Source organism: Salvelinus namaycush, chromosome 3, assembly GCF_016432855.1.
Source record: "Salvelinus namaycush isolate Seneca chromosome 3, SaNama_1.0, whole genome shotgun sequence".
In the NCBI taxonomy this organism is placed as follows: Eukaryota; Metazoa; Chordata; class Actinopteri; order Salmoniformes; family Salmonidae; genus Salvelinus; species Salvelinus namaycush.
In genome coordinates this window covers 92,930,186-92,989,359 of record NC_052309.1, presented here as the reverse complement: position 1 = coordinate 92,989,359, position 59,174 = coordinate 92,930,186, and the positions used below count along the sequence as shown (strand labels likewise).

General features: G+C 44.8%; 2 protein-coding genes across 3 annotated transcripts; both read left to right on the top strand.

Annotated features, from left to right (window-relative positions):
• Nucleotides 1–15,707: 15,707 nt before the first annotated feature.
• On the top strand, nt 15,708–20,019 carry aimp2 (aminoacyl tRNA synthetase complex interacting multifunctional protein 2). 2 transcript variants are annotated; one of them, XM_038987748.1, is made up of 4 exons: nt 15,708–15,849; nt 17,290–17,508; nt 18,164–18,398; nt 18,941–20,019. In XM_038987748.1, exons 1-4 carry the CDS (start codon nt 15,835–15,837, stop codon nt 19,327–19,329), a joined length of 858 nt encoding a protein of 285 aa, XP_038843676.1. In that variant the 5' UTR covers nt 15,708–15,834; the 3' UTR covers nt 19,330–20,019. The 2 variants fall into 2 exon arrangements, with proteins under 2 accessions (XP_038843676.1, XP_038843668.1); XM_038987740.1 differs by having other exon boundaries at nt 15,708–15,963.
• An 8,987-nt stretch (nt 20,020–29,006) lies between these two features.
• Nucleotides 29,007–56,782, top strand: cacng4b (calcium channel, voltage-dependent, gamma subunit 4b). Its single transcript, XM_038989395.1, has 4 exons — nt 29,007–29,229; nt 54,997–55,080; nt 55,540–55,680; nt 56,247–56,782. The coding sequence occupies exons 1-4, from the start codon at nt 29,007–29,009 to the stop codon at nt 56,780–56,782; spliced, it is 984 nt and encodes a 327-aa protein (XP_038845323.1).
• Nucleotides 56,783–59,174: the final 2,392 nt, after the last annotated feature.

Below are 59,174 nucleotides of genomic sequence, written 5' to 3'. Positions count from 1 at the left end.
AACTAGCTCTAGCCTAGCCGAGAAAATCTCAAGCAAAGATGTATCCGTTGTCCACTCTATTTGGTCTAGTTTTTTCTCTAGTTTTTCAAGTAATTTCTTCAAGTCTGTGTGACCCAGTAAGAGAATGATACAGTAGTGTTAGTACCTGCTGTGCTGGCTAGGCAGCGAGGAGCCAGTGCCGGTAAGTGTGGGTAGCAGATAGCTAACTGACACATTAGCCTCTAGTTCTACTGGCCTTCTAGCAGATAGCTAACTGACACATTAGCCTCTAGTTCTAATGGTCTTCAAGCAGATAGCTAACTGACACATTAGCCTCTAGTTCTACTGGCCTTCTAGCAGACAGCTAACTGACACATTAGCCTCTAGTTCTACTGGCCTTCTAGCAGATAGCTAACTGACACATTAGCCTCTAGTTCTACTGGCCTTCTAGCAGATAGCTAACTGACACATTAGCCTCTAGTTCTACTGGCCTTCTAGCAGATAGCTAACTGACACATTAGCCTATAGTTCTACTGGCCTTCTAGTAGATAGCTAACTGACACATTAGCCTCCAGTTCTACTGGCCTTCTAGCAGATAGCTAACTGACACATTAGCTTCTAGTTCTACTGGCCTTCTAGCAGATAGCTAACTGACACATTAGCCTCTAGTTCTACTGGCCTTCAAGCAGATAGCTAACTGACACATTAGCCTCTAGTTCTACTGGCCTTCTAGCAGATAGCTAACTGACACATTAGCCTCTAGTTCTACTGGCCTTCAAGCAGATAGCTAACTGGCACATTAGCCTCTAGTTCTACTGGCCTTCTAGCAGATAGCTAACTGACACATTAGCCTCTAGTTCTACTGGCCTTCAAGCAGATAGCTAACTGACACATTAGCCTCTAGTTCTACTGGCCTTCAAGCAGATAGCTAACTGGCACATTAGCCTCTAGTTCTACTGGCCTTCTAGCAGATAGCTAACTGACACATTAGCCTCTAGTTCTAATGGTCTTCAAGCAGATAGCTAACTGACACATTAGCCTCTAGTTCTACTGGCCTTCTAGCAGACAGCTAACTGACACATTAGCCTCTAGTTCTACTGGCCTTCTAGCAGATAGCTAACTGACACATTAGCCTCCAGTTCTACTGGCCTTCTAGCAGATAGCTACCTGACACATTAGCCTCTAGTTCTACTGGCCTTCTAGCAGATAGCTAACTGACACATTAGCCTCTAGTTCTACTGGCCTTCAAGCAGATAGCTAACTGACACATTAGCCTCTAGTTCTACTGGCCTTCTAGCAGATAGCTAACTGACACATTAGCCTCTAGTTCTACTGGCCTTCAAGCAGATAGCTAACTGGCACATTAGCCTCTAGTTCTACTGGCCTTCTAGCAGATAGCTAACTGACACATTAGCCTCTAGTTCTACTGGCCTTCTAGCAGATAGCTAACTGACACATTAGCCTCTAGTTCTACTGGCCTTCTAGCAGATAGCTAACTGACACATTAGCCTCTAGTTCTACTGGCCTTCAAGCAGATAGCTAACTGGCACATTAGCCTCTAGTTCTACTGGCCTTCTAGCAGATAGCTAACTGACACATTAGCCTCTAGTTCTACTGGCCTTCTAGCAGATAGCTAACTGACACATTAAAATCAAATCAAATCAAATCAAATTTTATTTGTCACATACACATGGTTAGCAGATGTTAATGCGAGTGTAGCGAAATGCTTGTGCTTCTAGTTCCGACAATGCAGTAATAACCAACAAGTAATCTAACCTAACAATTCCACAACTACTACCTTATACACACAAGTGTAAAGGGATAAAGAATATGTACATAAAGATATATGAATGAGTGATGGTACAGAACGGCATAGGCAAGATGCAGTAGATGGTATAGAGTACAGTATATACATATGAGATGAGTAATGTAGGGTATGTAAACATAAAGTGGCATAGTTTAAAGTGGCTAGTGATACATGTATTACATAAAGATGGCAAGATGCAGTAGATGATATAGAGTACAGTATATACATATACATATGAGATGAGTAATGTAGGGTATGTAAACATTATATTAAGTGGCATTGTTTAAAGTGGCTAGTGGTACATTTTTACATAATTTCCATCAATTCCCATTATTAAAGTGGCTGGAGTTGAGTCAGTATGTTGGCAGCGGCCACTAAATGTTAGTGGTGGCTGTTTAACAGTCTGATGGCCTTGAGATAGAAGCTGTTTTTCAGTCTCTCGGTCCCTGCTTTGATGCCCCTGTACTGACCTCGCCTTCTGGATGATAGCGGGGTGAACAGGCAGTGGCTTGGGTGGTTGTTGTCCTTGATGATCTTTATGGCCTTCCTGTGACATCGGGTGGTGTAGGTGTCCTGGAGGGCAGGTAGTTTGCCCCCGGTGATGCGTTGTGCAGACCTCACTACCCTCTGGAGAGCCTTACGGTTGTGGGCGGAGCAGTTGCCGTACCAGGCGGTGATACATCCCGACAGGATGCTCTCGATTGTGCATCTGTAGAAGTTTGTGAGTGCTTTTGGTGACAAGCCGAATTTCTTCAGCCTCCTGAGGTTGAAGAGGCGCTGCTGCGCCTTCTTCACAACGCTGTCTGTGTGGGTGGACCAATTCAGTTTGTCCGTGATGTGTACACCGAGGAACTTAAAACTTTCCACCTTCTCCACTACTGTCCCGTCGATGTGGATAGGGGGGTGCTCCCTCTGCTGTTTCCTGAAGTCCACAATCATCTCCTTTGTTTTGTTGACGTTGAGTGTGAGGTTATTTTCCTGACACCACACTCCGAGGGCCCTCACCTCCTCCCTGTAGGCCGTCTCGTCGTTGTTGGTAATCAAGCCTACCACTGTAGTGTCATCCGCAAACTTGATGATTGAGTTGGAGGTGTGCATGGCCACGCAGTCGTGGGTGAACAGGGAGTACAGGAGAGGGCTCAGAACGCACCCTTGTGGGGCCCCAGTGTTGAGGATCAGCGGGGTGGAGATGTTGTTACCTACCCTCACCACCTGGGGGCGGCCCGTCAGGAAGTCCAGGACCCAGTTGCACAGGGCGGGGTCGAGACCCAGGGTCTCGAGCTTGATGACGAGTTTGGAGGGTACTATGGTGTTAAATGCTGAGCTGTAGTCGATGAACAGCATTCTCACATAGGTATTCCTCTTTTCCAGATGGGTTAGGGCAGTATGCAGTGTGGTTGCGATTGCGTCGTCTGTGGACCTATTGGGTCGGTAAGCAAATTGGAGTGGGTCTAGGGTGTACGGTAGGGTGGAGGTGATATGGTCCTTGACTAGTCTCTCAAAGCACTTCATGATGATGGAAGTGAGTGCTACGGGGCGGTAGTCGTTTAGCTCAGGGACACATTAGCCTCTAGTTCTACTGGCCTTCTAGCAGATAGCTAACTGACACATTAGCCTCTAGTTCTACTGGGCTTCTAGCAGATAGCTAACTGACACATTAGCCTCTAGTTCTACTGGCCTTCTAGCAGATAGCTAACTGACACATTAGCCTCTAGTTCTACTGGCCTTCTAGTAGATAGCTAACTGACACATTAGCCTCTAGTTCTACTGGCCTTCTAGCAGATAGCTAATTGACACATTAAAATCTAGTTCCACTGGGCTTCTAGCAGATAGCTAACTGACACATTATTCTCTAGTTCTACTGGCCTTCTAGCAGATAGCTAACTGACACATTAGCCTCTAGTTCTACTGGCCTTCTAGCAGATAGCTAACTGACACATTAGCCTATAGTTCTACTGGCCTTCTAGTAGATAGCTAACTGACACATTAGCCTCTAGTTCTACTGGCCTTCTAGTAGATAGCTAACTGACACATTAGCCTCTAGTTCTACTGGCCTTCTAGCAGATAGCTAACTGACACATTAGCCTCTAGTTCTACTGGCCTTCTAGCAGATAGCTAACTGACACATTAGCCTCTAGTTCTACTGGCCTTCTAGCAGATAGCTAATTGACACATTACAATCTAGTTCTACTGGGCTTCTAGCAGATAGCTAACTGACACATTATTCTCTAGTTCTACTGGCCTTCTAGCAGATAGCTAACTGACACATTAGCCTCTAGTTCTACTGGCCTTCTAGCAGATAGCTAACTGACACATTAGCCTCTAGTTCTACTGGCCTTCTAGTAGATAGCTAACTGACACATTAGCCTCTAGTTCTACTGGCCTTCTAGCAGATAGCTAACTGACACATTAGCCTCTAGGTCTACTGGCCTTCTAGCAGATAGCTAACTGACACATTAGCCTCCAGTTCTACTGGCCGACTCCTGGGCTCTGTTTCCCTCTCCGCCCTTGTTCCTACATGATTTACAGCGCCCTGTCAGGTTTCACGCTGCTAGTTTCAGGTTCTCGCCCCAGTATAACTAGATCCCACCATTACCTAAGCACATGGGCTCCCTGGTCTCAGTCTCTCTCTCTCCATTTCTCTCTCTCTCTCCTCCAGGAACTCAGCAGCCACGTCAATTATTCAAGCCTAACAAGCTATGGGAACACTAAACTCAATTGTTCATTTTAATTAAATCTCTCTCTTGTTCTTTGCTTTGAGGAAGAAGTGTTAATGCCAACACTCAATAAAAATCTATGAAAATGTTAAACAATGGCTGCACCTCCTGCACAGACTGAGACAACTGAATGTCAACACCCAGATACTCTCCAACTACCACAGATGCCATATAGAGAGTGTGCTGACTGTCTGTTTCCTGGGCTGGTACACTGGGCTGTCAGCAGCCAACAAGGGCATCCTCAGGACTGCAAACCTGGGGTCCAAGCTCTGTGGGCTGCAGTGCAGGGGGCTTCAGGGCCTCTATAATAGACGGGTAAGGTATTTTTGGGGGGTATTTTATTAGGATCCCCATTAGCTGTTGAAAAAGTAGCAGCTACTCTTCCTGGGGTCCACAAGGGACAAGGCCAAACACATCATAGAGGAACCTACACCCAATGTTTTGAGATTTTGCCCTGTCACTGTTCAGCAAGAATAGGAGCAAGGCAAGTTTCATTCCGATGGCCATCAGGTTGCTGAACAGTGGGACATAGGACAGATGTAGGATGCTGAACAGTGGGACATAGGACAGATGTAGAATGCTGAACAGTGGGACATAGGACAGATGTAGAATGCTGAACAGTGGGACGTAGGAAAGATGTAGGATGCTGAACAGTGGGACATAGGACAGATGTAGAATGCTGAACAGTGGGACATAGGACAGATGTAGAATGCTGAACAGTGGGACGTAGGAAAGATGTAGGATGCTGAACAGTGGGACATAGGACAGATGTAGAATGCTGAACAGTGGGACATAGGACAGATGTAGGATGCTGAACAGTGGGACGTAGGAAAGATGTAGGATGCTGAACAGTGGGACATGGGACAGATGTAGAATGCTGAACAGTGGGACATAGGACAGATGTAGAATGCTGAACAGTGGGACATAGGACAGATGTAGGATGCTGAACAGTGGGACATAGGACAGATGTAGGATGCTTAACAGTGGGACATAGGACAGATGTAGGATGCTGAACAGTGGGACATGGGACAGATGTAGAATGCTGAACAGTGGGACATAGGACAGATGTAGGATGCTGAACAGTGAGACATAGGACAGATGTAGAATGCTGAACAGTGGGACATAGGACAGATGTAGGATGCTTAACAGTGGGACATAGGACAGATGTAGGATGCTGAACAGTGGGACATAGGACAGATGTAGAATGCTGAACAGTGGGACATAGGACAGATGTAGGATGCTGAACAGTGGGACATAGGAAAGATGTAGGATGCTGAACAGTGGGACATAGGACAGATGTAGGATGCTGAACGGTGGGACATGGGACAGATGTAGGATGCTGAACAGTGGGACATAGGACAGATGTAGGATGCTGAACAGTGGGACATAGGACAGATGTAGGATGCTGAACAGTGGGACGTAGGAAAGATGTAGGATGCTGAACAGTGGGACATAGGACAGATGTAGGATGCTTAACAGTGGGACATAGGACAGATGTAGGATGCTGAACAGTGGGACATAGGATAGATGTAGAATGCTGAACAGTGGGACATAGGACAGATGTAGGATGCTGAACAGTGGGACATAGGAAAGATGTAGGATGCTGAACAGTGGGACATAGGACAGATGTAGGATGCTGAACAGTGGGACATGGGACAGATGTAGGATGCTGAACAGTGGGACATAGGACAGATGTAGGATGCTGAACAGTGGGACATAGGACAGATGTAGGATGCTTAACAGTGGGACATAGGACAGATGTAGGATGCTGAACAGTGGGACATAGGACAGATGTAGAATGCTGAACAGTGGGACATAGGACAGATGTAGGATGCTGAACAGTGGGACTTAGGAAAGATGTAGGATGCTGAACAGTGGGACATAGGACAGATGTAGGATGCTGAACAGTGGGACATGGGACAGATGTAGGATGCTGAACAGTGGGACATAGGACAGATGTAGGATGCTGAACAGTGGGACATAGGACAGATGTAGGATGCTGAACAGTGGGACGTAGGAAAGATGTAGGATGCTGAACAGTGGGACATAGGACAGATGTAGGATGCTTAACAGTGGGACATAGGACAGATGTAGGATGCTGAACAGTGGGACATAGGATAGATGTAGAATGCTGAACAGTGGGACATAGGACAGATGTAGGATGCTGAACAGTGGGACATAGGAAAGATGTAGGATGCTGAACAGTGGGACATAGGACAGATGTAGGATGCTGAACAGTGGGACATGGGACAGATGTAGGATGCTGAACAGTGGGACATAGGACAGATGTAGGATGCTGAACAGTGGGACATGGGACAGATGTAGGATGCTGAACAGTGGGACATAGGACAGATGTAGGCACAATACATGGTCGGACAGTAGACTGCAGAGATAGAATAATTATGTTGTACATTAATTATTATCTTTCCAGTATTTCCAGTTTGAATGTATTATAGTGTATTGTGTATTGTATTGTTTTGTGTATTTGTATGCTGGCTTCACAAAATGAATTTCCATGCATATCGTATGGTATGGTATGTGGGTTGATGATGTCATGATGTACGGTGTAACAGGACTCAGTCCACTAAGACAGAGAGGTCCCTTGACAGGGGAGTGAGGGGAGGAAGGTGGAAGGTGAACCAAACAGGTGTAACATGTTAGAGGAGATGCTGTTGGGTCTAATGCTGTGCCAGCTCTCTCGTCTCTGCTGCTTGCTTTCAGGTCATTCCTGGAGTGGGGGAACGATCGGGTTTCCAAATCTCCTGTTATTGAAATATTTTATTTACGCAACTTACAGTACATACAGTTAATTCATTAAATAATCGGGACAGTACCTTGTTTTTTTGTTAATATCTTTTTAAGTATTTTATTTGTTCAAAGGACAGAGACAGTAGAAAGGGAGACAGATTTTTATTTAACCTTTATTTATCCAGGTTATTCTCATTGAGATAAAAATCTATTTTTCAAGAGAGACCTGGTCCAACCAAGACAGCAGCAGGGGAACAATGTTTTAGACAAATATGTAACAACTGACAGACACACCATATTCATTTTTTTCAATTACAGAATCAATCAATTACAGAAAAAAAACTATCATATGTTTCCCCACGTCAAGTCCGAATGACAATCACAATCCTCAGTAACTTGAGTCAAACAAACTTTTAAACTCCTCCAAGGAAACAAGCTCCTGGGGTTTCAAAACCACGGAGCTGAGTAGCTAAAACACTTTTTGCCATGAGCCATTCTGGTTTTAGAAGCTGTTAAAAGTAACTAGAGTGAGACCATAATTGGTATTTAATTTCTGACCTTATCGAAGAAGAGCAGAGAGAAAGAGGCAGTTTTCCCAAAAGGGCCTTATAGATCATAGTATACCAATGTCTGAGCCTACATAGAGTCAACGAAGACCAGCCAACAGCACTATGGAGATCACAGTGGCGTGTCAGATGCTTTTGGTTGGTAATTAACCTAAGAGCTGCATGATACACGGAATCAAGTGCCTTCAGGGTAGTGTTTGAGGTCTGCATATAAATGACATCACTGTAGTCCAAGACAGACAGGAATGTACACCGTACCAGCTCTTTTCTGGCCTCCAAAGAAAAACAAGCCTAATGCCGGTAATAAAAACCTATTCTCAACATGATTAATGAAGCTCAGCTTCTCACCCACTCAAACTCCCAGATATTTGTACGTCTTGACTTGCTCTATTGCATTTCCTTCCAAGGTAGTAATGGCATGGTTTAGTGTTTAGTATTGGAAAATACCATTATATTTTGTTTTAGAGGAATTCAGAACAAGTTTCAAATCCTACAGATTCTGTTGAATGATGTTAAAAGCTGTTTGAGCTTTTTCAAAAGCCAAAGTCAAACTGCTGCCACTTGAAAAGAGAACAGTTTGTTCCGCACCACAATTTTACATCAACTGTCTCAATATGTCTCCCAATGTTGTTGATCTAGATAATGAACAACAGGGGACTTACAATTGATCCTTGAGGAACACCTGAGTGCAGCTTTATGATGTCAGACTTACAACCATCTGCCTTATTAAACTGGGTTCTATTTGACATGTAGTTCACAAACCACTGTAGAGCATGACCGGTAATCCCAATACACTTCAGTCTCTGCACCAATACAGTATGGTCCACAGTGTCAAATGCCTTTGACAAATCTATTAACATGGCATAATGCAACTTCTTATTCAGAGCACAGTGAATATCATCCAAAACCATACATGTTGTTGTAACAGTGATGTGGCTTGCCCTGAAACCTGATTGCAAACCACTCAAAATATTGTTTTCCTTGAGGTAGTCTTTAAGCTGCTTATTGACTAGGAACTCTGTTACTTTGCCATAACAGACAATTTAGATATGGGCCAATTGTTATTCTATAGAATGGGATCACCTCCTTTCAAAACAGGTAGGACAAAAGCCATCCAATCATCAGCCGAATCAGACCTTCTTGCTTTAGCCCACACAGTATTCCGTTTCCTTATGATTTCAGCTAGTTCACCTGAGAACCAAGGGTTGTCTCTGCCCTTAACTATGTATTGTTTGAAAGGGGCATGCTTGTTGCATACATCCTGGAATGCTTTGTGGAAGTAAGAGAAAGCTAATTCAATGGAGGGAGACAGAGGTAGGAGTCGTAACCCCGTTGCCAGCGGGTATGTGTGGTCCGGCAGCAGCACTACCACAAGACCAGACTCTGGCACGTTGACATTTGCATAGCTACTCAAATATAACCACTCTGTTTTTTTCTATTGGGTTCTGCCACTAGAAACCATCCCATAGCCCTAAACATGTAGTTCCAATGGCTCAGTGGGTAGAGCATGGTGCTGGCAAAACCAGGGTTTGAGTCCCGCATGGGCCACATATACTGAATAAATGTGACATACTGTATACGCACACACACAGACTAGAAACAGTGAAAAAGACAGTCACACATTCAACCTTTACTGTGAACGTGCACATACACAAAAAGTCCCCGTGTGTGTGTGTGTGTGTGTGTGTGTGTGTGTGTGTGTGTGTGTGCGTGCGTGCATCGTATATGTGTCTGTGTGAATGCTGTATGACTGTCAATGTCAACAGTTCTGCAAGTCACATTGGATAAAACAACTGCTAAATGCCTATCGTATTATTACTATGGTAGACAGCTGGACTGAGCAAATACAGTATACAGGAAGACTAACTGGAAAAAGGAAGACAGACAGACACACATTCATCCTTTTGTGTGTACACACCACATACACATGCTTAGAAACTCACACTGTACATCTGTCCTGTCTGCACCTATAAGGTTAACGTTACTGCAACATAGGATTTGGCCCTGTGGTCTCAAGAATAATAAACGCAGACTACCTTGTCATTGAAGACAGGTGATACTGTCCTTTGGTCTCAAATACACACACCTACACACACACACCTCTTATTTTTCTACCTCTATGTTTAGCCTACTGCGAGATACAAATGATACCAAATGAAATAACCAATGGGATGGATGATTCCAGGCTCTGCTGAATTCCACATGTCCAGAAATATATATTCAGCTAGGGCCTAGAGTGTTTCCTGGTCCGGTCACATAGTCAGGGGGACTGGGCTAGTGGGCTCTAATGATGAGAGGTCTAGGAGTCTATCAGAGATGTGCTGCTGTGTCATAGAGATTGAGGACTCATCATGGATTTAAACCGTTTTAGCATGGACATTGCTATTGAGTGCTTCTACCATATTTCCACCATTTTAAAGAAGTCAAAATAGTTAACTGGGTGGGGCTTCCTATGGGTTGTAGCCTCAATCGAACTGCCCATGCTGTCACAGACATTATAATAGCACAGATATAAAGATGAGTCCTCTATCTATCTCTGTGGTTTGCTGACGCCTTTCCCTTTCCCTGCTTCTCCAGATGTCTCCCTGGTGGTAGGAGGCCCTCTAGTGGAGGCATGATGGAGTGCAGTAGAACAGTATTTCAGGATTCCTCCTGCGGATCAGTGGTGATTTTAGCATGTAAATCTTGGTGGGGCAAACTAAACATTTTTTTATGCATGCCAGCAAAGACACAACACAACACTAAACAATACATTCATTGCACTATAACGGTGACAAACGGTGCCCACAAACTGTTAGGGCCTACATAAAGCTGTCCCAACAGCAGAGCTTTCTTTTCAGCACCATGGAGTGAATCCTTACCACTACAACATCAGCAGAGCCTTGTCTGGCAGCGAAACGGTTCATTCAGCCTCATTTACTGCCTTTTTAAAAAACATAGCTGATATGGCTGACATGCTGAAACAAATGTGGTTTCTACTGACAATTGAGATGTACAAACTATGGCAAAAGGGAGCGACGAGAGGATAAGAGGCATTCCGTAATTTCGATTAAGACATTAATGAGTGAACTAGGATGGACGTAGTCAATATAACTATATGTTCAGCACTTTTGAAATGTACAGCGACAGAATTCAGAACATGGGCCGTTCTTACAGTATGATCCCTGTACACCAAATCAGAACCGTAGGATAAATAAAGGGGTCAAATAAGCAGACAATGACAGCTCTTACAATATTCGATGATGACATTTCTCTAAAACAGGCTATAGGCTACATATGCACCATCAAGTCAGAACAGTAGGCTACGTTATGAGGGAGGAAAGAGATCAAATTATTAGGGTGAGGAACATTGTGTACTAACAGCTTACTACACAACATACACTTAGCATTACTTTCTTGGCTACAGTATACATATCTCCCTGGCACATTACATAATTTATGCAGCAGCATACAATACATTGTTGGACCTTGATGTGCTGTGCTCACTTGAACAGGAAGGTGGCGCGGCGGTCCTTCTTGTGGGCTCTAGAAAGAAGCCCGAAATCCTGATTTTACGAGTTCCCAGTTGTCTTGAACTCACAAAGGTCTGAGATTTCCCAGTTCCGAGTTTCCAGTAGTTTTGAACGCAGCAGAAGTCATGCTGGTCAATGTATTCAAACTTTTCTGGCCCATGGCGTTACCCCCTTTTTCGTGATATCCAATTGGCAGTTATAGTCTTGTCTCATCGCTGCAACTCCCCTACGGACTCGGCGAAGGTCGAGGGCCAAGCCGCACTGCTTCTCGACACACTGCTTGCTTAACCCTGAAGCCAGCCGCACCAATGTGTCGGAGGAAACACTGTCGAACTGACGATCGAGGTCAGCTTGCAGGAGCCCGGCCCGCCACAAGGAGTCGCTACAGCATGATGAGACAGGGACATCCCGGCCGGCCAAACCCTCCCCTAACCCGGAAGATGCTGGGCCAATTGTGCACCATCCCATGGGTCTCCCAGTTATAGCCGGCTGTAACACAGCCTGGGATCAAATCAAATGAAATCAAATTGTATTTGTCACATGCGCCGAATACAAACGGTGTAGACCTTACAGTGAAATGCTTACTTATATGCCCTTTACCAAAAATGCAGTTTTAAGAAAATAAACTGAAGTAAAAAAGAAAATAGAAAAATAACAAATAATTAAAGAGCAACAATAAAATAACAGTACTCTATATACAGGGCGTACCGGTACAGAGTCAATGTGTGGGGGCACAGGTTAGTCGAGGTAATTGAGGTAATATGTACATGGAGGTAGAGGTAAAATGACTATGCATAGATAATAAACAGAGAGAAGCAGCAGCGTAAAAATAATGGTGGTGGGGGGGGACAATGCAAATAGTCCGGGTAGCCATTTCATTAGCTGTTCCAGAGTCTTATTATGGCTTGGGGGTAGAAGCTGCTAAGAAGCCTTTTGGACCTAGACTTGACGCTCCTGGAACAGCTTGCCGTGCGGTAGCAGAAAAAACATTCTATGACTGGGTGGCTGGAGTTAGGGCCTTCCTCTGACACCGCCTGGTATAGAGGTCCTGGATGTCAGGAAGCTTGGCCCCAGTGATGTACTGGGCCGTACGCACTACCCTCTGTAGTGCCTTGCGGTCGGAGGCCGAGCAGTTGCCATACCAGGCGGTGATGCAACCAGTCAGGATGCTCTCGATGGTGCAGCTGTAGAACTTTTTGAGGATCTGAGGACCACATTTTTCCAGTCTCTTGAGGGGGAATAGGCATTGTCGTGCCCTCTTCACGACTGTCTTGGTGTGTTTGGTCCATGATAGTTTGTTGGTGATGTGGACACCAAAGAACTTGAAGCTCTCAAGCTGCTCCACTACAGCCCCGTCGATGAGAATGGGGGCGTGCTCGGTCCTCCTTTTCCTGTAGTCCACAATCATCTCCTTTGTCTTGACCACGTTGAGTGAGAGGTTGTTTACCTGGCATCACACTGCCAGGTCTCTGACCTCCTCTCTATTGGCTGTCTCATCATTGTTGGTGTTGTGTTGTCGGCAAAATTAATGATGGTGTTGGAGTCATGCTTTATCATGCAGTCATGGGTGAACAGGGAGTACAGGAGGGGACAGAGCACGCACCCCTGAGGGATCCCCGTGTTGAGGATCAGTATCGCAGATATGTTGTTACGTACCCTTATCACCTGGGGGCGGCCCGTCTGGAAGTCCAGGATCCAGTTGCAGAGGGAGGTGTTTAGTCCCAGGGTCCTTAGCTTAGTGATGAGCTTTGAGGGCACTATGGTGTTGAACGCTGAGCTGTAGTCAATGCATAAAATTCTTACTTAGGTGTTCCTTTTGTCCAGGTGGGAAAATGGCAGTGTGGAGTGTAATAGAGATTGCATCATCTGTGGATCTGTTGGGGCGGCATGAAAATATGAGTGGGTTTCTGGGATAATGGTGTTGATGTGAGCCGTGACCAGCCTTTCAAAGCACTTCATGGCTAAAGCACTTCATGACTATGGGTCGGTAGTCATTTAGGCAGATTACCCTGGTGTTCTTGGGCACAGGGTGGTTTGCTTGAAACATGTTGGTATTACAGACTCGTTCAGGGACAGGTTTAAAATGTCAGTGAAGACAACTGCCAGTTGGTCAGCGCATGCTCGGACTACACATCCTGGTAATCCATCTGGCCCTGCGGCCTTGTGAATGTTGACCTGTTCAAAGGTCTTACTCACATCGGGAACGGAGAGCGTGATCACACAGTTGTCCGGAACAGATGATGCTCTCATGCATGCTTCAGTGTTGCTTGCCTCGAAGCGAGCATAGAAGTAATTTAGCTTGTCTGGTAGGCTCGTGTCACTGGGCAGCTCGCGGCTGTGCTTCCCTTTGTAGTCTGTAATAGTTTGCAAGCCCTGCCACATCCGACGAGCATCGGATCCAGTGTAGTACGATCCAATCTTAATCCTGTATTGACGCTTGCCTGTTTGATGGTTCATCTGATGTCATAGTGGGATTTCTTATAAGCGTCCGGGGTAGAGTCCTGCTCATTGAAAGCGGCAGTTCTACCCTTTAGCTCAGTGCAGATGTTGCTTGTAATCCATGGCTTCTGTTTGGGGTATGTACGTGTACGTGTTTGGGGTATGTACGCGTAAAGGTGGTCTATAGTTTTTTTCCTCTGGTTGCACATGTAACATGCTGGTAGAAATGAGGTAAAACGGATTTAAGTTTCCCTGCATTAAAGTCCACGGGCCACTAGGAGCGCCGCCTCTGGATGAGCTTTTTCTTATTTGCTTATGGCCTTATACAGCTCGTTGAGTGCGATCTTAACGCCAGCATCAGTTTGTGCTGGTAAATAGACAGCTACGAAAAATAGAGATGAAAACTCTTGGTAAATTGTGTGGTCTACTGCTTATTATGAGATACTCTACCTCAGGCGAGCAAAACTTTGAGACTTCCTTAATATTAGATTTCGTACACTAGCTGTTATTTACAAATAGACACAGACCTCCACCCCTTGTCTTACCGGAGGCACCTGTTCTATCTTGTCGATGGACCAAAATAAGATATTACAGTTTTTAATGTCCCGGAGGTAAGATAGTCTTGATCGGATATCATCCATTTTATTATGAAATGACTGCACGTTGGCTAAAAGGACTGATGGTAGAGGCGGATTACCCACTCGCCGTCGGATCCTTACAAGGCAACCCGACCTACGTCCCTGATATCTCTGTCTCTTCTTCATGAGAATGATGGGGATTTGGGCCTTGTCGGGAGTCTGAAGTAAATCCTTCGCGTCCGACTCGTTAAAGAAAAAATCTTTGTACAGTACGAGGTGAGTAATCGCTGTCCTGATATCCAGAATCTCTTTTCGGTCATAATAGACGGTGGCAGAAACATTATGTACAAAATAAGTTACAAATAACGTGAAAAAACACACACAATAGCACAAAAGCCATCTCCTCTGACGCCACTGATCCGGGGCTGCAGTGGCTCCTTAGCACTCATTGTTGAATTTGCGATTTCCAACTTGTTGTGTAATGTTTATGTCGAATGGCCGATGAGCACCGATACGTTTTATGTATAATTTCTCTTCATATGACAAGGACTGAAAAGGATTTGCCAGTAGATTGCCGACTTGATGCATGATGATGACTGCTTGTCTGGCTTGCTAGCTAAGATTTTGAAAGTATGGATGTTGACATGATCAGTCCAATCAAAGCTACTGTACATATAACGTGATTTGACGTAATTATATCTGTGGCCAATGACCTTGAGGCTTCTTGGATGGGCACTTCTAATGTAAGTCTATGGCAGCACCCAAGGTACTTGAATTTTCAAGCTCTACCCGTAGACTTTGCAGTGACGTAGTGTCCCCATGAGTGACAGAACACTGAGCCAATTACGGCGCAACTAGAGAACATTACCAACCCCTACGCTCAGTATTTTCTGCTGGCTGCCCCACCAACACAGAAAGCACTGAGCTAGGCTGAAACACCAGCATTTTGGAGCTGCTTTACACAAGATAACAAAAAAGAGACCATGTTTGTATGCGGATTTATTAACTCAATTATATATATATATTTTTACTGATATGTGACACACGTATTGATGCCAAAATAACATGCAAAACAGGAAGAATATATATATATATAATATATATATATATATTATTTTTTTAGCTAAACTGGTTGTCTTCCCACCTGCTCTGAATGACGCGTCGCCACTGCTGCTGATATTAAGCAATAACTGCAGTAGCTACAGTATATTAGACCAGGACTAGTCATTAGCTGCATAGGGAGAAATATTCCTTATACACACAAAATCGTACCTGGTCCGGACGGACCTGATCAAATCAAAGATGTCGGTAGCAGCTAACGTAACTCGAATCACTTTCACCGGATGTGACGTAAGACACCGAGTCGGGCATCCTTCCTTTCGGTCGCAGGCTGCTGCAGCCGTCTGACAAGTAACGTCCCCAGTAGTCAGCTGTTGCTGGAAAATTGGTTGTAATTTTTATTTTGGAGGGCATTAACCACCCAACAATATGCCCATGTACCAGGTAAAGCCCGTCTTTGGGGATGACGTAAAGATTGATTTGCCAACCTGCATGTACAAATTGCCGAATATCCACGCGCAGAGAAGTGCAAGTAGCTGCTCCGAACATGCGCTTCAGGTAACTAATTGAATTCCGACCATAAATGACTAGCTAATTTCACTAATGTCATGAATTAACTAGCCAGCTAATAAATATGACATTTTGTCGTCAAAAATGAGCTAACGTTACATAGCCCCACAACAACAACAACAGCTAGATAATTTGCCAGATAATTAACGTTAGCTAACGTTAGCCTAGCTTCAACCCTACCAATCTCCTATTCGGCTGACGCAATGATGTGTGGCTGACTAGTTGAGTAAACTACTGTAGTTAGATGTTTTGGTTGTCCCCACTAGAATTTGTGACAGGACGTTACCAGTACACTACTCAGAACTTATATTTTTATTTTAGCAGCAAGCATATGATTGGCCCAGGTCAGACATTTTGTGTCCTAGACTGAGTGGATGATATGGGTGGGTGTAACTGACTGCCAGTAACTTACTACTGTAGCTAGCTAACGTTAGCGAGACAGCTGCAAAACAACATGTCATTATACAGTATGATGAACAACTAGGTTTTATAGCCGAGTAGTCATTTCTAGTAGCCTTTTTCTATATGAAGGTATGCCATGTAGGCTAATGGATTCAGCCATAACCGAGCATTCTATTATAATGTTGCTAGCTGGCTATAGGAATGGCTCTGAATTCAGCCTTATCAACAATGACAACATTTCATCAGACCAAATTATCTAACTAGTTTATAAGAATGCCTCAATGACACATTTCTGTTTTCACATTTGGTGTTTTGTTGACAGCTCAGCTAAAGATTTCCTCAGGAAACGCAGCTTTCTTTGCAATCAATCCCTTCACCTCCCTCAGTATTCATTCCCCCTCAAACAATTATCTGCCTGACTACGTAGTCCCTCAGTGTGACAAAGGCCTAACCAATGTTGCACTGAAAGTTGCTAATATTGCGTTGATTTGATCACAATTGCCACAGTAAAGGGAAGCGTTGATAGTGTTAACTAACAGAGAAAACTCTAGAAAGTTGAGAAGGTCAATCTAGCGGCAGTCCCGGGTGAGCTTGCGTGCAGCTTGGAGGGAACATTGGACCTAACAGGTTTAGAGAAGGTTCATGTAATGTGTGTGTATTGTGTTAACACATTTCTTTCACAGGGCCCTGAGGGCAGCATGGGTGTGTGGTTGTTTGTGGCAGGGTGTGTTTACTTTCTCTTTTTGTCTTGAATAACAGACAGGTGGACCCTGCAGTACAGGCTTTGGAGCTGCGTCAGCATAAAATCAAGTGTGACGGCTGATGTGTGTGTTTGTCTTAATGTGCTATATATGTGTTAACCATAGCTCTCCACCCCCCCCCCCCCCCCCCCACCCCCCCCCCTCCCCGTAGAATGGAGGGACAGAGGTGGACCCTGCGTTCAGAGACCTGGAGGTACGTCAGGATGAGATCATGCGCAGGCTCTATGAACTGAAGGCAGCTGTGGATGGCCTGGCCAAGACCGTGACCACACCCGACGCTGACCTGGACCAGACTGTGACTTCTCTCTCCCAGAGCCCCACAGCCACAGCCTTTAGAGGCACTGCAGACCTGGACTCCCTACTGGGCAAGGTGAGGAATAGAGCTCTTGTCAGTTAGAGCTCTGATAGGAATAGAGCTCTTGTCAATTAGAGCTCTGATAGGAATAGAGCTATTGTCTGTTAGAGATCTTATAGGAGTAGAGCTCTTGTCTGTTAGAGATCTTATAGGAATAGAGCTCGTGTCTGTTAGGGATCTTATAGGAATAGAGCTCGTGTCTGTTAGAGATCTTATAGGAATAGAGCTCTTGTCTGTTAGCGATCTTATAGGAATAGAGCTCGTGTCTGTTAGGGATCTTATAGGAAAAGAGCTCGTGTCTGTTAGAGATCTTATAGGAATAGAGCTCGTGTCTGTTAGAGATCTTATAGGAATAGAGCTCTTGTCTGTTAGCAATCTTATAGGAATAGAGCTCGTGTCTGTTAGAGATCTTATAGGAATAGAGCTCGTGTCTGTTAGCGATCTTATAGGAATAGAGCTCTTGTCTGTTAGCGATCTTATAGGAGTAGAGCTCGTGTCTGTTAGAGATCTTATAGGAATAGAGCTCGTGTCTGTTAGAGATCTTATAGGAATAGCAATTCATTAAGTTGAGTTTCGTCAATACTCCGCTTAATTTGTCTATTTCGGCTGTGCCAAGTTTGGTGGAAACGCTTTATGAGGGTATCATCATAATTTGTCCTGTACCCGTTAGGACTTGGGTGCCCTCCGGGACATTGTGATCAACGCCAATCCGGCACGACCGCCCCTCACCCTGCTGGTGCTCCACGCAATGCTGTGCCAGCGCTACCGGGTGCTCTCCAGTGTGCATGTCCACTCGTCAGTGTCCGGTGTGCCCGCGCAGCTCCTCTCCTGCCTGGGGCCGCGCCACGCAGACAGCTACGTTCGCCAGCGTTTCCAGCTGGGCTTCACCCTTATATGGAAAGATGGTGAGGATGGGGGTAGTCAGAGACAGCGTAGTAAAAGAGTAGAAGGTTTAGAGTGGGGACTGTAGGTGGAGAAATATGGGGTGGGCAGATTGGGTTAAGTGAAGGGGGTGGAGAGACTGGGTAGAAAAAGAGGGGAATGTTGGGAGGTGGGGGTAGAAAGAGTAGTGGAGTAAGAGACAGGGTATGGCTGGAAATGTCACCTAGCTTTGAACTGATGTGACTGGGCTAGGTTAGGGAGATGTGATGTCAGACGTACAAGTATCGCTCACCATTTACTATTCATATGTATGGTCAATGTGTCCTTTCATTGTTAGCTGCTTTGAACATTTTTTACACCTATTTAGATTATCTCTGGAGTAAATGTACCCTCTCTCTTCCGTCTCCCCTCTCTCTTCCGTCTCCCCTCTCTCTTCCGTCTCCCCCCTCTCGCTCTCGGTCTCCCCCCTCTCGCTCTCGGTCTCCCCCCTCTCGCTCTCGGTCTCCCCTCTCGCTCTGTCTCCCCTCTCTCTCTGTCTCCCCTCTCTGTATCTCTGTATCTCTAGTCTCAAAGCTGCAGATGAAGTTCAGTATTCAGAACATGTGCCCCATCGAGGGCGAGGCCAACGTGGCGCGCTTCTTGTTCCGCCTCGTTGCCCCTTACCCCAGCGACCCCGCCCTGGCTACACTGGTGGACAGTTGGGTGGACACAGCCTTCTTCCAGCTGGCTGAGGGAAGCGCTAAGGAGCGGTCGGCAGTCCTCCGCGCCCTCAACGGCGCTTTGGGTCGCGACTCCTGGCTGGCCGGTCCCGAGCTCTCGCTGGCTGACATCGCCTGTTATTGCTGCGTCCTCCAGACAGGCCCCGCCGCCTCCTCTCCGGCCAACGTCCAGCGCTGGCTTAAGGCGTGTGAGAACCTGGGCCACTTTGGCCCCGCCCACCCTCTACTGCAGTGACCACAGCTGCCTAGCAGATCTCAGGGTACTTCCATGGAGTAGGTAGAAGACACCCACTAGCCATTGATCCAGAGTCAGATATTGCCTCAGTCCCCTTGTTGGGAATAGAGGTTTGGGGGTGAAGTAATAGTCTGACCCTAGATCTGTGTAAGGGTGACTTCTTCCTGGAGCGCCACCAGGGCCCAGCCTATGGGGTTTAACTGTATCTCTGCACTGTGCTCAGAACAAAAAGGGAATCATTGAATGTCACATCCCAATACTCTAGAAATGCTCCCTTACTCACTTGTGTATCTAAGCTTTGCAATGACTGAACAGATATAGATAGTGAAGGCGGTATGGTGGAGCCAGAAATAACGTTGTTTCTGACACATTACTTTCACCTGTTTTTAGTCATTGTGGATTGTTGATTTCTTGAAGGGAGCATTTTAAGAGGATTTGGACGCTGCAATGGGCATGAATTGAATTATAAAAGGGCTGTAAACGCAGTACTCCCTCCCTCGTGCCTAACAAGATGATCTAAACAGATGGGGGGGGGGTAATGGGGTGTGACTTGCTGTTTAACTAAAGAGGCGGTTGAAATATGTGACGCAACAGGACCTACTGATGTGATATCTACAGTATGAAAAGTAAAACTTTGTCGTGTTTTTGTTCTTAAATCACTAAAATGTCCACTTTGGATCAAACTTTGAACTGTGGTTTCCCCCATTTCTTTTGTCAGTATGTATGGTTAGTTTCAGCTTTTGTTCATCGCTTGAACCTTACTTCACTTATATAACCTGAGAAAGAATGAGACTGTTACTTCGTGACATCAATGAGTGTAACTGTACAAAACATTAGAAACACCTGCTCTTTACATAACAGACTGACCAGGTGAATCCAGGTGAAATGTCACCTGTTAAATCCACTTCAATCAGTGTAGATGTAGGGGAGGAGACAGGTTAAAGAAGAATGTTTAATCCTCGAGACAATTGAGACATGGATTGTGTATGTGTGCCATTGAGGGTGAATGGGCAAGACAAAACATTTAAGTGCCTTTGAACAGGGTATGGTAGTAGGTGCCAGGAGCACCGGTTTGTGTCAAGAACTGCAACACTGCTGGGTTTTTCATGCTCAACAGTTTCCCGTGTGTATCAAGAATGGTCCACCACACAAAGGACATCCAGCCAGCTGGAGTCAACATGGGTCAGCACCCCTGTGGAATGCTTTCGACACCTTGTAGAGTCCATGCCCTGATGAAATGAGGCTGTTCTGAGAGCAGAAGAGGGGCTAAGTCAATATTAGGAAGGTGTTCCTAATGTTTTGTACACTAAGTGTATGTGTTAGGTGTTACACACATAATGACCTTGAAGGGATAGTTCACCCACATTACAAAATGACCTCTTTTTGTATCACTTATCAATTATAAAAGGGGGGTGAAAATGCAATTTCAGAATGTGTGGGGGGGGCATGTCCCCCCCTGTCCCCTGTAAAAGTTATGCCCCTGGTTTCCTTACCATGCCAGCAGTCTATGGACAAGGTCAGACATCAATCCATGCTGTGGTTTACCTGGTCACTGTCTCCAAATGACAACTTCTTAGCATATGTGGCACAAATCCAATGCAAGTCAATATCCCCTATATTAGTTTTTTTGCCGCTCCATGTCTGCATCATCTTAAAGTAACTTAATTGAGCTACACAATCAATTTTAGACAGATCAATATGAACTTAATGCCACATCTGATCTATTGTAAGTTAGGTTGGTAAAGCAAGCACTAACTACTACAGTAGGTTGTCTGGGGTTTCACAGCTGGTGTGACAAACGCTAAGAAGAGGAACAGAATGTACTGTCTGGCTGAAACACACTTTTGTTATTATGTCATCACATAATGGTATTTCTATATTCTTCCTAGACTCTTAATGTTATTTTCTATATTACGTTGTTCTATATTAAACCCAGTGGTGGAAAAAGTACCCAATTGTCATATTTAAGTAAATAGAAAATGACTCAAATTAAAGTGAAAGTCACCCAGAAAAATATTACTTAAGTAAAAGTTTAAAAGTGGTTTTTGAATATTTGGTTTTGATTATACTTAAGTATCAAATGTAAATGTAATTGGTTAAATGTACTTAATTATCAAAAGTAAAGTTATAATTAATTTCAAATTCCTTATTAAGCAAATAGTTTTCTATCAGTTCTTTTGATATATTTTTGCAATTACATTTACTTTTGATACTGAAGTGTATTTAAAACCAAATACTTTAACTTTTACTCAAGTAGTATTTTACTGGGTAACTTTCACTTTTACTTGAGTCATTTTCTATTAAGGTATCTTTACTTTTACTCAAGTATGACAATTGGGTACTTTTTCCACCACTGACTAGTACTTTTGGGTGTCAAGGAAAATGTATGTATAGTACATTATTTTCTTTAGGAATGAAGTGAAGGTAAAGTTGTCAGATAGTAAACTACAGATACCCCAAAAAACTACTTAAGTGCATTACACCACTGACTAAACCAAATTAATCTGGATTGCCAAGGAAGTGTGAATTATTCAGTAGTACCCCATCTGTCCAATAGGTGGCAGGTGAGTCATTTACTATAGTTTGACAAACTAATCTTGTTGCCCTTCCAGTCTTTTCACAGATCAGTTCATATAACGCAGTATGCCAAGAGGTGGGAACAGAATAATCCTGCAGGTAAAAAGTTAATTGTTTCTACTATAGACACTTTTCCAAAAGACATTCAGTTAACATTCATGTAAACTCAGCAACAACACAAAACTCCACTGTTAACTGTGTTTATTTTCAGCAAACTCTCCTCTTGCATGCTGCCCTCAGCTCTGCCCCCTCTCCCTTCTCCTCCTATTCTCTTCTCTTTGCTTCACTCACTCATACTCTTCTACACCTCTCTTCTTTTCTTCTGTCCTTCTAAACTCAGCAAAAAAAGAAACGTCCTCTCACTGTCAATTGCGTTTATTTTCAGCAAACTTAACATGTGTAAATATTTGTATGAACATAACAAGATTCAACAACTGAGACATAAACTGAATAAGTTCCACAGACATGTGACTAACGGAAATGGACATGTCCCTGAACAAAGGGGGGGTCAAAATCAAAAGTAACAGTCAGTATATGGTGTGGCCACCAGCTGCATTAAGTACTGCAGTGCATCTCCTCCTTATGGACTGCACCAGATTTGCCAGTTCTTGCTGTGAGATGTTACCCCACTCTTCCACCAAGGCACCTGCAAGTTCCCGGACATTTCTGGGGGGAATGGCCCTAGGCCTCACCCTCCGATCCAACAGGTCCCAGACGTCCTCAATGGGATTGAGATCCGGGCTCTTCGCTGGCCATGGCAGAACACTGACATTCCTGTCTTGCAGGAAATGAAGCACAGAACAAGCAGTATGGCTGGTGGCATTGTCATGCTGGAGGGTCATGTCAGGATGAGCCTGCAGGAAGGGTACCACATGAGGGAGAAGGATTTCTTCCCTGTAACGCACAGCGTTGAGATTGCCTGCAATGACGACAAGCTCAGTCCCATGATGCTGTGACACACCGCCCCAGACCATGACGGACCCTGCTCCAGAGTACAGGCCTCGGTGTAACGCTCATTCCTTCGACGATAAACGCGAATCTGACCATCACCCCTGGTGAGACAAAACCGCGATTCGTAAGTGAAGAGCACTTTTTTGCCAATCCTGTCTAGTCCAGTGACGGTGGGTTTGTGCCCATAGGCGACGTCGTTGCTGGTGATGTCTGGTGAGGACCTGCCTTTACTACAGGCCTACAAGCCCTCAGTCCAGCCTCTCTCAGCCTAGCCTCTCAGCCTATTGCGGACAGTCTGAGCACTGATGGCGGGATTGTGCGTTCCTGGTGTAACTCGGGCAGTTGTTGTTGCCATCCTGTACCTGTCCCGCAGGTGTGATGTTTGGATGTACCGATCCTGTGCAGGTGTTGTTACACGTGGTCTGCCACTGCGAGGACGATCAGCTGTCCGTCCTGTCTCCCTGTAGTGCTGTCTTAGGCGTCTCACAGTACGGACATTGCAATTTATTACCCTGGCCACATCTGCATTCCTCATGCCTACTTGTAGCATGTCAAAGGCACGTTCACGCAGATGAGCAGGGACCCTGGGCATCTTTCTTTTGGTGTTTTTCAGATTCAGTAGAAAGGCCTCTTTAGTGTCCTAAGTTTTCATAACTGTGACCTTAATTGCCTACCGTCTGTAAGCTGTTAGTGTCTTAACGACCGTTCCACAGGTGCATGTTCATTAATTGTTTATGGTTCATTGAACAAGCATGGCAAACAGTGTTTAAACCCTTTACAATGAAGATCTGTGAAGTTATTTGGATTTTACAAATTATCTTTGAAAGACAGGGGCCTTTATTTTTTTGCTGAGTTTACATACAGTACCAGTCAAAAGTTTGGACACACCTACTCATTCAAGGGTTTTTCTTTATTTCATACTATTTTCTACATTGTAGAATAATAGTGAAGAAATTAAAACTATGAAATGCCACATGGAATCATGTAGGAACCAAATTTTTTGAAACAAATCAAAATATTCTTAAAAGTAGCCACCCTTTGCCTTGATGACAGTTTCACACATTCTTGGCAGTCTCTCAACTAGCTTCACCTGGAATGGTTTTCCAACAGTCTTGAAGGAGTTCCCACATATGCTGAGCACTTGTTGGCTGCTTTTCCTTCACTCTGTGGTCCAACTCAACCCAAACCATCTCAATTGGGTTGAGGTCGGGTGATTGTGGAGGCCAGGTCATCTGATGCAGCACTCCATCGCTCTCCTTCTTGGTAAAATAGCCCTTACACAGCCTGGAGGTGTGTTGGGTCATTGTCCTGTTGAAAAACAAATTATAGTCCCACTAAGCCCAAACCAGATAGGATGGGGTGTCGCTCCAGAATGCTGTGGTAGCAATGCTTCACGATGTGAACAATACATGCAGGGATCATCCGTTCACCTACTCCGCATCTCACAAAGACACTGCAGTTGGAACCAAAAATCTCAAATGTGGACTCATCGGACCAAAGGACAGATTTCCCCTGGTCTAATGTCCATTGCTTGTGTTTCTTGGCCCAAGCAAGTCTCTTCTTCTTATTGGTGTCCTTTAGTAGTAGTTTCTTTGCAGCAATTCGACCATGATGGCCTGATTCATGCAGTCTCCTCTGAACAGTAGATGTTGAGATGTCTGTTACTTGAAATCTGAAGCATTTATTTGGGCTGCAATCTGAGTCTGGTAACTCTAATGGACGTATCCTCTGCAGCAGAGGTAACTCTGGGTCTTCCTTTCCTGTGGCGGTCTTCATGAGAGCCAGTTTCATCATAGTGCTTGATGGTTTTTGCGACAGCACTTGAAGAAACATTCAAAGTTCTTGAAATCTTAAGGATTGACTGACCTTCATGTCTTAAAGTAATGATGGACTGTCATTTCTCTTTGCTTATTTGAGCTGTTCTTGACATAATATGGACTTGGTCTTTTACCAAATAGCACTATCTTTTGTATACCACCCCTACCTTGTCACAACACAACAGATTGGCTCAAACGCATGAAGGAAAGAAATTCCACAAATTAACATTTAACAAGGCACACCTGTTAATTGAAATGCATTCCAGGTGACTACCTCATGAAGCTGGTTGAGAGAATGGCAAGAGTGTGCAAAGCTGTCATCAAGGCAAAGGGTGGCTACTTTGAAGAATTTGTTTAACACTTTTTTTGTTACTACATGATTCCATATGTGTTACTTCATAGTTTTGATGTCTTCACTATTATTCTACAATGTAGAAAATAGTACAAATAATGAGAAACCCTTGAATGAGTAGGAGTGTCCAAACTGTTGAATGGTACTGTATGTTGTCTGTATATCCTGTTTGTCTGTTTGTTTATTGTGGCAGCACCATTTCTCCGAGTCATATTCCTGTACATGCAAATATTTTTATTTTATTTAACCTTTATTTAACTAGGCAGGTCAGTTAAGAACAAATTCTTATTTACTATGATGGCCTACCAAAAGACATCTTGCGGGGACAGGGGCCTGGGATTATTATAAAAATAAATAAATAAATACAATATAAATATAGGACAAAACACACATCACAACAAGAGAGAGACATCACAACAAGAGAGAGACAACCCTACATAAAGAGAGACCTAAGACAACATAGCAAGGCAGCAACACAGCATGGTAGTTACACAACATGACAACATGGTAGCAATACAACATGACAACATGGTAGCAACACAAAATGGTAGCAGCACAAAAACATGGTACAAACATTATTGGGCAAAGTCAACAGCACAAAGGTCAAGAATGTAGTGACAACAATACATCATACAAAGCAACCACAACTGTCAGTAAGAGTGTCCATGATTGAGTCTTTGAATGAAGAGATTGAGATAAAACTGTCCAGTTTGAGTGCTTGTTGCAGCTCGTTCCAGTCACTAGCTGCAGTGAACTGAGAAGAGGATCGACCCAGGGATGTGTGCGCTTTGGGGACCTTTAACAGAATGTGAATATATTTGCAGAATGAAGGTGATTTGTTCGTCTGTCCATCTGCCTACCCGTCTGTCTGTGTCTGCATGCTGTCTGTCTATTTGCCTCTGTCTGACTGGGCATTCGTATTGAACAGGAGTCAGGAAAGTGCACGGAGTCTTGTCTCCTGGCGACCGCCTGATGAGACCAAACCTCCTGTCTGTCAGTTGGCTGTGAGGCTCAGAATACACTGAGGAGACACTGAATGCAGTCACACACACTGGAACGATCGGCAGTCAGAGGAAAGACTCCCTGCTGCTGAGGTTCTTCTGTACATACTACTGTGGGTGTTAGATCTGGAATGAAATCACTCTGTATAGTCTGTCTTGGGGGGGATATAAGAAGAAAAAAACCACTTGTTTTACTGCTTGTCATATAAAGTTAAGATTCCATTCATATTTTCATCTTTATGATCCTCAGTCTTGAAACCTGAATTTAACTGTGTTTATACAGCCATGGATATTGCTATTCCATGTTTACTAAAGCTATTTGTCAGCTGTATGATCACACTCACTGTGGAGTGCGGGGGATGGGCTTTGGGAAATCAGTCTGTATAGGAGAGGGGGAGGGTGGCTGGTGGAAGATGGCAGTGGGGGTGTATAGATGGAGGGAGAACGCCAGGAATTGGGTGCGTGTCTATAAGGAGGGGAAATATGTATGGTTGAGAGAGGAAGGTGACGTGGTATGAAGCAACATCAGGGAGTATGGTTGTGGGAGGGAGGTGACGTGGTATGAAGCAACATCAGGGAGCATGGTTGTGGGAGGGAGGTGACGTGGTAGGAAGCAACATCAGGGAGTATGGTTGAGAGGGAGGTGACGTGGTAGGAAGCAACATCAGGGAGCATGGTTGAGAGGGAGGTGACGTGGTAGGAAGCAACATCAGGGAGCATGGTTGAGAGGGAGGTGACGTGGTATGAAGCAACATCAGGGAGTATGGTTGAGAGGGATGTGACGTGGTATGAAGCAACATCAGGGAGCATGGTTGTGGGAGGGAGGTGATGTGGTATGAAGCAACATCAGGGAGTATGGTTGAGAGGGATGTGACGTGGTATGAAGCAACATCAGGGAGCATGGTTGTGGGAGGGAAGTGATGTGGTATGAAGCAACATCAGGGAGTATGGTTGTGGGAGGGAGGTGATGTGGTATGAAGCAACATCAGGGAGCAGGGTTGTGGGAGGGAGGTGACGTGGTATGAAGCAACATCGGGGAGTATGGTTGAATTAGGGAGGGGTCGACTGAAGAACAACAACAGCAGAGAGAGGTGGAGGGAGGAGGATAGAACAGTAGATGTTAGGGAGTGTGGTGGAAGGACTACATGGGAAAGAATGAAGGAAAGAGTGGAGGATAAGGGGATAGATTATATGAAAGGCGATGCTCAGTTGAACAATTCTCCAAGGTGAATTAGAGTCCGAAATGGCAGCATATTCCCTATAGAGCACTATGGGCCCTGGTGAAAAGTAGTGCACTATTAAGGGAATAGGGTGCCATTTGAGAAACTGCCCTAGAGTGAACATGCTTATGAGTGTGACAACAGTGACATAAAGACACAAAACCATCTACTGATCACAGACAGGGGAACTGTTTCTAGATCAGCACTCCTACTCTGAGACACTTTTTGAATAAGGACCCAGGAGTTTTTCTTGATCAGGTCACATGGTCATAAAAGACTCCTGGCCCTAATAATTTGCTGTAAAGCTTACAGCCAGCCACACAATTAACTGACTCTCTGTTGCCACATGGTTTGCTTCCATATCGACAATAGTAAACGCTCATCAGCTGCAACGGATAGTTGTGCTTGGCTCTCTTCAGACTCCAGTAAGTGATCGACCATTGTGTCAGGCACACACACACACACACAAACTATTGACCCCCAGACTACATCTACTGGGCCTGGTGGAAGCCAACCAATCAGAAGCCCAGCATGACGTCAGGGGTGGATGGTGCTTCCTGTTGTTCCTTCACAGAGGGACAATAGCCTGTAAATTCTGGCCACTGTGACTTTTACTGCCTCTTGTTACATGCTGTGCCTACATACAGTATCAGTCATTGTCACAGGCTGGCTAGCACAGGCAGGTAGCTCTTTGTGCATCTCAAATGGCACCATATTCCCTATATAGTGCACTACTTTTGACCAGAGCCCTATGGGTCCTGGTCAAAAGTAGTGCAATAAAAAGGGAATAGTGTGCCATTTGAGATGCAGGCTGTGTCTTATTGGCTTGTCTCTAGTCTTCTCCAAAGGTTAATGTGGCATGAGGTTGTAATATTGTTTCATCAATACCTATAATAGCATATAGGCCTCAGGCTACATGTGAAGAACAGTGGTGTCCTGCTGTCTGCTGTGATTTATAGTGTGCTTGATAGTAACATGTACTCAGTAAACATCTAAGTGCATTTTTAACAGCCTGCACAGAGGGCTTGAGCTATCCTGATTGCCAGTCTGTTTAGCTTAAATTATAATCAAGAATACGAGTGACTGTCGCCATTTTCGTTTTCAGAGGCTTAAGTTACAGTGGCATTGGGGGCAGCAGTCAGTAGTGAGAGTAGGTCTAAGACAATACTGGTAAGCACCACGTATCTGGGTGATATCTCGTGCCAGATATCTGGGGTTTAGGAGGGTAATTCAGGTCTCCATGTCTTTGACACATGAACCAGGCTTGAGCTGGCTTGAGAGGTAGACCACAGAGAGAGATGTCAATACCGGACTGTCATTATTTCTCTGCAGCCCCTCCCTTCCTAGTGACATCTCTCCATAGATCAGTGATAATGACAGGTTATGATTCCAATAAAAGTTGGTATATAGGGCAGGAGCAAACCAGGAACATAAAATCAACCTGGGGTTAAATATCAGGCGATTCAGAAACTATGAATGGCCAAACATGTGGGCTGTCTGGGCGCGTCAGATCAGTGTGGACACCGATTTCTCTCCCGTTCGGATCACTCAAGCTGGCTGTCACACGGAGTGAGCGCTACAGCTCCAAGTGAACATTTTGATCCGGTGTCACCCATAGTCAACACGTAGCCTACGTCTCAGATCCTTAGAGAGGAGCGAGCAAAGCGCAGTGGACATGCGGTATGACCAGATGACCCGCCGCGCTGTGACGCTCTCCAGGTGTGTGTAGACGGGGCTCTGTTGAATAATATGAAGCGCCATGGCGTGGTGTGACCGTGGGGTTCAGACACTGCTGGCTACCGTGGGGGCTTTCGCCGCTTTCAGCCTCATGACCATAGCCATCGGGACGGACTACTGGCTGTACTCACGGGCATACATATGCAACGCAACCAATGCCAGTACGGATGACACCCAGTCACAACCCAAGAAGGCAAGGGGAGATCTTACGCACTCTGGGCTGTGGAGAATCTGTTGTATTGAAGGTAAGGCAAGCTGAAATAGGTTACTCTTTCTATTATACGTGTGAAGTCATGTTGAGTTCATGTGGAGAAAGGGTGCTTATGGGTAGCCTAATATATTAAAAACAGAAAAGGGAAAAGTATTTGGCTTCATGTTACATATTTGGAGGAAGAATGATCAAGGTAATTGTCTGTCTCATAGAAGTGCTGTTTTGTTTCTACTATCAACTGTATTGGCTTCTCTTCGCTAAGAGAGAGGAAGACTTAACGCCGTCAAAGAGTGTGTTTTTACGCGCGCCAAACAGGGTGAGAGTAAATATGGTAGTCTTTAATAAGGACTGATTGGCAGTGATATGAGCATGACAAATACATGAAACGCAGCAGGTGTTGGCCGTAAGAATGATCTAGTTTAAATACAGGGAATACGTTTCTATCAGAAACGGCGCTATAATTCTATGAGTGGATTATGGGAGATAATGGAGGAAACAAGTTTATCAACACACTTGTTTAAAAAGTTTATAAATCACTGACAGAGTGAAGTTGGTTGGTATGTTCACTACACTGTTGCTGTTTCCTAAACTTAAAGACGCTCTGAGGACCTTTATGAGTCCTGCCTTCAGGACGAGCTCTGCCTTCATTCACGTCTTTATTGTATTTGAGGGTGTTGCTTGGCAACGTCTCTCTAATTGCTATGGAAACATGAGAGACTAGGTTGTACAAATAAAGACGAATCTGTACAGAGATCTCATTGTCCAAGCAAAGTAAAATATAATGTTCTTATGCCATTAAAGATGTACAAATGCATATATTTTTTTATAGGTATAGCTAGACATGCTTGCTTAATGTAGTTTTATGTGAAGTATTTTGATAATACGTCGTGTATAGGCCAGAGCCCCCAATAGGCCTACATGGCTCGTAGTCTAATTGGTCAGATGCGGAGGCAAGGGCAACAATATATTACCATTCATCCACTGCTGTTAGCCTTTTAGAACAATTGGAATTAAGACGTTTTCAAGGTTTAGGTTCTTGTATCAAACTCTACTTGAATAACATAATGTTCCATGATAGTTTGAGGTGGTTTAGCTTACGTGGGTGAAACAAAGCTGCTGAAATTGCTGTCCAACAAATCAGACTTTAACCTGTACTTGTTTAGTTTTTTCCAAGGGTTTGGGATTTATCCTAGCCTATATGACAAGGTTGTCTTATCTTCATGGGACCTTAGGGCTTACCACCCCAATTTGCAAGTCAAGTGTCCCTTCAGTCAACCCACAGTCACTCCTGACCTCAATGCTGTTAGTAATGATTTGAGAATACGTGTGCTGAGGGATGTGGATATCACTAGCAAGTAGACATGTATAATTTAGCGCGCGTGAAGTCACTATTCTTGAAGCACTTTGTTGTGTTCCAATCGCAGACAGAGCATAGCGCTCGAGCAGCTGTCGGTGGTGCTGAATAAACTGCGCGGCCAGAATGTTTGACGTAGACTAAAGCCAGAACTCGTCATCATACAAGATGTTGGCCTCCTGATAGTGAATGTATTTGCTAATAAGCAACACTGTTGAAATTATAAATATGGACAACATTTTAACACACTATCAATTTGAAAAAGCTAGAAAAGTTTACAAGATTAGCCAGGTTATTTTACACGAGGCTTCGGCGGCATAATCAATTTATGTCATCCAAAAGGTAGGCAGCCTATGTCGGTTTCTGTGTGTTCAGCTCCTATTCCAACACACATTATGAATCTTTCCTGATCTATCCATGTCTGCTCCACACCACAGACATCCACGAGCGCATGGACGCGCCTGATGCAGGTCATTTTTTGAAAGTCAGGCGTGGCTCAGGCCCCCTCCGCGTGGCTTGGACAGGCCCATCAGAGATTACAAATGGCTTGGCAGCCGGAGTGCAGTATCTCTGATGTGGTTATCACAGTGTTTTATTGCACCTACTGGCTGCTTTCTACAGGAAAAAACAGCTGGAAAAGGAAAGGCTGAGCAAGTTTGATGAGCATGGATGATGGCAGGCCTATGATTGGTATAGCTCTCCAACACATCCGTGGTTTTAAAGGCTATCAAATATATTACAGGCCATGATAGTCTAATTAGGACAACCTAGTTGATTTTTCAATACATCCCCGTCGTTTTTCAACATCCTATTCCCTGTCGTTTCTTTCAGCTCTGCAAATAGCCTATCTATTCTGTGTAAACATACAGCACGGTAGTAAACATAACAGGAACAAAAAAAATCTAAGACACCAAATAAGATAACAGTGCTTGATGTGTATGAATGATGTAAACATGTGACGAAATGTTCGCATACATTATGACGCCACGGTCCAAAACCTATAAAAGCGCTGCATCGTCCATCAACCATCATAAATCCATCAGACATGGACACCCACATCGACTTAGTTGACACCTTGACCCTGTCAATCAAGATGGCAATTGAAATGGACAAGAGAGTGAAGTCTCGAGAATTAACTGAGCTTTTGAAACGAGTCGTGGCGACCGCCCAAGGACTGAGCCTTCGACCTGAGGCCGGGGATTGGAGCCCCATTCCCAATACTTGCCCCGCGGAGAAACTCGCTCCAAAAGCCATCCAGAACCTTGAGACCCGGCTGGGCTCAGGTGATTTCCGCGTGACTACTGCTTCGGCCATCAACTGTGACCTCGCCGCTGCTTCCATTGGTACAACCATTGCTAATGGACTCGCCGCGGCCATCGCCTCGTCTTCTGGTAACCGTGGCACCGCCGCAGCAGCTACCAAGACCTCAGAGACCCTCGAGATCATTGAGACCCCTGGAGCGCGTGCAACCGACTCCGGGTCGGTGCAGACATCGAGTTATGATATCAGCGAGCAGATGCAGATGACATACACATGGGCGACTGTCCAGCCCATGGCCTATTGCTGCGGCTGCTATGCGCCACCTCAGGTGTACTATAACACATACAGCTGGGAGATGTACAGCCAGTACACCTCTGTCACCTAAAGACAAGCAAGACAGACACTTTTTTCCCTTACAAGATTTATTTGTAACCTTTATTTTTACACATGTAGCAAAATAAAAGTCTGAAAAGAGAATCCAGTCTCTGTATGTCTTTTTATTTAGGATAGTTTAGTTTAGTTTAGCCAAGTTTCATTTGTATTATGTAGCTGAAAGCTGAATTGAGCAGTAGGCAGCTAGCTCTAGAAGTTGCCTATAGAAAACAGAAGTCATCAAGGAAAGGGAAAAAAGAAAACAAGCGTTTCTATATTTTTGACTGCTATGTTTGTTTACTACAGTTCTTGCACATACAGAGGTTCCACAGTTATTGTATATATCTGGATAGACTATAAATAGGCCTATCTACAGTACTGTATATCTGAATAGACTATACATAGGCTATCTACAGTACAGTACATTACGGCTAGAAATGCTATTTATTCAGACAATCTTTCTGACATTTAGATCAACATGTATTACAAGGCTAACAGATCAAAATGTACCACTATCAACACACCAGACGCCATTTGAGTGTACAAGTGTCCCTCGGTTGTCATGGGGACAATCATCAGTAGATAAGAACACAAGAGGAAGAGACTGTGCCCAGGCGTTGTTGACGCATGCCAGATCTTAGAGCAAGCAAGAAAGGCCAATTGACGGTGCACAATTCACTGTACTAGTGCACAATTCACTGTACTAGTGCACATGGCAATAAAAACGTAACTTAAAATAGCCATCATATACACTGCTGCTACTCCGTTTATCATATATCCTGATGCCTAGTCACCTTACCCCTATACATATCTACCCCTACCACTCCAGTATCCCTGCACATTGTAAATATGGTATTGGAACTGACCCTGGAACTGACACTGTACAGTATATAGCTTACTCACGTTCTCGTAACTGACCCTGGAACTGACACTGTACAGTATATAGCTTACTCACGTTCTCGTAACTGACCCTGGAACTGACACTGTACAGTATATAGCTTACTCACGTTCTCGTAACTGACCCTGGAACTGACACTGTACAGTATATAGCTTACTCACGTTCTCGTAACTGACCCTGGAACTGACACTGTACAGTATATAGCTTACTCACGTTCTTGTTTTCTTCTCATTTCTATTTCTCATGTGTTTTGGTTCTACTTGACTTTTGTATTTCTTTTTTTGCCCTACTTCTTGATTACTGCATTGTTGGGAAAGAGAAAGCAAGAAAAGTATTTCACTGCAGGCTTACTAGTGACAATAAAAACAAAGAGTTTTTATTACTAACCCAAGATAGACCAAAGTCTGTCGTTTTCATCTGAGCAAATTAATGATAGTGGGCAGAGCCAAGGACGAACTAGTGGCACTTTCCAATATTTATTTGCATATTTCGGCTAGGGAACGCCTACTTGGTGAAGTTTGTGTGTGCAATTCGCCCTTGCACTCCTTCTAAATCTAAACAATGGCATTTTTTGAAACTTTGGGAATGGGTAAAGTCTACAAAACGCAGTCCACTCTGTTTGTTATAAATTGTAGTTTGGAAAAAGAAAACTGTATGAAGATCAAATGTTTCATCGATGAGAAAATTAGCAGAATGTGGGCCACTGGGCTTCCTCTCATCACCATATTTGGTAGTGAGTGGAAATGTCAACCGGATGCTTCACATTTATACATCTAGGGAAATATATGGCTCATAGTTCTATCTGTGATGAAAACTTGAAACTTGAAAAAGCATTCTGGGTAATGCAATTGATAGTGAAGTCAGTGCGAAAAGGTATTTGTCACCTGACCTCACAATCCAACTTCCAGGTCCATGCATTAAGAGTGAGATATGCAGCCTCTCTAGGAGTCAACGGCTGTGACACCAGACCGTAGAAACACATTGTAACACATCTAAAACATGGGGAGAGTAAGCACTTGTTGAGCAGAGTGAATCTTGAGCTGTCCAGTGTTGAAATTAAAGTAGCACATAGCAAGAGCTATTAGCATGAACACAGCCCACTAATGTGTTCTTATTAGCCTCTGTGCTAGTTTCATTTCATTTACACTGGACAGCTAATTTCTCATTGTTCTGCTCAGCAAGTGTTCATTCTTTCGACATGTAGATGCATGGGATAAAAATGTAAAAGCAGGATGTAGCCTAGCGGCTTGTTTCACAAATTATAACTTCAGATTGGTCAATGGCTATCTTTAATTCTATTCCCTTGTGATTGTAATTTCAGAAATTCACAATTTAGTGCTCTGGAAATCACTATTCCACAAGCACTTTGTGTTCCAATCACTGGTTCCAGTCACTGGTTCCATTCGCAGACAGAGCAGACAGAGCAGAGAGCTTGAGCGCTGTCCACAGAGTGTGGTGCCGTAAATCTTTGAATACATTTGTCAGCAGAAGACGAATCCCTTTTGTCCAGCATCCCCACCCATCAGCATCCCTGCCATCTATGCTATTAGCTGTAGCAGAGAGTAAGAAGCTGTCCGGTGCTGAAATCAAACCCTTGTCTTTTGTTAGTTTAAGTTCAGCACTGGACAGCTCCTTTCTCACTATAGCGCTCATAATTAGCTTATTTTGAATCTCGCTTGGCATTCTCAGCATGCTTCACAGGTCTGTAATTAAAATGTGTCCGCCGAAAGGCCGCAAGGGTCCTAATTAGCCACCGGGCTCTCACTTCCACCAGCACTGCCACTTTTCTACTCTCCTATGTTTTCCTCTCATCTCTACCTTTTCCTTCCTTCTCCACCTTCCATCTCCTCTCCTCTCCTCTCCTCTCCTCTCCTCTCCTCTCCTCTCCTCTCCTCTCCTCTCCTCTCCTCTCCTCTCCTCTCCTCTCCTCTCCTCTCCTCTCCTCTCCTCTCCTCTCCTCTCCTCTCAGCAAAAAAAGAAACGTCCTCTCACTGTCAATTGTGTTTATTTTCAGCAAACTTAACATGTGTAAATATTTGTATGAACATAACAAGATTCAACAACTGAGACATATACTGAACAGGTTCCACAGACATGTGACTAACAGAAATGGAATAATGTGTCCCTGAACAAAGGGGGGGGGGGGGTCAAAATCAAAAGTAACAGTCAGTATCTGTTGTGGCCACCAGCTGCATTAAGTACTGCAGTGCATCTCCTCCTTATGGACTGCACCAGATTTGCCAGTTCTTGCTGTGAGATGTTACCCCACTCTTCCACCAAGGCACCTGCAAGTTCCCGGGACATTTCTGGGGGGAATGGCCCTAGCCCTCACCCTCCAATCCAACAGGTCCCAGACGTCCTCAATGGAATTGAGATCCGGGCTCTTCGCTGGCCATGGCAGAACACTGACATTCCTGTCTTGCAGGAAATCACGCACAGAACGAGCAGTATGGCTGGTGGCATTGTCATGCTGGAGGGTCATGTCAGAATGAGCCTGCAGGAAGGGTACCAGATGAGGGAGGAGGATGTCTTCCCTGTAATGTACAGCGTTGAGATTGCCTGCAATTACAACAAGCTCAGTCCGATGATGCTGTGACACACTGCCCCAGACCATGACGGACCCTCCACCTCCAAATCGATCCCGCTCCAGAGAACAGGCCTCGGTGTAACGCTCATTCCTTCGACGATAAACACGAATCCGACCATCACCCCTGTTGAGACAAAACCGTGACTCGTCAGTGAAGATAACTTTTTGCCAGTCCTGTCTAGTCCAGTGACGGTGGGTTTGTGCGCATAGGCGACATTGTTGCCGGTGATGTCTGGTGAGGACCTGTCTTACAACAGGCCTACAGCCCCCAGTCCAGCCTCTCTCAGCCTTTTGCGGACAGTCTGAGCACTGATGGAGGGATTGTGCATTCCAGGTGTAACTCGGGCAGTTGTTGTTGCCATCCTGTACTTGTCCCGCAGGTGTGATGTTTGGATGTACCGATCCTGTGCAAGTGTTGTTACACGTGGGCTGCCACTGCGAGGACGATCAGCTGTCCGTCCTGTCTCCCTGTAGCGCTGTCTTAGGCGTCTCACAGTACAGACATTGCAATTTATTGCCCTGGCTACATCTGCATTCCTCATGCCTCCTTGCAGCATGCCTAAGGCACATTCACGCAGATGAGCAGGGACCCTGGGAATTTTTCTTTTGGTGTTTTTCAGAGTCAGTAGAAAGGCCTCTTTAGTGTCCTAAGATTTCATAACTGTGACCTTAATTGCCTACCATCTGTAAGCTGTTAGTATCTTAACAACCGTTCCACAGGTGCATGTTCATTAATTGTTTATGGTTCATTGAACAAGCATGGGAAACATTGTTTAGACCCTTTACAATGAAGATCTGTGAAGTTATTTGGATTTGTACGAATTATCTTTGAAAGACAGGGTCTTGAAAAAGGGACGTTTCTTTTTTTTGCTGAGTTTATATGGGGGTCTATTGAGCCAATAAGGGGACAACACCATAACATTTGAACCCTGATGACTAACTATAGGCCAATGGAGTACAAAATCAGGTGGAGCGCTGCTTGGTTCCATGTGTTACAAATTACACACAGGTGACATTTCAATCGGTGAACCGCCACTCAAACTCTATCATTACTGAATGATTCATTTATTCCTATATTTAGTTTTGAAGCTCAAACCTAAGAGCCAGTTTATTATGTGGGTGGGCTGGAAACTATGGAGATGCTGGGTGCATCTCAATAGTCTAAAGTGGCTTCCTCACCTCATCCTCACCTCCTCTCATTCAGTTGTACTGATCTGAAAACATAGGTTTGAATGGGAAATGGAGGATCCTTACCGGTGACTTAAATTTAACCTATCCAGTTTTATCCCATTGTAGCAGACTGCAGATGCAGGAAAAGAGACAAGGAGAAAAAGCCACTTTAGCCTATTGAGATGCATCCCGGTATTCATGTTGGTGAAGATGAAGGAAAGGAGACAAGGAGAGGAAGCCAGTCTGTACTATTAAGTTGCACCTCTAGCGATCCCAGCCTTCAGCACTTCCAGCTGCCTATACCACCATAGAAACAGATTAATATGGCCGCTGGGAGCTGGACCACCCATCACAGAATAATTGTCCCTTCTAGTAATTACATTTCTATGCTACCACCTGAGAGGACCAGGGAACAGTGGCTGGTTGTTTTATAGGCTGGGGAACAGTGTCCTATCTGTTTACAGCTCTATAAAACCAGATTACTCCCCCTGATAGACTCCAACCCACTGGCCCCTTTTCATGATGTAATGGTATACTATGCGGCTGTATAGTACAGTCAGTGAATGTAAGGAGTCCCAAATCGCACCCTATTCCCTATGTAGTGCATTACTTTTGACCAGAGACATATGGTCCCTGGTTGAAAGTAGCGTAGTAGTGTACTTTAAAGGAAATAAGGTGACATTTGGGACTCTGCCTTACATTCACTGACTGTACTATACAGCCACCTCATGTACCATTACATTATAGCCCCCATGCTGTATTAATGATGTGTCTATACTATATATTATAGATATATGTATTGATGTTCATTTGGAGGGTTTCCTTAATTAATCTGCCCATTAAAATATTCAACTGGAGAGATGATATGTCTTGAGGATAGGAAAAAGGCAGGGTAGACACCAGGGAGAGCTGAGAGAGTGTAGGATATGATGCTGTGATACTGTAATGCGATTGGCCTATTCCACTGAGGCTCTTTCGTTATTGGCTGAGCTGAGTTAATTCACAATAATGACAAAGTACATCACTCTGTCACCCACAGCAATGATGTGCTGTGATAGCTGTTTCACTCACAGGGCATGTGTGTGTGGGTACATGATGTAATATCTGTGTTTTGTGTTTCAAATCAAAATGTATTTGACACATGCTTCGTAAACAACAGGTATAGACAGGTGTGTGTAGGGGGATATATTTCTTGAGGGGTTAGGGGGCTGTTGACAGGGAGTCATGTGACAGGCTGTCGGTGGTTGCCAGCTGTACTAAAGCACAATGAAGATGTCAAAGGCATCCTTAGAGACATTATGGAAATCAGGCTGTTGGAACAGAACTGGGGTTGCCATGGAGAGAATGTGCCCAGCGGTGGTCTCCCAGGAAGGCCGCAGGGACTGGTCTCTCTCTCACACTCTGTCTGTCTGTCTCTCTGTCTCTTTCTTGCTCTCTCTCTCTCTCTCTCTCTCTCTCTCTCTCTCTCTCTCTCTCTCTCTCTCTCTCTCTCTCTCTCTCTCTCTCTCTCTCTCTCTCTCTCTCTCTCTCTCACTCACTCACTCACTCACTCACTCACTCACTCACTCACTCACTCACTCACTCACTCACTCACTCACTCACTCACTCACTCACTCACTCACTCACTCACTCACTCACTCACTCACTCACTCACTCACTCACTCACTCACTCACTCACTCACTCACTCACTCACTCACTCACTCACTCACATCACTCACACACACACACACACACACACACACACACACACACACACACACACACACACACACTAGACTGATAACCACCGCTCGTAAATCACAAGCCCAGGAGCCTCTGTCTCTAATCGGATTACAAATCAGATGCAATATTCTCTTTACCTTTTCCCCTAGACAGACACACACACACACACGCACACACACACACAGGTGGAAGGGGCCATGGCGGCAGACAGACTGGGGAGGTTGGAGCTGGGGTCTGAGTGAGACGCTCTGGGGGAGGGAGGAGGGGGAGGGGGGGGGGGGGGGTGAGATGAGATGGGTGAGGAGGGAAGAGGCAAGAGAGGGGAAATGCTGGACATAAATAAATGACTGCTCACCCGTTATGTCCATTCCAGCAATGTCATTGTCATGTCCAAACATCTCTTCTGTTAGAAAGAACAAAACACAGATGAGAATAACAGTCCTGGTAACGACAGTGGTGTGTATTCATTGATGCCAAGAGAAGCCAGGCTTACCCCAAAATTAAGAAAACATTCAATTATTTATCTTTCGTCTCTGTGTTTTCATAATTTTCCTTCAATTTGCAAGAGGCTTAATGTATCTCACCAGAGAAAGCATCCGAGCGAGTGAAACAGCACTTCTCTGTTTCTCTACGTGTAGACCATCTATCTGATGCGGTCTGGTCATAAAGTGTATGACATTGTTACCACCCGTAGCATTGAAGACAAGGGAGGCCAGTGAGCATCTGGCCTCCCTTGACAAAAAAGTATAAAATAGTCAATCAGCATTGAGCTAAACTGAGTGTCAAAAGAAGCCAGTTTGGATTTGGCTTCACTCCTATCAAATCGCATTGAGAGCATACGTCATTGACAGAAACAACTTTAATTGTTGCATCTCATTGTGTTGTTGTCCTTCAGTGGCTAGCTAGCTAGAAAAAATTGGCCCTTTCCTAAATTAACCATGGATGGAGATAGGGATTTGGACTTGTGGTTTTACTTAATTCTCCATACTGGCCAATGATTATAACGGCGATTCTGATCCAACCATTAATTCATACATTGTGCCCCTGGACTGAGAGGATGGAAGTTGAATATGTAGCTAGATGTAGAAGGCTAATGTTAACTAGCTAACGTTGCCCATGAAAGGAAGTTAGGCTAGTGAGAAAGCATTTTAGCCAGGTAGCCTAGGGCAACAAAAACTAAAAGTGTGTACTGTATGACAGAGTCATAGACTGTTTTGTCAACATGAAAGAGAGGAGGATGGCATTGGCATTTCTCTACAAGTAGAGTGAGTCAACATGTTTTTTCCACTTAAATAAACACACACACACACACACAGCGAGAAATCAGAACCATGGACTGCGACATCTTATTTAGCTTACGTTGATTGTACAAAATTGTTTTGGGTATGTTTTAGTTGTCACTGTATTAGACTAAGCAGAGGTGATTTGATGATGTTGAAATGTTGAAGTTGAAATGGTGCTGGAATAGTGGAGCTCCTGTTTTCTTTGTGACTTGCTGTAACTCTCTGTGGTTCTAAATCAATAGTTGTTTAGTGGTCTGAAAATATCAGAAACATTAACTTGCTTGACTATGCTGTAGGTCATGTAACTGTCTGTTACTGTACATGCAATATGATTTGTGGACTTCACTGGACAGAGGATGTTATCCGGTTTTGTGATGAAACAAAGGTGTGGTTGAATTTATTCTGCTACTCTGTCTTCTTATTGTCTCTGCCTTTAAACCTTTATGATCAAATGAGATGCTCATCGAACATCTCATTCTAAAATCATTGGCATTAATATGGAGTTGGTCCCCCTTTTGCTGATTTAACAGCCTCCACTCTTCTGGGAAGGCTTTCCACTAGATGTTGGAACATTACTGTGGGGACTTGCTTCCACTCAGCCACAAGAGCATTAGTGGGGTTGGTCACTGATGTTGGGTGATTAGGCCTGGCTCGCAGTCGGCGTTCCAATTCATCCCAAAGGTGAGGGCTCTGTGCAGGCCAGGGCTCTGTGCAGGCCAGTCAAGTTCTTCCACACCAATCTCGACAAACTATTTCTGTATGGACCTTGCTTTGTGCACAGGGGCATTGTCATACTGAAACAGGAAAGGGCCTTCCCCAAACTGTTGCCACAAAGTCGGAGTTGTCTAGAATGTGATTGTATGCTGTAGAGTTAAGATTTCCCCTCACTGGAACTAAGGGGCCTGAACCATGAAAAACAGCCCAGATCATTATTCCTCCTCCACCAGACTTTACAGTTGGCACTATGCAGTCGGGCAGGTAGCTCCCGACTAACAGTTCTTGTGCTGACGTTGCTTCCAGAGGCAGTTTGGAACTCGATAGTGAGTGTTGCAACCGATGATAGATCATTTTAACGCACCACACACTTCAGCACTCGGTGGTCCCGTTCTGTGAGTTTGTGTGGCCTACCACTTCGCGGCTGAGCCATTGTTGTTCCTAGGCGTTTCCACTTTACAATAACATTACTTACAGTTGACCGGGGCAGCTCTAGCAGGGCAGAAATTTGACAAACTGACTTGTCAGCAACGGGTGTGGCTGAAATAGCTGAATCCAGTAATTTGAAGGGGTGTCCACATACTTTTGTATATACAGTATAGTGTATCATGGTCGCAAGGCACATTAACTAGCAGGTTATAGAGCAAACAATGCAATTATCACAACATATACTGTATGTGGAAATGTGGCTTTTTTGGGGGGAGGGGCTTCCCCAGGGATTTCACCCACGCACCACTACTGGGTAACGATGCTCTTCTTCGGGACAATTATCAGTTACATGAGGTGTTTATTTGGCATATAAACATACAGACAGACTGTGTGATTTTACGGTCCTTATTAAACAGCCGACCCAGTTAATGGCTATGTGTGTGTCTCAAGGCCCCTGCTCTGTGAGTCACCCTGGGTGTACAGAGAGGGTCTCCTGGGTCTCTGACTAGCTGTTAGGTTCCTCCTTGGTGGTTACTCACCTAATAAGGTTTTATACAGTCAGGAGGAAACTGTGTCAACCCTGTCACTGGTGTTCAGCCATTAGGGATCTGAGGGAGGAAATACGATGGTTCATACCACAACAACACTATGGTTAAAGGTGTCCATGGAATCTTACAACATTCGTTCAAGACACATGCAACAAGCACACAAGCACAAACACACAAACACACACACCACAGTAACTGTTGACAGTGACACTGCTGGGTGCTGGCTGTGCTCAACACTGCAAATAAACTCAGGTCCAGTCCAGTCCAGTCCAGCCCAAGGCAGAGATGGTAAGTAGTCTATTGAATTGGAGGCTGAACAGCAATACCACAACAACACTATGTATCCATTAACCTTCTCCTCCCTCCTCCTCATCTTCCTTCCCTCCTCCACCCTAATCCCTCCACCTCCTCCTCTTCCCTCCCTCCTTCCCTCCCTCCCTCCCTCCCTCCCTCCCCTGAGTGTGTACAATATTACAGCAATAGGTCTCTCCACTACCCAACAGACAGACAGACAGACAGACAGACAGACAGACAGACAGACAGACAGACAGACACACACACACACACACACACACACACACACACACACACACACACACACACACACACACACACACACACACACACACACACACACACACACACACACACACACACACACACACACACACACACACACTCAGACAGGTACTTAAAGCCATCAGAGAGCCCACTCCTTTGTTGTTCCAATAAGGTGGTTGTTTTCCCTGAGCTCAACCAATCAGAGATTCACCTCAGATGAATTTGGACATGCACTGAAATGCACGAAATACCTCTGGGTAATGCATTCTTAATCACACTGTGGTGTAATGTCAGTGTGTGTATGTTTGTGTGTGTGTGTGTGTTGTTCCTCCAGCATCTAACTCAAATTGGCTTTGTGGTGGCCCACGATTTACATGTTGTGCAATGAGCTGGAATCTTAATTTGCAAGCCCCAGAGAGACGCAGGGCATTGACTGCACCATTTTGGAAGCCAGAACCAATAACCATTGCCTCACCTCACCTTAGATGAGGTTCTCATCGGCTGCTTGCTGCTTTATCTAAAGCCAATATAGGGAAAAGGTAATGGGTTGAGGTGAGCCAAACATCCCCTTGTCGCGTTGAACACACCATCGAGGTCTGAGGACAAACCATTCCTCACATTCTTTTCCACTTCCTCCCAATCCCACTTCTGACACCAGTGTACGAACCAAGAGGGGGAGTAATGGAATAATGTATTCCGCCACCAAGGAGGAGATGAAGTTCAGTTGAACAAGCTCTCCATGAGCTTCATATCTCAGTGTTAACCAGCTTGTTATAGTGGATGAATATCTCAGTGTTAACCAGCTTGTTATAGTAGATGAATATCTCAGTGTTAACCAGCTTGTTATAGTGGATGAATATCTCAGTGTTAACCAGCTTGTTATAGTGGATGAATATCTCAGTGTTAACCAGCTTGTTATAGTGGATGAATATCTCAGTGTTAACCAGCTTGTTATAGTGGATGAATATCTCAGTGTTAAACAGCTTGTTATAGTGGATGAATATCTCAGTGTTAACCAGCTTGTTATAGTGGATGAATATCTCAGTGTTAAACAGCTTGTTATAGTGGATGAATATCTCAGTGTTAACCAGCTTGTTATAGTGGATGAATATCTCAGTGTTAACCAGTTTGTTATAGTGGATGGATATCTCAGTGTTAACCAGCTTGTTATAGTGGATGAATATCTCAGTGTTAACCAGCTTGTTATAGTGGATGAATATCTCAGTGTTAACCAGTTTGTTATAGTGGATGAATATCTCAGTGTTAACCAGCTTGTTATAGTGGATGAATATCTCAGTGTTAACCAGCTTGTTATAGTGGATGAATATCTCAGTGTTAACCAGCTTGTTATAGTGGATGAATATCTCAGTGTTAAACAGCTTGTTATAGTGGATGAATATCTCAGTGTTAACCAGCTTGTTATAGTGGATGAATATCTCAGTGTTAACCAGTTTGTTATAGTGGATGAATATCTCAGTGTTAACCAGCTTTTATAGTAGATGAATATCTCAGTGTTAAACAGCTTGTTATAGTGGATGAATATCTCAGTGTTAAACAGCTTGTTATAGTGGATGAATATCTCAGTGTTAACCAGTTTGTTATAGTGGATGAATATCTGTGTTAATCAGCTTGTTATAGTGGACGAATATCTCAGTGTTAACCAGCTTGTTATAGTAGATTAATATCTCAGTGTTAAACAGCTTGTTATAGTAGATGAATATCTCAGTGTTAACCCGTTTGATATAGTAGATGAATATCTCAGTGTTAACCAGCTTGTTATAGTAGATGAATATCTCAGTGTTAACCAGCTTGTTATAGTGGATGAATATCTCAGTGTTAACCAGCTTGTTATAGTGGATGAATATCTCAGTGTTAACCAGCTTGTTATAGTGGATGAATATCTCAGTGTTAAACAGCTTGTTATAGTGGATGAATATCTCAGTGTTAACCAGTTTGTTATAGTAGATGAATATCTCAGTGTTAACCAGCTTGTTATAGTGGATGAATATCTCAGTGTTAACCAGTTTGTTATAGTGGATTAATATCTCAGTGTTAACCAGCTTGTTATAGTGGATGAATATCTCAGTGTTAACCAGCTTGTTATAGTGGATGAATATCTCAGTGTTAAACAGCTTGTTATAGTAGATGAATATCTCCGTGTTAAACAGCTTGTTATAGTGGATGAATATCTCAGTGTTAACCAGTTTGTTATAGTAGATGAATATCTCAGTGTTAACCAGCTTGTTATAGTGGATGAATATCTCAGTGTTAACCAGTTTGTTATAGTGGATTAATATCTCAGTGTTAACCAGCTTGTTATAGTGGATGAATATCTCAGTGTTAACCAGTTTGTTATAGTGGATGAATATCTCAGTGTTAACCAGCTTGTTATAGTGGATGAATATCTCAGTGTTAACCAGCTTGTTATAGTGAATGAATATCTCAGTGTTAACCAGCTTGTTATAGTGGATGAATATCTCAGTGTTAAACAGCTTGTTATAGTGAATGGATATCTCAGTGTTAAACAGCTTGTTATAGTGGATGAATATCTCAGTGTTAACCAGTTTGTTATAGTGGATGAATATCTCAGTGTTAACCAGCTTGTTATAGTGGATGAATATCTCAGTGTTAACCAGCTTGTTATAGTAGATGAATATCTCAGTGTTAACCAGCTTGTTATAGTGGATGAATATCTCAGTGTTAACCAGCTTGTTATAGTGGATGAATATCTCAGTGTTAACCAGTTTGTTATAGTGGATGAATATCTCAGTGTTAACCAGCTTTTATAGTAGATGAATATCTCAGTGTTAAACAGCTTGTTATAGTGGATGAATATCTCAGTGTTAAACAGCTTGTTATAGTGGATGAATATCTCAGTGTTAACCAGTTTGTTATAGTGGATGAATATCTGTGTTAACCAGCTTGTTATAGTGGACGAATATCTCAGTGTTAACCAGCTTGTTATAGTAGATTAATATCTCAGTGTTAAACAGCTTGTTATAGTAGATGAATATCTCAGTGTTAACCCGTTTGTTATAGTAGATGAATATCTCAGTGTTAACCAGCTTGTTATAGTAGATGAATATCTCAGTGTTAACCAGCTTGTTATAGTGGATGAATATCTCAGTGTTAACCAGCTTGTTATAGTGGATGAATATCTCAGTGTTAACCAGCTTGTTATAGTAGATGAATATCTCAGTGTTAAACAGCTTGTTATAGTGGATGAATATCTCAGTGTTAACCAGCTTGTTATAGTGGATGAATATCTCAGTGTTAACCAGCTTGTTATAGTGGATGAATATCTCAGTGTTAACCAGCTTGTTATAGTGGATGAATATCTCAGTGTTAAACAGCTTGTTATAGTAGATGAATATCTCAGTGTTAAACAGCTTGTTATAGTGGATGAATATCTCAGTGTTAACCAGCTTGTTATAGTGGATGAATATCTCAGTGTTAAACAGCTTGTTATAGTGGATGAATATCTCAGTGTTAACCAGCTTGTTATAGTGGATGAATATCTCAGTGTTAAACAGCTTGTTATAGTAGATGAATATCTCCGTGTTAAACAGCTTGTTATAGTGGATGAATATCTCAGTGTTAACCAGTTTGTTATAGTAGATGAATATCTCAGTGTTAACCAGCTTGTTATAGTGGATGAATATCTCAGTGTTAACCAGTTTGTTATAGTGAATGAATATCTCAGTGTTAACCAGCTTGTTATAGTGGATGAATATCTCAGTGTTAACCAGCTTGTTATAGTGGATGAATATCTCAGTGTTAACCAGCTTGTTATAGTGGATGAATATCTCAGTGTTAAACAGCTTGTTATAGTGAATGGATATCTCAGTGTTAAACAGCTTGTTATAGTGGATGAATATCTCAGTGTTAACCAGCTTGTTATAGTGGATTAATATCTCAGTGTTAACCAGCTTGTTATAGTGGATGAATATCTCAGCGTTAACCAGTTTGTTATAGTGGATGAATATCTCAGTGTTAACCAGCTTGTTATAGTGGATGAATATCTCAGTGTTAACCAGCTTGTTATAGTGAATGAATATCTCAGTGTTAACCAGCTTGTTATAGTGGATGAATATCTCAGTGTTAAACAGCTTGTTATAGTGAATGGATATCTCAGTGTTAAACAGCTTGTTATAGTGGATGAATATCTCAGTGTTAACCAGCTTGTTATAGTGGATGAATATCTCAGTGTTAACCAGCTTGTTATAGTGGATGAATATCTCAGTGTTAACCAGCTTGTTATAGTGAATGAATATCTCAGTGTTAACCAGCTTGTTATAGTGGATGAATATCTCAGTGTTAAACAGCTTGTTATAGTGAATGGATATCTCAGTGTTAAACAGCTTGTTATAGTGGATGAATATCTCAGTGTTAACCAGCTTGTTATAGTGGATGAATATCTCAGTGTTAACCAGCTTGTTATAGTGGATGAATATCTCAGTGTTAACCAGCTTGTTATAGTAGATGAATATCTCAGTGTTAACCAGCTTGTTATAGTGGATGAATATCTCAGTGTTAACCAGCTTGTTATAGTGGATGAATATCTCAGTGTTAACCAGTTTGTTATAGTGGATGAATAAAAGATGGTGTCCTATTGTGTCCTACAGTGCTATTCATCACTAAGTTATGAGAATCTAGAGCTTTTCAATAGGAGGAAGGAAATACATTTTTTAAATGAGATGCCAGTTTCTATTATCTTATATTGTCCCCCTGGTGCCCTTATCTTCAAGTACTGTATTAGTCTAATGTGTAAGAAATGAACCGGGGTCAGTTCCTCAGCTTTTTCACACACTGTGTGTAAATATAGACAGTCCTGTGCAGTATTGAAGAGCCCTCACTGCTGCTCAATCAGCCTACTTTTCCAACCTGATTGAGGAGAATAAAAGCCATCCAACATGTATTTTTGATATTGTTGCAAAGCTAACTAAATAGCAGCATTCCCCAAGAGAGGGTGGCCTTCGCTTCAGCAGTGATGAATTCATTAACTTCTTAGATGAAAAGATCATGATCATTAGAAAGCATATTACGGACTCCTCTTTGAATCTGCCTATTTCTCCAAAACTCAGTTGTCCTGAGTCTGCACAGAACTGCCAGGACCTAGGATCAATGGAGACACTCAAGTTCTTTTATCTTGTATCTCTCAACACATTCACGAAAATAGTCATGGCCTCTAAACCTTCCAGCTGTCGACTGGACCAGAAGCAGTGTGTGGGTAAAATCACTGAGGAAGCCACCTCTGTCCAGTGAAGTCCACAAAGCATATTGCATGTACAGTAACAGATAGTTACATGACCTACAGCATAGTCAAGCAAGTTAATGTTTCTGATATTTTCAGACCACTAAACAACTATTGATTTAGAACCACAGAGAGTTACAGCAAGTCACAAAGAAAACAGGAGCTCCACTATTCCAGCACCATTTCAACTTCAACATTTCAACATCATCAAATCACCTCTGCTTAGTCTAATACAGTGACAACTAAAACATACCGAAAACAGTCCAATCAACGTAAGCTTATTATGATATGGCTGTCCATGGTTCTGATTTCTGTGTGAGCGTTCGTGCAAGTAGAAAAACATGTTGACTCACTCTACTTGTAGAGAAACTCCAATGCCATCCTCCTCTCTTTTATGGTCACGAAACGGCTTAGCGCTCTGTCATACAGTACACGCTATTTTTTGCTGTCCTAGGCTACCTGGCTAAAGTACTTGCTCGCTAGCCTAACTTCCATTTATGGGCAACATTAGCTAGTTAACATTAGCCTTCTACATCTAGCTACATATTGAACTTCCATCATTTTAATCATTAGCCAGTACAGAGAATTAAGTAAAACCAAACTCCAAATCCCTATCTCCATCCATGGCTAATTTAGGAAAGGGACAATTTTAACTAGCTGGCTAGCTAGCTACCGGTGTAACGGGCTTCCTCCTTCTCTTCATCCGAAGAGGAGGAGTAGGGATCAGACCAAAATGCAGCGGGTTTGGAGAACATAATGAATTTATTCAACCACGAAGACGAACACGAAACAACACTTGGAATAATTACAAAATAACAAAACGAATGAAGACAGACCTGAAATAGAGAACTTACATATAACACGAAGAACTCACGAACAGGAATAGACTACAAACAAAACGCTACAGTCCCGTGTGGTACGAACATACAATACAGACACGGAAGACAACCACCCACAAACAAACAGTGTGAACACCCTACCTTTATATGGTTCCCAATCAGAGGAAACGACAAACACCTGTCTCTGATTGAGAACCATATAAGGCTAATTACCAATGGCCTAAACATAGAAACACAAAACATAGAATGCCCACCCCAACTCACGCCCTGACCAACTAAACACATACAAAAATAACAGACAACAGGTCAGGAACGTGACAGAACCCCCCCCTCAAGGTGCGAACTCCGGGCGCACCCCTAAAACTCAAGGGGAGGGTCTGGGTGGGCATCTGTCCGCGGTGGCGGCTCCGGCGCAGGACGAGGACACCACTCCACCATTGTCTTTGTCCCCCTCCTTAGCGTCCTCCGAGTGGCGATCCTCGCCCCCAACCCTGGTCTAGGAACCTTCTCACCGGTCCCCCCTAGATAGCTCAGGACAGAGAGGTAGCTCAGGACAGAGAGATAGCTCAGGACAGAGAGATAGCTCAGGACAGAGAGATAGCTCAGGACAGAGAGGCAGCTCAGGACAGAGGGGCAGCTCCGGACTACTGGCAGCTCCGGCCTGGGTGGCAGCTCCGGCCTGGGTGGCAGCTCCGGACTGAGTGGCAGCTCATGACTGTAGGGCAGCTCATGACTGTAGGGCAGCTCATGACTGTAGGGCAGCTCATGACTGGAGGGCAGCTCATGACTGGAGGGCAGCTCATGACTGGAGGGCAGCTCATGACTGGAGGACAGCTCATGACTGGAGGACAGCTCATGACTGGAGGGCAGCTCATGACTGGAGGGCAGCTCATGACTGGAGGGCAGCTCATGACTGTAAGGCAGCTCATGACTGTAAGGCGACTCTGGCGGATCCTGGCCGGCGGGCTCTGGCGGATCCTGGCCGGCGGGCTCTTGCTGCTCATGGCTGGCTGACGGATCTTGCTGCTCATGGCTGGTTGACGGATCTGGCTGCTCATGGCTGGCTGACGGATCTGGCTGCTCATGCCTGGCTGACGGATCTGGCTGCTCATGGCTGGCTGACGGATCTGGCTGCTCATGGCTGGCTGACGGATCTGGCTGCTCATGGCTGGCTGACGGATCTGGCTGCTCATGGCTGGCTGACGGATCTGGCTGCTCATGGCTGGCTGACGGATCTGGCTGCTCATGGCTGGCTGACTGATCTGGCTGATCCTGTCTGACGGAAAGCTCTGGCTGATCCTGTCTGGCGGAAGGCTCTGGCTGATCCTGTCTGGCGGAAGGCTCTGGCTGATCCTGTCTGGCGGAAGGCTCTGGCTGATCCTGTCTGGCGGAAGGCTCTGGCTGATCCTGTCTGGCGGAAGGCTCTGGCTGATCCTGTCTGGCGGAAGGCTCTGGCTGATCCTGTCTGGCGGAAGGCTCTGGCTGATCCTGTCTGGCGGAAGGCTCTGGCTGATCCTGTCTGGCGGAAGGCTCTGGCTGCTCCTGTCTGGCGGAAGGCTCTAGCGGCTCCTGTCTGGCGGAAGGCTCTAGCGGCTCCTGTCTGGCGGACGGCTCTGAAGGCTCATGGCAGACGGGCGGCTTTGCAGGCTCAGTACAGACGGGCGGCTTTGAAGGCTCAGTACAGACGGGCAGTTCATGCGGCACTTGGCAGACGAACAGGTCAGGCGGCGTTGGGCAGACGGGCAGTTCAGGCGCCGTTGGGCAGACGGGCAGTTCAGGCGCCGTTGGACAGACGGGCAGTTCAGGCGCCGTTGGACAGACGGGCAGTTCAGGCGCCGTTGGGCAGACGGGCAGTTCAGGCGCCGTTGGGCAGACGGGCAGTTCAGGCGCCGTTGGGCAGACGGGCAGTTCAGGCGCCGTTGGGCAGACGGCAGACTCTGGCCGGCTGAGACGCACTGTAGGCCTGGTGCGTGGTGCCGGAACTGGAGGCACCGGGCTAAGGACACGCACCTTCAGGCTAGTGCGGGGAACAACAACAGGGCACACTGGACTCTCAAGGCGTACTATAGGCCTGGTGCCTGATACCGGCACTGGTGGTACCGGGCTGAGGGCACGCACATCATGGCGAGTACGGGGAGAAGGAACAGTGCGTACAGGGCTCTGGAGACGCACATGAGGCTTGGTGCGTGGTGCCAGCACTGGTGGTACTAGGCTGGAGACACGCACCCCAGGGAGAGTGCATGGAGGAGAACCAGAGCTCTGAAGACACACAGGAGGCTTGGTGCGTGGTGCCAGCACTGGTGGTATTGGGCTGGGAACATGTATCTCAGGGCTAGTGCGGGGAGCAGTAACAGGACGCACAGGACTCTGGAGACGCACAGGAGGCTTGGTGCGTGGTGTAGGCACTGTCTTAACCAGACGGCTAGCACGCACCTCAGGACGAGTATGGAGAGCTGTTCCCAGTGACATTAACTCACCAATACGTTCATTCGGACGGATGCCGTGCCTCATGCACCAAACCAGTACATCCCTCATATCTTTCTCCTTCAATTTCTCCATTAGCTCCTTTACTGTCTCTGCGTTACTCACCTCCAAATCCGCCCTCACCGGCTCCTTATGTAAAGCAGGAGGAGTTGGCTCAAGTCCCCTGACTGACCCAACTATATACCCCGAGAGCCCCCCCCCCAATAAATTTTTGGGTTTGACTTGCGGGCTTCCAGCCTTGTTTCCGTGCTGCCTCCTCATATCGCCGCCTCTCCGCTTTCGCTGCCTCCAGCTCCGCTTTGGGGCGGCGACACTCCTCTGGTTCTGCCCAGGGTCCTTCTCCGTCTAGGATTTCCTCCCATGTCCATTCCTCCTTGTACACCTGCTGCTGTCCGTTAACCCGCTGCTTGATCCTTCGGTGGTGGGTGGTTCTGTAACGGGCTTCCTCCTTCTCTTCATCCGAAGAGGAGGAGTAGGGATCAGACCAAAATGCAGCGGGTTTGGAGAACATAATGAATTTATTCAACCACGAAGACGAACACGAAACAACACTTGGAATAATTACAAAATAACAAAACGAACGAAGACAGACCTGAAATAGAGAACTTACATATAACACGAAGAACTCACGAACAGGAATAGACTACAAACAAAACGCTACAGTCCCGTGTGGTACGAACATACAATACAGACACGGAAGACAACCACCCACAAACAAACAGTGTGAACACCCTACCTTTATATGGTTCCCAATCAGAGGAAACGACAAACACCTGTCTCTGATTGAGAACCATATAAGGCTAATTACCAATGGCCTAAACATAGAAACACAAAACATAGAATGCCCACCCCAACTCACGCCCTGACCAACTAAACACATACAAAAATAACAGACAACAGGTCAGGAACGTGACAACCGGAGGAAAACAACACAACAAGATGCAACAAGTAAAGTTTTTCTGTCAATTGCGTATGCTCTCAGTGGGATTTGATAGTTAACACTTTTTATGCACCTGGACCATGCACAGCTGAGGTCGCTCAGTTTAGCTCAACAATGATTGGCTAGTTTTGTCAATTTTTTTTTCCAATGGAGGCCAGATGCTTGCTGGCTTCCCTTGCATTCAATGCTACGGGCGGCAACAATGTCATATTGGTTTGGACCAGACAGCATCAGATAGACGACCTACACGTAGAGAAACAGAGAGACTGTTTCGCTCGGATGCTTTCTCTTGTGAGATATATTCAGCCTGTTGCGAATTGAAAAAAATTAAATGGCAGCCATGAATACACATCACTGTACTGGACCCTATTCCAACTAAACCACTGAAAGAGCTACTTCCTGTGCTTGGCCCTCCTATGTTGAACATAATGAGTATCAGACTCACTAAAAGTGGCAGTAATGAAGCCTCTCCTGAAAATGCCAAAGCCTGACCCCCCCCCCCCCCCCCCCCCACTAACGGCCTGTATCGAATCTCCCACTCATTCCTCTCAAACATGTTTTAAAAAGCTGCCTTCCTGAAGACAAATAATGTATACGAAATGCTCCAGTCTGATTTTAGACCCCATCATAGTACTGAGACTGTATTTGTGAAGGTGGTAAATGACCTTTTAATGGCGTCAGACCAAGGCTCTACCTCTGTCCTCGTGCTTCTAGACCTTAGTACCACTTTTTGACACCATCAATCACCACATTCTTTTGGAGAGATTGGAAACACTTTGTCTACACAGCCAAGTTCTTGCCAAGTTCTTGTCTCAGCCTCCTGTGTATATTCTGCAATAGTCTATGTGCTGGGGGGCTAGGGTCAGTCTGTCCTATCTGGCGAAATTCTCCTGTCTTATCTGGTTTCCTGTGTGAACTTAAGTATGCTGCTTCTAATTCTTACATCTCTCTCTCTCCCCCTCTCTCCCCCTCTCTCCCCCTGTCTGTCTGTCTGTCTGTCTGTCTGTCTGTCTGTCTGTCTGTCTGTCTCTGTCTCTCTCTGTCTCTCTCTGTCTCTGTCTCTCTCTGTCTCTGTCTCTCTCTGTCTCTCTCTGTCTCTGTCTCTCTCTGTCTCTGTCTCTGTCTCTCTCTCTGTCTCTGTCTCTGTCTCTGTCTCTCTCTCTGTCTCTCTCTCTCTCTCTCTTCCGCTCCCTCTCTCTGAGGACCTGAGCCCTAGAACCATGCCTCAGGTCTACCTGGCCTGATGACTCCTGGTTGTCCCCAGTCCACCTACAGTGGGGCAAAAACGTATTTAGTCAGCCACCAATTGTGCAAGTTCTCCCACTTAAAAAGATGAGAGAGGCCTGTAATTTTCATCATAGGTACACTTCAACTATGACAGACAAAATGAGAAAATAAAATCCAGAAAATCTCATTGTAGGATTTTTAATGAATTTATTTGCAAATGATGGTGGAAAATAAGTATTTGGTCACCTACAAACAAGCAAGATTTCTGGCTCTCACAGACCTGTAACTTCTTCTTTAAGAGGCTCCTCTGTCCTCCACTCGTTACCTGTATTAATGGCACCTGTTTGAACTTGTTATCAGTATAAAAGACACCTGTCCACAACCTCAAACAGTCACACTCCAAACTCCACTATGGCCAAGACCAAAGAGCTGTCAAAGGACACCAGAAACACAATTGTAGACCTGCACCAGGCTGGGAAGACTGAATCTGCAATAGGTAAGCAGCTTGGTTTGAAGAAATCAACTGTGGGAGCAATTATTAGGAAATGGAAGACATACAAGACCACTGATAATCTCCCTCGATCTGGGGCTCCACGCAAGATCTCACCCCGTGGGGTCAAAATGATCACAATAACAGTGAGCAAAAATCCCAGAACCACACGGGGGGACCTAGTGAATGACCTGCAGAGAGCTGGGACCAAAGTAACAAAGCCTACCATCAGTAACACACTACGCCGCCAGGGACTCAAATCCTGCAGTGCCAGACGTGTCCCCCTGCTTAAGCCAGTACATGTCCAGGCCCGTCTGAAGTTTGCTAGAGAGCATTTGGATGATCCAGAAGAAGATTGGGAGAATGTCATATGGTCAGATGAAACCAAAATATAACTTTTTTGGTAAAAACTCAACTCGTCGTGTTTGGAGGACAAAGAATGCTGAGTTGCATCCAAAGAACACCATACCTACTGTGAAGCATGGGGGTGGAAACATCATGCTTTGGGGCTGTTTTTCTGCAAAGGGACCAGGACGACTGATCCGTGTAAAGGAAAGAATGAATGGGGCCATGTATCGTGAGATTTTGAGTGAAAACCTCCTTCCATCAGCAAGGGCATTGAAGATGAAACGTGGCTGGGTCTTTCAGCATGACAATGATCCCAAACACACCGCCCGGGCAACGAAGGAGTGGCTTCGTAAGAAGCATTTCAAGGTCCTGGAGTGGCCTAGCCAGTTACAGAAAACGTTTGACCTCTGTCATTGCCAACAAAGGGTATATAACAAAGTATTGAGATACACTTTTGTTATTGACCAAATACTTATTTTCCACCATAATTTGCAAATAAATTCATTAAAAATCCTACAATGTGATTTTCTGAATTTTCTTTTCTCATTTTGTCTGTCATAGTTGAAGTGCACCTATGATGAAAATTACAGGCCTCTCTCATCTTTTTAAGTGGTAGAACTTGCACAATTGGTGGCTGACTAAATACTTTATTGCCCCACTGTAGTTGTGCTGCTGCTCCAGTTTCTGCCTTTTTGCCTGTGGCTATGGAGGGAGGGCGCGAGAGAGAGAGGGTCGAAAACAGTAGGTCCGGGACAAGGTAGCTGACCTGTTCACCAGCCGTGCTACCTTGTCCCGGACCTACTGTTTTCGACCCTCCCTCCCTCCCTCCCTCCCTCCCTCCCTCCCTCCCTCCCTCTTTCGCTCTCTCTCTACCACACCTACTGACCTCGGAATGCTCGGCTAGGAAAGTCCAACTGACATTTACTGAAGATGTGCTGACCTGTTGCACCCTCTACAACCATTGTGACTGAAGAACGATCTAGCCTTAATTGCCATTTACTCTTTTAATATCCACCCGGCACAGCCAGAAGAGGACTGTTTACCCCTCAGAGCCTGGTTCCTCTCTAGGTTTCTTACTAGGTTCCTGCCTTTCTAGGGCGTTTTTCCTAGCCACTATGCTTCTACATCTGCTTTGCTTGCTGTTTGGGGTTTTAGGCTGGGTTTCTGTATAAGCATTTTGTGACATCTGCTGATGTAAAAAGGGCTTTATAAATACATTTGATTTGATTGATGGTGTAAGAAAATAACTGAGGTCTGTTCCTCAGCTGTTTCACTCACAGTGTGTAAATTCAATGCAATGTTTCTTTCAATGTCCTGCAGGGATTAACATAGGGAGCTGTTACCGTATCAACCATTTCCCAGATGATAACGACTATGACACAGACAGCTCAGAATACCTCCTGCGTGAGTGGTCATTGTCTCTTCTGTTCTTGACTTCTCCTCTCCTCTCTCCTCTCCTCTCCTCTCCTCTCCTCTCCTCTCCTCTCCTCTCCTCTTCTCTTCTCTTCTCTCCTGTCATCTTCACTTCACTCCTCTTCTCCACTTCTCTTCTAATAAATGTTCAGACCTCATGACTGTGTGTGTAGTAATCCTAACTGTTGTTACTGCTCGTCATTTAAAGTTATGGCTATTTTTTCTTATATTCCCCCAAGACATTAGACTTTAAAGAGTGATTTTATTCAATATCTAAAACCCACAGTAGCACTCAGTGTGTACAGAAAAAAGCTGCAGGGAGTTTTTCCTCTGACTGTTAGTCGTGCCAGAGAGTGTGTGTGTGTGTGTGTGTGTGTGTCCATGTGTGTGTTTGTGTGTGTGCGCATGTGTGTGTGTGTGTGTGACTAACCATACCTCTTTCTACTCCAGGTATTGTGCGGGCGTCCAGTGTGTTTCCTATCCTCAGCACCTGTCTGTTGATGCTGGGGGGGCTGTGTTTGGCCGTGGGACGTATCTATAGCAACAGGAACAGCATCCTGCTTAGCGCCGGCATCCTGTTCGTAGCCGCAGGTAAGCCACGCCCCCTTTAGGGCATGACACACACACGCCCTTCAGGGCCTGACACACACACCCTTCAGGGCCTGACACACACACGCCCTTCAGGGCCTGACACACACACGCCCTTCAGGGCCTGACACACACACGCCCTTGAGGGCCTGACACACACACACCCTTCAGGGCCTGACACACACACACACCGTCATCAGTTACCTGTGCTCGGTCTGAATTGTGAAGTCCATTCACAGCGCAGGCTGAGAAGGCCATACGCTGTCCTCTACATACATTAGAGCAGTGTGTTAGGGCTGGGGAGGTCAGTCATGTAGAGAAGTGGCACCGATCATTAAGACTGTTCATTACTTATCAGACCAGAGAGAAGATGTGTCCTGGGATCTCTGACTGATGACTAGTATTATCCAGAGGTCTGATTACACGTTCCTCAAGTTAGGGCCGAAGCCTGATAGGAAAACCAATGGGCTGAGAGATTGTCTGATGTTCTGTCTCTCTCTGTCTCTGTTTCGGTGTCTCCCTCATATACACTCTCTCTCTGTGTTTCTGTCTTTCTATAACTCTCTCAGGCCTGAGTAACATCATTGGCATCATTGTCTACATCTCCAGCAACGCCGGCGACCCCAGTGACAAGCGCGATGAGGACAAGAAGAACACCTACAGCTACGGCTGGTCCTTCTACTTCGGAGCGCTGTCCTTCATCGTGGCCGAGATGGTGGCCGTCCTGGCTGTCAACATCTACATCGAGAAGAACAAGGAGGTCCGCTTCCATGCTCGTCGCGACTTCATCCGCTCCATGTCCTCCTCCTCACCCTACTCACGCATACCCAGTTACCGCTTCCGCCGGCGGACGTCCCACTCCAGCTCGCGCTCCTCTGACGCTTCGCAGGAGAACTCGCCGGCGAGGCTGAAGGGTGGGACCTCGGCAACGGGGCCGTTGGGAGAATTGACCATGTACACGTTGACCCGCGAGGGGGGTCTGAAAGGGGGCGTGCCGGAGAACGCATACAGCCCCGAGCACGGCTCAGGCAATTTCCTGCAGTTGCACAACTGCTTCCCCAATGACCTGAAGGACGGGGTCAACCGGCGGACCACGCCCGTGTGAGAAGAGCTTTAGACGGGCCGGTGGACTGAGGAGGCCCCCCTGATGTGGATGGAGGATGGAGGTAGGTCAGAGTCCGTGGTTCCAGGGAAAGACGGAGCCAGTGAAAAGACACAGCCCCTCCTCAGTGAAAAACAACATGAGGACGAGGACTGAGGACATGGACAGAGATATAAGGTTATAAAATGTTGCCCGTGACATGGTTTCTAAGGGTCACTGGACATAAACAGTGCTTGGTTCTTTCCTGGTGTTCCTTTGTGCTTTTTGACTGCAACAGACTAGTCACCATCATTGTTTATGTCGTACACTACATACAAGAAAACCATTTCCTTTAAAATGTGTCCTTGAAATGCTTAAAAGAGAAGAGAGTGGAATATCCTCTTGTTGATGGATTTTGATTGCCAATGTGTGTTGGGAAACTGTTGCGTGAATTGTTCAATGTACAACATTTCACCCTATTTTACCTGCTTTAAGTATCGAACGTAGTTCAACTAAATGTATTGTCCAACCTGAAGCCCTCTGTCACCTTTGCCTGCTACTGTATAGCCTACTGGAGTAGAGCTCTGTGTTTCTGTGTTATCTGTTAGTAGCTACTATTGTCCAGCCTTACTTTGTGTCACTGTCAGTTTAATAGAGAAACAAATCCAAGGATTGAGTTCTCAACAAAGCCATTCATTTGTATCTGGGAAAAACTAAAGGGACATGACTGACCAGCGAACCCATGTTAAACTTAGTTGGTTGTAGTTAGGTTAAGGTTAGGGGTTTGGTTAAGGTGAGGGTTAAGGTGAGGGTTAGAGTTATGTTATATTATGCCCCTTTTTTTCCTGCAACCATAGCCATTTAATTCTAGACACTTCTATGATTAAATGACCATCTGTTATAAAAAAAAAAAAAACACACATCCAAACTACTGCTAATTTCCGGATTAAGAATGTGTTGTACATTTTCAAGTTTAGAAGAGAAATAGCACCTTTGAATGTGCAGACACTGAATGTACAAAACATTAAGAACACCTTCTCTTTCCATGACATACACTGACCAGGTGAATCCAGGTGAAAACTATGATCCCTTATTGATGTCACTTGTTAAATCCACTTCAATCAGTGTAGATGAAGGGGAGGAGACAGGTTAAATAAGGATTTTTAAGCCTTGAGACAATTGAGACATGGATTGTGTATGTCTGCCACTCAAAGGGTGAATGGGCAAGACAAAAGATTGAAGTGTCTTTGAACAGGGTATGGTAGTAGGTGCCAGGCACACCGGTTTGTGTCAAGAACTGCAATGCTGCTGGGTTTTTCATGCAGTTTCCAGTGTGTATCAAGAATGGTCCACCACCCAAAGGATATCCAGCCAACTTGACAACTGTGGGAAGCATTGGAGTCAACATGAGCCAACATCCCTGTGGAATGCTTTCGACACCTTATAGAGTCCATACCCTGACGAATTGAGGCTGTTCTAAAGGGCAAAAGGGGGTGGAACTTGATATTAGGAAGGTGTTACTAATATTTGGTACACTCAGTGTATGTTTAATTCTTTTTTTAAATTGAAACTGGATTGATGACATTTTATCCATAACTGCTAAGTCGAACCAGCTGTCTTAAAACTTATCTCTGATACCCTTCATCCTAAAGCAATCTCAATTCATCCCCATCTCATCTCTGTGTCAAAGATCATTCCTACTGCTCAGTCACCATAGAGTCCAGTCCAATATGGCTGACATGATGATGTCAATGGAACCTATGGACATTCTGCAATCTTTATTTATTTCTATGTCAGTCCCCAGTCCCCTTTCTTCAGTGTTCTAATCTAAAACCCTACTGAGATTTGACATTGTGGGGGCACTGGTCACAGGAAAAGAGCAGCTAACAAAAGCCGACTCACCCAGGAATTGAGAGAGCACAGGACTTCTTTCAGCTTTTCAACAGCCAGGCCGGCGGTTGGATAAGGATCGAGAACCGACAGAGAATGAAGTGGCTGAAAGGCTACCTGTCTGTCTGTCTGTCTGTCTGCTTGCCTACCTGTCTGTCTGCTCTCTGTCTGGGTGGATGTTTTCTAGGTCTCCACCGTCCAGTGCAGAACAGAGAAGTCGATCTGAAGGTTGGGAGAAAAAAAAGTTAGCCATCTCTCGAGAGGCCTTGCGCCAACCCACATCTGTAACCTGGAGCTCCAGTCATCCATGGCATCCTTGTCCTCCAAACTTCTCTTTAATTTTGGTTTCTCAGGAAATATTCCATTATAGCTTCTACAGTTCAACCCCTTGAGGTCTGGAGATTCAAGGATTCACTGCTTTATTGCCATTGTTGTGAGGCAGAGAACTGGACTATGGGCAGGGGATTTCAAAGTGGATGTTTGAAATCCGTAAACAGGAAATGCTGATATCATTGTGCGACCATTG

Bases quoted from the DNA above. Each gene is read 5' to 3' on its own strand.
- aimp2 (XM_038987740.1), top strand. From the start codon at position 15,835: ATGCCCATGTACCAGGTAAAGCCCGTCTTTGGGGATGACGTAAAGATT. The intron at 15,964-17,289 runs GTAACTAATTGA...CCCTCCCCGTAG, and splicing joins GCTCCGAACATGCGCTTCAG to AATGGAGGGACAGAGGTGGA. The intron at 18,399-18,940 runs GTGAGGATGGGG...CTGTATCTCTAG, and splicing joins CACCCTTATATGGAAAGATG to TCTCAAAGCTGCAGATGAAG.
- cacng4b (XM_038989395.1), top strand. From the start codon at position 29,007: ATGGCGTGGTGTGACCGTGGGGTTCAGACACTGCTGGCTACCGTGGGG. The intron at 55,081-55,539 runs GTGAGTGGTCAT...TTTCTACTCCAG, and splicing joins CAGCTCAGAATACCTCCTGC to GTATTGTGCGGGCGTCCAGT. The intron at 55,681-56,246 runs GTAAGCCACGCC...TAACTCTCTCAG, and splicing joins CATCCTGTTCGTAGCCGCAG to GCCTGAGTAACATCATTGGC.